The 72,089-nt window shown below is 36.2% G+C and overlaps 5 protein-coding genes across 5 annotated transcripts; 1 reads left to right on the top strand and 4 right to left on the bottom strand.

Annotated features, from left to right (window-relative positions):
- Window positions 1–35,305: 35,305 nt before the first annotated feature.
- LOC127102865 (secreted RxLR effector protein 161-like) lies at window positions 35,306–35,773 on the bottom strand. Its single transcript, XM_051040190.1, has one exon. It carries the CDS (start codon window positions 35,771–35,773, stop codon window positions 35,306–35,308), a length of 468 nt encoding a protein of 155 aa, XP_050896147.1.
- A 931-nt stretch (window positions 35,774–36,704) lies between these two features.
- Window positions 36,705–39,056, bottom strand: LOC127102864 (uncharacterized). Its single transcript, XM_051040189.1, has 2 exons — window positions 38,159–39,056; window positions 36,705–36,928 (listed from the first exon to the last, which is right to left on the bottom strand). The coding sequence occupies exons 1-2, from the start codon at window positions 39,054–39,056 to the stop codon at window positions 36,705–36,707; spliced, it is 1,122 nt and encodes a 373-aa protein (XP_050896146.1).
- A 676-nt stretch (window positions 39,057–39,732) lies between these two features.
- LOC127102863 (uncharacterized) lies at window positions 39,733–40,766 on the bottom strand (the record flags this gene model as incomplete). The annotated part of the gene is made up of 5 exons (XM_051040188.1): window positions 39,733–39,838; window positions 39,927–40,022; window positions 40,246–40,340; window positions 40,437–40,515; window positions 40,599–40,766. Coding segments are annotated over 5 exons (516 nt in total), but the record flags the coding sequence as incomplete, so codon positions are not given.
- A 2,576-nt stretch (window positions 40,767–43,342) lies between these two features.
- Window positions 43,343–44,312, bottom strand: LOC127100425 (GDP-fucose transporter 1-like). Its single transcript, XM_051037577.1, has one exon. It carries the CDS (start codon window positions 44,297–44,299, stop codon window positions 43,358–43,360), a length of 942 nt encoding a protein of 313 aa, XP_050893534.1. The 5' UTR covers window positions 44,300–44,312; the 3' UTR covers window positions 43,343–43,357.
- A 1,886-nt stretch (window positions 44,313–46,198) lies between these two features.
- LOC127100424 (cytochrome P450 736A117) lies at window positions 46,199–48,061 on the top strand. The gene is made up of 2 exons (XM_051037576.1): window positions 46,199–47,228; window positions 47,323–48,061. The coding sequence occupies exons 1-2, from the start codon at window positions 46,299–46,301 to the stop codon at window positions 47,953–47,955; spliced, it is 1,563 nt and encodes a 520-aa protein (XP_050893533.1). The 5' UTR covers window positions 46,199–46,298; the 3' UTR covers window positions 47,956–48,061.
- The last annotated feature ends 24,028 nt before the right edge of the window (window positions 48,062–72,089 follow it).

Here is a 72,089-nt window from a genome sequence, read left to right as displayed (position 1 = left end):
GGTTAGATAGGCCTCATTCATGTCCATAAAAGTCTCATTTGACATTTCAAACATCAACAATGAAGAATTTGAGGTCAGATGAAAAGTTTCCAAAAATAGTAAGTGACCTGTAATTTCAAACTGCCAAAAATGGAAAGGTCTTCTCCTCAAGATTACATCATCAAGAAAGCTTCAAATGAAATTTTATCCAACATGAAAGTTGAATATCTTGCTCTCAACTTTCCAAAAAGTCCAAGAACATCCATTTCTCATTTGTGGTTGAAGAATTATGATCAAATCATTGCCAAGCAAATTTGAACTTCAAGAAGGCATAACTTTTGAACCAAATGGCCAATTGAAGTGGTTCTTTTTGGAACATTTCTCTTTTGATCTCTACTATCCAATATGTGCATAACATTTCATCAATTCTCATCACAAAAATATTGGCATTTTCACTTGAATTTCATTTGAATTTTGGAGGGAAAGTGGGAATTTGAAAACTATGCATTGCATTCACTTCCAACCAATTTCATTTGCCTCCAAACAGATTTTAAAACTTGTTCCAAGCAAAAATCGTGCACTGTAGCATTGCCATGCACATGTAGGGGTGAACTTGCCAATTTGCATAAACACTCCCATTTCCCTAATTCACTTAACATTTGATTAGAGCTTAAGCTAAACATGATTAACAGATGGTATATAACCCTAATCCTAACAGAAAATCATAACCACACTTCACAAATTCAGATCTCAAATTTTTGCTCTCATTTTTCTCTCAAATTTTTCTCTCATTTCTTCAAAGCATTTGCATAATCCTTGTTCAGTTCATCATCTAGCATCATCACTGATCAATTTTCAAGCCAAGAACTACCTGAATTCGTGCATATTTGGAACTGCTCAAAGTGAGAACAACAATGGTGAAGTCTTGAAACTGTGGAATCGTGCATAGCTGAGCTTCGATCTTCCTTCTAAACATCTTCATAAGCATTGTAGAAGATTCTCCAAGCATCACAAGGCCTAATTCCAGCTGAATCCGCTTTTGTTGCTACAAGAGGTCACAAACTAATTCTCATAATCTTGATTTTCACTATGCTAATGTTATAGATCTTTGGTTGCTGAGTAGATTAAGCTTTAAATCGTGTGAATCCATGCTGTATTGAGCAAGATATGTTAGTTTGAACTTTTGATGTTGATTCTTTCTTGCTTCGATTCGTGCGCATATAATGTGTTTTTGATGGATTAATTGTTGATTCTTGATGCTGGATGTTAGACCTACATGATGATATGCATAATTTGTGTTTCTGGAGATTTTAGGATTTTCTGGAAAATTATTGATGAAGATCATGAAGATCTTCATCGTGTTCTTGAGCTGCTGGAAATTTCCTGCGGATTTTACCACAACCTTCAGAAGCTTTGCTGCGAATTTACATGCGCGTTCTTCGTGTTTTCCTGCGGATTTTCGTTTCCCAGCATGCATGCATGTGGCTAGGGTTTTAGGCAAAACGACCGTGTTTTGGTCGTTGGCGCGCTTTCATATTCAAATGCATTCTCCCTTCGATTCCCCGTGCCTGCATTTTCCAATTAGACCTTAGCATTTTATTTCATTACTTCATGTATCCATGCCATGCCTTGTTCATTCATTTTTAATTTTTTCTCTTCATTCCAAAAATCATAACTCCATAAATATGCATCCAATTAATGTGTGGTTTTTTCCATGGTTCTCCTCATGATGTCTACTTTTTTTGACAATTTTTCCAGAATTTGTGCTCGGTTGGATTTTAAATTTGCCTAGGGATTGTTCATGCATATGCTATCTTGCACCTTGCTTTCCATTTTCTTTGTGAAATGATGATGGTTGATCCAGTGAATGTGAAAATTGACATGCTTAAACTAGACATCCTAATTGACATTTTGGCATTGAGTTTGCATTTTTATCATTCCTGGTTGTTGAGATATGATCTGATTAATGTAGGTGTGACAATGTGTGTCACACCTTTGCTTGCTTGATTTGATGATTTTATTTACCATGCCAAATAAATGCCAAATGATGAGATTTTTTTGCATGTTACTCCTTCTGGATGTTAGGATTGATCATGAATTTTTGTGGAATTTTTAGATCCATTTTTGATTTGTTTGAGATTTTTCTTGCTGGTTGACCATTTGTGGACTTTTGAATAGTCATGAACTTCAATGATTTGTGAAATGCTTGAGGTTTGGCATATGAACTTGAAATTTTGTACATTGATTCTAGGCACATTGAAGTTTGTCTTGGCTTTGGTTTGAGTCATTTATCATTTGTCTTCTCTGTTTTGGGATTGCCTTAAGTTGATGTATCAATTTGTGCCTCCTTTGAGCTTGTTCATGCTTACCTTGACTTGATGAATTTAATTGCCATGCTTATACTTATCCAAATGCCCTGATTTTTGGTGTGTTGATCATTTTATGAGTTCTGTTTAGCCATGATTTTTCTTGAGATGTATTGAGCCATTGTTGAATTAATATGCCTTTGTTCATTCTGTTGCTTCAATGAGCTTTCAACTTGCATGCTTTGCCATGATTGCTTTGTGAAATGAAATTTGTTGATGCCATTGACATGAGACCACTTGGATATTGTTCTTGATTGATTAAGCTTGATTCATGACAATTTTCATGTTCTGTTTTGGATTACTTCTCCTTCTTTGACCCTAGGCCTTGTCCTAGTGGTTTGCTTCTCATTGTTTGAGCTTGTTTTCAGGTTAAGAAGCACATGGCCTTAAGGAGATTAATGCACATTGCTTGAGTTGGTTTATTCGATTGATATTGACTAACCTTGACTTGTTTTGTAGGATGCTTTTAGCTCATTTGAGTTGAGCCTGTGCCTTGCACATAGTAGCCTTGCTTGTTTGATTGTGTATTGTCTGTTGACTGTGGGATTATCTGTTTAACTTTTTGAGTTGTATACTGATTGAGTTGGATTGTTTTCAGGTACATTAGTTGCTTAAGTTCATTTTGAACTTGCTTTTGCTTGGTTGCTTAACCAATTAGGTATAATTTCTCTTCTTCATGTAGTCTGGAAGACCTGGCTTGTTATGTGGCCAGGCACCTGTCTGAAGTCCTCCTTAAGAGGCAATGCTTGTGTTTGTTTACTCTTTGTGCCAAGCAGGAAAAGTCCTCATATGAGGCAATTGGTAGATAAAAGAGATGTGTAGTCCATCTCCTACTATTCTGTGTGTCATCCCTTTGCTCACATTACATGTTGATGCATTGTGGATCTTAACCCAAGATCTATAGAGTCATTCACTTGCGGAGAGAGTTCCAACTTTCTGAACTCCCACACCTTCTAATATTCAAAGCTCTCCCTGACTAGGGATAAGAGCTATGAGGCACACCCCTCATCTCCTTTTCATCTGCTTCACCTTAACTCTCAATGTTAAGGTTAAGAGCACCATTTACCCCATTCCAGTTGACTTTAAAGTCTAACCCTTGCTTGAGCCTAATTGCTTGTATATAGTGTGTGCTAACTGAATCATTAATTGCTTATTGATCCATCTGTACATGTTTGTGTGTTTGCCTTTGTGCATTTATCATCATTAATTGTTCATTATTGCATGATCATCATTTCATATCTTTGTGACACATCTTTGATTGCCCATAGAGGAATCAACTGTAAGTCCATTCATTGGCCATTATTCCTATGATTTGGAAGGGATTGAGTGTAAGACCATTTCATTGGCCACTTATGTCCTCTTTGCTTGGTGCTTTTGTTGTTTGTTGTATGTGAGGATTCAATTGTAAGTCCATGTTGTTGGCATTTGTATTCCTATGATCATCCTTTGGAGATTAGAGTAAGTCCAGATAGATTGGCATCTGACATCCATGTTTTGTTTTGATTGGGAGATTGGTATAAGTCCAGATAGATTGGCATCTGATATCCATGTTTTGTTTTGCTTTAGGAGATTGGAATAAGTCCATCTATTGGCATCTGATATCCCTGTTTGTTTTAGGAGACTGGTGTAAATCCATTGATTGGTATCCGGTATCCATCTTTGTTTGTGAGATTGGTGTAAGTCCAGCAATTGGCATCCGATATCATTTGTTTTGCTTATTTGTTATTGCTCATTTGCTTATTCCTAAGGACACACTTGAATCATCTTCTATATGATTTCAAGAGGTGAACATCTGAGAAGTTTTACACTCCTTCATCCATACCCTTTTGCTTCCAAAAACTCCCTTTTCACATTGTTAATTCAAAACTTTGAGCTATTGTGCAAACATCTTCATGTCTTTTCAAATTAGAAACCTGGACCCTAAGTCCTTGACTTTTCAAACTCCATTTCATAACACTTCTTTGAATGGAATCCTAATCATATTCTGACCATATTTTATGAATACTCATAATCAATTAACTTCACTCATTCAATTGTTTTGTGGCTTTGTCCATTGTTGATATGTTTTCATACATTAGCCATAGGTTTCAATTCTCATAGTGGTTGATGTAAATCTCACCACATCCTTAGTGAGTTGATTGTAAGTCTTTCATACTTATTATAGGGTTAACCCCTCACTAGTATGTGGAAGCTATCCTCGCATGGTGGATTGTTGGTCTTGGTTGAGTTTTCTCCCGTTGATAATGAAAAGCCTTAGTGCTCTTGTTTTAAAATGAATTCACATATTTTGGAAAATTTTTAGCCGAACTACGGCGTTTTGATCCTTACCTTTCATGGAAGGTACGTAGGCAACGGGTTCATCCGTTCAAACACAAAAATAATAAAATTGTACATTCTTTTCTCATCCCTTCAATCATGTTTGCACAATATGTCATAAACAAATAAACTTTTCTATACAACAAGTGTGAAAAGGGCTCCCTAGGAGTACCTAGGACGTTTTAGGTGCCTAACACCTTCCCATTGCGTAATTAACCCCTTACCCAGATTCTCTGATCTTTTTATTAGTTTTCTATGTGTAAAACTTCTTAGGCTTTTGTTCGCTTTTTAGCCATTCCTTAGGATAAATAAAAGTGCGGTGGCGACTCGATTCTTTGTATGCTTTGCTTTTGATTTAGTCAATAAATCATAAAGTGACGAATACACCGCTACAGATACCGCTCACTGTTTATTATGTTAAATATGTGATTTAATATAAGTATCAATGCCGCGAAAACCTACAGGGTCGCACACAAAAGGACAGATTGATGAGAGATAGAGTAACTAAGGAACACCGTAAGATACGGTGCACTTAAGTGAATTATAGAACATCGTAAGGTACGGTGTACTTAAGTAGAATACGAAATATGGTAAGGTACCACGCGCTTAAGTGATTTTGGCATATTATAAGATATGGGCCACATACACTTAAGTGGGCCTTTTAGCTTGAAGCCCACACAAGTGGTTCTATAAATAGAACCCTTGTGCAGAAGCATTTGTGTAGTTGCAGTTTCGTTTCTCTCTCTCTCTCTCTCTCTCTCTCTCTCTCTCACTCAAAGCCTTCATTCATAGCAACTAGCACTAAGATTGAAGGAATCCGTTCGTGTGGACTGAGTAGAGGTGTTGTCATTGTTCAACGTTCGTGATCGCTCCGTAGGTCTGCATCAAAGGTTTCAATCGTCACAAGAGGTAACGATTCTATCACTGATCATGCCCATTCGTTAGGATCACTAAAGGAGATTTTTTTTAATTCCGCTGCGTTTTGGATCGCTCTTCTCCTTCATATATCACTATTATGTAAAAGGCATGTAACAACGGTTAGAAAAGGCATACCACCATGTATGATCAATCACTGTGAAGTAGGGGGTGGTTGTATGTATGATGCTTTCCACCACAGTCGTGCACTCGTGATTATACACTATGTAGCTTGCTACATATCATAACAATTGCTTTAAACAACCGTTGTGATAGTCTTAACACATAACATTTAACAACGATTGTTATAAACAACCGTTGTGATATATACACTGAGTTTATTATAAATTATGTGGAATACTTATTTCGCCAATGTTAACTAAACATATAACATTTCAATCAGATCTAGAACATGATAATATGACAAATTAAGTTATAATAGAAGAACAAGTTCACGTTCAATGCTAGACAAGAGTTCTTCAACTAAGTTATCCGCATTTTACTCTTTAACAGTTAGAACTTTTTTTAATGCTCCTAGTTCTTCCACCTCCCCTTCCTTCACCGCTAATTCATTTTGCAAAATTTTATTTACTTTGCAAGCAAAATTAGAGGTGGAGAAAGGGGCGGTGGAAGAACTACAAGCATTAAATAAATTTCTAATGATTAAAGAACGAGATGCAGATAACGGGCTGAAGAATTCTTGTCAAGAATTGAACGTGTACTTGTTTTCTAATATAACTTAATCTATCATATTGTAATTTTCTAATGCAATCGGAAAAATTATATATTCGGTAAGGGATTGAAAAAACACTCAAACCATATAATATATGATACACTCATATTTTAAACAAACATTAACAACAACATTCATCCTAAAGATACAATAAACATATCAACTCATAGAATGTTTCAGAAACGTATATGTCCCATAATGGCATCCACAATGAAAGGAGGATGAAGCTTAAGTGAGAGCTGCAAACTTGTGTTAATTTTTAATGGATGTCATTCTGGGTCTTTAACACAAGTTTGTAGCACTCACTTTAGCTCCATCCTCGTTATTGAAACAAGCATGCATACCTACAAGTTAAAACAAGCAGAAAGTCAAACATTATGAAACAAGCTATTGAAACATAAACAATAATACATCAACGTAAGAGGATTTTGAAACAAAACAACATCAACAACAACATCACAATGTTGATTGCGGTATTGCTATCAAGGGTAAGTATTTTTTTTATGGTATCCACAGGGACTGATGCAATATCAATGTTGTTCAACAGTTACTATGATTTTAAGCGTGAGTTTGCAAGATGTTTGATGGTTTAAAGCTACAAAATGTAAAACAAATGAATGGTAAATTAAGTTTCAGAGAAATGAGAAATTTCCAGGATTGAATTTCATCCACCGATAGAAAATATAATTTACCAATCATTTATACACAATCTAAACATTTATCAATATCATCACGTATCGCTCGCCAACAGTGTTTATGTCTAAACTCCTGACGAGAGTTCAACCGTATTGTTGAATAGACAATCTCTCAGCCTATTAAATAATATAGTAGCATTAAGACTCGATACTCAAGTGAATGTTAAATCTAAATCTATGTCTAGAGTTTAGCATCTAACAAATGATTATTCTAGATCGGGATTCGAAGAGTATTTCTCAATAACATTTCAAATCAATACGTAAAACAAGTAAACAAGGATAACATCTCTACTAATGCATGAATAGATTGTACATAATGCCATGATCAATAAAAATACATATTGTGACAGTGAACTACATCTAATCCCAACAAGAAAGGGATTTTGCTACTCATGGTAGCTTGATACAAAGAGAAGAATGAAGATGAACATGCATCAATCGTGATTTCCCAATAATTGATGCGAACCCAACTTTGATCTTCAAGAAGCACCCTCTCCAGCCGTTTTCTTAGTTTCCCTCTCTCCAAAATGTAATATCTATCTAAAAATCTGAAGTGTAAAGCTATTTATACAAATATGAAAAAGCAAACCATGTTAAGCCCTAGATTTGGCGCTAAGCGCAACTAGCAGGCAAATAACTTAAACCGCCATAAATGGTTCTAAGCTCTACATTTGGTGCTAAGCGTGGAAGCTCTTGACCTACTGTGCTACAATGGTGTTAAGCCCCATCAATAGGACTGCTTTGATCCAAAAAATGCATGTTGAAGCCATATCTTTGTCTTTTTATGACCAAAGCTCCTCCTAAGCATAAATACCTACAAAATGGGTTGAAATTAAGAAAACTATAACTAATTACATGATAAACTAATATAGTTAGATATTTACACAAAAGTTGAGGTTTTTCTACAAGAATTTAATGAAACAAGTTAATAAATGTCATGTTTTCATGTATAAATTAACCATAATTTGACACTTATCAACTCTCCCCAACTTAGAATTTTGTTTGTCCTCAAACAAGAGCCTTATAAACCTAAATAAACAAGAGAAACTACCATGATTTCACATGATCAAACAAGTTTTGAGAAAATAAGATAAATGCATGGTTCGAAATTTCAAAAGCATAATAAAAGTGATGCTCACCACTATAGTACAACCAAACCATGATCATGAAACAAATTCTAAACACAAAAATCATGTCATAAATTCTAAAATAACACATGCTCAATTATGAATCACGCCTAACACACATCTTAAAATTATGATGAAGAACAAAAATGAGGGACTTGACTTACAGCCAACAATCTTGCTAACATTTTGATCAACTTATGAATTCATCTAAGAAAAACATATTGAAAGCACAAAAGTACAAATCACAAAAGACTTTTAAGGGTTGTAATGAGGCTTGGTTAATAAAGAAGGTCATATCTAAAGGTCTTTGAAACAAAGTTTCCAAACTCTAGAAGAGCATTCACTTTTCAATTTCTTTACAATTCATAACTTCATTCACCAATTTTCTTTGTTTAAATGATACACCCTTGAATTCATTTGTTGGCTCCAATTCTTTGCCAATTTTTCGTTGAATATTTTTCACTTCTTTTTCTTTTTCACAATTTTCTTTCTTTTAAAAACTCTTTCTTTTCCAACTTCTTAGCAACCCACCATTTTGTCCCCAACTTGAACCCAACCAACATTGTAGTATGAATGATCTCCTATTTTCTATGGCAAGGAATAAAATTACACAATCAAATGAAGGTTTAAGGTTCAAGAAAAAATTCAGAATCCATTCTAAAATTAATGCTGAACTATTATTTGCATGCAAAGAAAAAATCCCACAGTTCAAAATTGATCTACATCCTGATATTAAGACTCAAAGCAGTTAACGAATTCTCGCTCACGCAGAAGGTAGGTTACTTTTGGCCAAGTGGTTGTGCTCAAAATAAAAAAATTCCTTGATCATTTTCATGCTTTCGTAACTTCAAGATAAATGCAAGATTAAACATAAATCAACCAATTTAAAACAACAGATTGTTGGTCTCCAGTGCATATAGTAAACAATGGAAAGTATCCTCACATTTAGCTTTGATATAAAGTAATTCAATCATGGACATATAATGCAAAAGAATGAATGACATGATATTTGTACAAATTACAAGTTTCATATTCATGTTATGGTCTAGAAAGCAATAAACATGTACCTTGATATTGTACCATCCTTCAAGCTTTTATCATTACCAAAGCATTTGCTAGTTGAAACATTTAAACTTGGAATAATCACTCAATGATTTTTCAATCCATTTAAAAATAAACTTAGAGAACTGTAGCGGGGTATTCGTTACCATTAGAGATATTGACTAACTCCAAGGTAAATCATACAAGTCGAGTCGCCACCGCACTTCTATTTATCCAAAGGAATGGTTAGAAACCGAACAAAAACCTAATAGTTTTAACAAAAACTAGTAAAAGAGAACAGAGATCTGGGTAAGGGGGTTGGTTATGCAATGGGAAGGTGTTAGGCACCCAAAATATCCTAGGTACTCCTAGGGAGCCCTTTTCACACTTGTTACAAGGTTGTTGTTTTGTGAAAGTTTATTTGTGCAAACATGATTGAAGTGATGAGAAGAGAATATACAAGTTATTTACAATTTTTGTGTTTGGATGGATAAACCCATTGCCTACGTACCATCTTATAAAAATATTAGGATCAAAACCTCGTAGTTCGAGATAAAAATCTCAAAATAAGTTGGTGAATTGATTGGTCCAAAAGCCTTAAGGTCTTTTGTTATCAAAGGGAGAAAACTCAACCAAACCACAAATCCACCATGTGAGGATAGCTTCAACATGCTAGTGAGGGGTTAACCCTATAATAAGAATGGAAGACTCATTGTCCATCACTAAGGATATAGGCGAGTATTACGTCTACCACAAAGATAACTCAAACCTAATAGCTAAAGGTTATGGACGATTTGATTAAGAAAGTGGCCATTGGAACCATAAAAAGAAATTTGAATGGGTTATATTTACCAATTAAAAGTATATAAAAAAATGGTCAAAGTTGACTTAAAGATTCAATTCAAAATAAGTGTTGTGAAAAGAAAGTTTGAAAATCAAAAGCAGAAGGCTTAGGTTTCTAATAGTTGAAAACAATGGTTAAATGTTTGCACAAAGAGTTTTGGCTTGGGTTAGAGTGGAGAGAAGAAGAAGAAGGGCTAAGTCCTAAGTAAAGCAAAAAGGTGAGGGATAAGGGATCAAAACCACAATGGAATTCCTCTCTAGAGATCATATTGATGATCCAAGTAGCTCCCATCCTTTGGAATAAGCAATCACAAAAATAGTAAGCTCAAGCAATCAAACAAGTCTCTTAAGAGATCCCCAATATATCTTGTATCTTTTACTTTGGATGAACATGGCAATGGTCCTTCAACTGAGCTCATAGAATCCCTAGAACAAAAGCACACACATCAAAAGTATCATGAAGTAAAACAAGAATGGACAAGAGTGAGTTTAGAGATTTGGTCCTTCTAACCCATCTTCATCATCAAGGTCCATTTACTCCAATTTTGCATAAGGAAAGTCCTAGGATCTAAGTCCATTTCTCCATTTTTTTTGCATAGGGAAAGTCCTAGAAACTAAGTCCATTTCTTTGCATTTGGTCCACAACAAACAAAACAAAACACAAGCACAAAAGTATATACACAATTATGTGCTCAAGTTAGCAAAAGGCAAATGGCATTAACATAAACATGTGCTCAAGTGAGCAAAGAGAAAAGCAAATGGATAATATGTGCAAGAATAGTAAATTGCATAAAAGTAAAGAGCAAGAAGTAAATGTTAATTGTCAATAGTTAGTGTTAGTAGTTAGTGTGCCATAAGGCAAATTTAGCGCTATGTTAAGCAATCGTAATTGGACTTATGTAGAAGTCACAACTATCTGAGGTCGGTCAATAATAATATAGGCAACAAACACAAGTTAGGAATCTTGATTAGTGAACCAAGTCCCAACAACTTGCCATGCCAAAAAAGAAGAAGAAAATTGATCTTGTATTGGTTTAAGTCTTTTGCATGATTTAGAAAACAACCTATCCTTAATGCAAAGCCATTCACTTGATCAATTGATCAAGATGAATTAGATTTGAATCAAGGAAGGTTAAGTCTCCCTAATCAATGCTAACTTATCAACCTTCAACTCATTGATCAAAAGAAAGAAGAAGAAGATGGATAAGAGAGATGGAAATGGACAAATTAAAGTGCATTAAATGAAATCACATGTACCAATCTACATATGTTGACCAATGGCATTGAAAGTCAAAGTCAAACAATCAAAAACAGAAGTGAGATGAAGATTGGAAGTCAAGAAATGAACAAAATATTTTTGGCAATTTTTTTATATTAAAATAAACTTGAATTAAAAAATAATGGAAAGGTCAAACTTCAAAATCACTTCAAATCAACCTTAAAAGGTCCAAGTAATTTATCCCAAGTTCAACAAGGTCAAACAAAGTTTGACAAAAAAATTCAGCATTTTTAAAAGTCAGAAACTATTTTTAATCAATTAAAAATGAATAAAAATAACCTAATTGAACTAAAATCTCAAATAAATCTCAAATCAATTTAAAAATTGATGAGAATATTTTTCATAGATCCATCATCATTCAAATAGGTTAGGAAAATATTTTTGTATTTTTTGAATATCAAAAACTATTTAAAATGAATTAAAAATAACCAGAAAAGAGAAAATTCACAAAAAAATATCAAATGACAAAATAAAAAATATTAAAAATCAGAAATAGAAACTAGAAATTATTTGGAGACTAATGCAATTGGTCCCATAATTTTTGGATAAAAAAAGAAAGAGATATTGATTTTTGAAATAAAATGGAATTAAAGAAAATAAAATGGAAATTAATAAAATCAGAAAAAGTCTGGCGCGTTGGATGAGATTCATTAAATGATGTGGCACATCAGATGGCTCATAGGCGCGCGCGTACCAAACACACTAGTCAACTGAAGCGCAGGGTGCATTAAAAAAAGTCATAACAACTGAAGGTCCAGATTAGATCTGGAAAAGAGATCACACGGTCCAGATTTGATCTGGAGTTGGGACGGCCACCAGAGCCACCGTCTTCTCTGGTGAGACCTCCAGTTCCGGTGAGAATTGCAGACATGGCAAACTCAACCAAATGGAGCGATCTATACATCAGTCGAAAGAGGAAGTGATGTACATCACTCCTATACCATGCACTTCCACTCTAGATCCCTATAAATGGAGAAATCAGAGCTGGAAGTATGATGGTGTTCATCATGAACTTCATGTTTTTGCAAAATTGAAAGCACAAATAAAATGCCTCTATTGAGAGGACTTCAACCAGACCAAGGAACACAAGAAATAAGCAAGGATCAAGGAGTTTCGAAGAGAAAAAGTTATGTTATCCACCTTTGAAATGCAGGTCTTGTAAGCATGATTCTTCACAACCAAAGCTTGCAATGAGATCTAGTGATGAAGAGGAAGCAAGGCTGAGGAGTTATAGGTCTGAAAATCAACCAAGGAAGTTAAAATTCAGATCTGAATTTTTTTAGAGAAAAGTGAAAATTCCTTTAGTGAAGGTTATGGAGAGAATTCTGCAGCATTTCAGGTTGAATCAGGGTCCAGAATAGTGGAGCTGAGCACACTTATTTATAGCAAATGGCAAGGCAAACAAGGTGAATTCTCGTGTGCATGCATGAAGAGGGCCTCCATGCATGGGCCTGTACAGGCGCATGGAGGGCCCAAATCTTATTGGAATGGCAAGCTGAAGTCAATTTGATCTGAAATGGACGTGTAGATATGAGGTAATTGGAATGTGCAATGAGTTTGAATCAAGTTTCCATAAATGCACCAAAATATTCCCTTCTTCGAAAGTGCCATTTGCCAAATCCAAACATGATCATGTGAGTAATGGTTGGAAAGGTCTTGATGTAAGGAACACTTGTGATGTTGGGCAAAAATCCATTTGAAGTGTGGAAATTTATGAAATTTGAGTTTAAAGTGTAATGTGCAAAGCATGTCAATGCAAGGTTTCCAAATTTTGCCAATGTTCAAGCTCTTCTGTTTTGATGATGCAAGCCTCAAATGAAAAAACCTTCAACATCAAAGTTGTATATCTTTTCAAGACAATCAAAACGGATTTAAGTTTTGCATCATTTGTATTTTTGATGAAAGAGTTATGGGCACTTGAAGTTGGACTTTTTTGCCTTTTAATGCCTTTGGTCAAAAAGGACCTATAATGTCTTACATTATCACATGTATTTCCTTTGAGATTTTGAAATTTTGTTCAACATAACATTTGAAGTAGACATCTTAAGCTTTCCAAAGAATTTGATCCCACATTAAAATCATAAAAAATGAATGAGGTATGTCCTTGGGAAGTTGACCCAAAATTAGGGTTTTAGTCAAAATGACCTATAATGTATTGGAATGACATATGGCCTTCCAAGCTTCAATTCAATTTTTGATGAACATGAAAGTTGTTCATATTGTCCTTAAGAACATTTTTGATTTTGGAACCATCTCCATTTGACCAAAACATAAAAAGTTAGGTCTCAGTGCATTTGAAAATAGTCAGATGAATTGACTGATCAACTTCTCAAGTCCATGACTCATACCTTGATGAATTGATGATTGAGGACACTCAAATAAGTTCAAATATGCATGAAATGATGAATTAAAGAACTTCCCTAGATTGTATTTGATCATGGGCTGAGGTTGCTTCAAGAGCAAGGCATTGTGGTGCACAGATGGATTAGGGTTTCCTTAGGGGACAAACCTCAAACCCTTTGACTTGCTTTGATCAAAATGATGAATTGAGATACTAGGGAGGCATATTTGATGGATGAGAGCTTTTGGAACCATTACCATGCTTGCTATCATCTTCTCTTGGCCATGTCATTGTACAAAGGATCTCCTTGAAGCTTTGGACCTTGTGATTGCTCAAGCTACAAACAAAAGATGTTAGTGACATATTTTTGTGCTTTTGGTTAGTAAACAAAATGAGAAAAGCAATGATATACAATTCAAGCATGCTTCATAATCTCAAACCACTCATAGAAGGTCCCACCCAAAGGTAAAGGGAACCAAGATGCTAGTGATCCTTGAGGCAATGCAAGTGCAATGTTATGATGCCATGAGGGATCTTAGGGAAAAAATTAGGGTCTTACAGATGCCCCTATTTAAGGTCATTCTAGTCGGAGAAGTGAAGGTTAAAATCTTCGTCTCGACGGGGTAGAATGGGTTTAAATAATATCAAAGAGACGAATTTTGGTCCCTAAGAGACCTCATGATGCAGATGTATGCATGAAAATGGTAATAACTCTGTGGGGATATGTGTCCACAAAGAAGAAAAGAAATCCGGAGAAACTAAAAAATCCCAAAGGAGTAATACACTCACTAGGGAGACATAGACTCTGGGGAAGTAAAGGGTAAAAATGCGTGAACGCGTCACGACTTGAGACTTACTGAGAGACACGGAGAGAATCCATGAAATAAATCAATGGAAGGACTCGAGCCGACTCGAAAATGCATGTATTAGGGAATATGCCAATACATCCAAAAATTATCCGCAATGGATACTTCGGATGAAAATCCGGACTCAGGTGGAGGATGTCCACTAAGTACTCAACTGAGGAAAACAAATGAGGTATTACCAGTTACTGGGTAATAAGCTCAAAAAAGAGATCATGTGATCCCACCGGTATAAGGGTGAGGGAAAAACATGCTCCGGGAGAATGAATATCTAAGACCGGTATAAGGGTGAGAGATATCAATCAACCAAATCATCTGAGGAAGACCAAAAGGTGTATTTCAACTCAGGAAAATCTGACTCCACAGGGGACAAAAGGTCATAATAGGGAGCAGAAGGAGGGAACACCAGGGATGCCGGTTACTGGGCATATAATAGGTGACCAACCAAAGCATGAATTGGAGAATATTCCCAAGACATTCATCATCCGAAAGATGGCAAAAAGCAAACTCGATTATGGGATGGACATTCGATTCCAAAACAGGGATACGAATCTTACTCAACTAGGGAAAAACAAAAGGCTTCAACCAAAGAGTGCATGAGATATATTATCTATTACCGTCAGAACGTAGATAATATACTCGCATGGAAGATTATCCACAACCGGTTACTGGGTTAATAAAGGATAAATCGACCGACAAAGAAAGGCATCGGGATACCGAAACTAGGTATATAATGATGACCATTCAAGGGGAGCAACAATCATTACCGGCAACCGGTATGAAAGATGACTTGCTGGGGATAAACTGCCTAATCAGAGCAATTATCCAAAAGCAAGAGGGAATATCAACACCGAATATTGGATAATGATAACCGTCAAGGAGGGGATTACATCTACCGGACACTGGGTAGAAAACCACGGAAGAGTAATCGTCATCGATTAGGATGAACAAAAAGGTTAACTTCTGCAAAGGGGAGAAAATATGGTTTGCAACTACCGGTATAAGAGTAGAAAACCACAGACTTTGCCGGGGATAAATATGAATGATTACTAATTACTGAGCAATTATTCATTTATACCACGGGGAAGCAAAGGAAACAGTCACAAGACGCCAATTTAGGATCAAACCAAAGAGGCACACTGAATCAAGATTTGTCCTAATGAGGATATAACTCAATAGGGCAACCCATCCCAATATAGGTATTGGGAGGAAGCGAAAACAACCATCTTCCACGAGGATACAACTCAGTGGGGAATGCGGAAGGAAAGATAAACACTTTCTGCTTAAGGGGTTGACTCTATATTGAGGGATCAGACGCCGACATCTGCTTGGGAAATGCATTACCGACTAGCAGAGGATAACAAACATAGATATATGGCACAAAATATAATATGAATATCTGAATGTTTGAAAATTATATGCACGCATGCATGATTTATGTATAATGAATTCTGACAGACAGACATTTCTAACACAAACAATTTCAAAGGATAAGCACACAAACATCTGGTACTACATCTCAAGAGAAGAAAACCAGGTCCACCAAAGAGTATCCAATCTGTCGGGGATCAGAGATACCGGGAAGCAACAAAATCTCCGGAGGGGATGAATCATCGGTCAATCCGGCTGGGAACCGGAGTTCATTGCATAGATAAAATTTTCTGTATAAGCCACTCTACTGGGGAATCTATCCAAGGGATAAAGGGATTCTGGGGATCAACCACCAAATACCGTACCCACCAAGGAGATCACATCTGCTGAGGAGAAAAGATCGCTACTCCGTTGAATATCTTCAACAAGCGTTCCACTCAGCAGGATAAACCAAAAAAGGCTCCGGAGGAAGAAGATACAGTCATGCCAGGAATATGAACAACTGTCTTACCCTGTTGGAGATCATACCATCCTTGGGAGAGCACTGAGGATCTCCTAAGTATCCTATTGTCATTGTGAATGTTCACTTTGTTTAAAAACAAATTATGAAAAATTCGTTTCTTCAAAACAATGATATTTTCTCAATTTAAAACATGCAAAACATTTGTTGAATGGGAACAAATAAGAGTGCAAATAATTGGATAAAAGGCTCAAATTTATTTGATGGAATGGTAGTCTGCAAATGGCAAGACTCCATAGATCTATACAAGTTTGAAATTGGTGATATATATTGGAAAAGGGCTACATTGAACATAATGACCATTTCTCCACCAATTCTGAATCCGATGTATTCGAAGCTTCGGTTGATGACGAATGAGCAAGAATCTCCGACGGATGACAGTTGTAGAACAAAGTCTTGTCAGGATGCAGTTAGTTACCAAATCCCTAATTTTTGCCTAGATTGCCCCAGGATGAGGTACTCAATCTAGCGGGATACATATATTCATTTTTTATGTCTCTAACTTTTTCCTGGATCGCCCTTTCGGGTTTTCAATCCACCGAGACGGTCATTTTTGCCTAAGTCGCCCTTTCGGGTTTTCAACTTAGCGAGCTATTCTGTTTTTAATTTTAGGCGAAGTATTTCTTGACTGCATCTGAATTCACAGGACGAGTGAAATCCTCCCCATCCATAGTTGTAAGTATCAAAGCACCGCCTGAAAAGGCTCTCTTAACAACATATGGACCTTCATAGTTTGGAGTCCACTTGCCCCTGGAATCGGGCGCGAAAGACAAGACTTTCTTGAGCACAAGGTCACCTTCTCGGAACACACGAGGCTTGGCCTTCTTATCAAAAGCCTTCTTCATTCTCTGCTGATATAACTGACCATGGCACATGGCAGTCAATCTCTTCTCTTCTATCAAGTTCAATTGGTCATAACGACTCTGAACCCATTCAGCATCAGTCAACTTGGCCTCCATCAAGACTCTCATCGATGGGATCTCCACCTCTACTGGGAGTACAGCCTCCATGCCATAGACAAGAGAGAAAGGGGTTGCCCCTCATGCAAAGCAAATGGCAGCATCTCATGCCAATCTTTATACGTGACAACCATCTTTTGGATAATCTTCTTGATATTCTTATTAGCAGCTTCAACAGCCCCATTCATCTTGGATCTGTAAGGAGAAGAATTATGATGCGCGATCTTGAACTCACTACACATCTCTTTCATCATTTTGTTGTTCAAGTTAGATTCATTATCAATAATGATCTTATCTGGCACACCATAACGACATATAAGTTGATTCTTGATAAACTTCACGACCACCTGCCTGGTCACATTTGCATATGATGCCGCTTCAACCCACTTGGTGAAGTAATCAATTGCTACGAGAATAAATCTGTGTCCGTTGGACGCTTTCGGCTCTATCATGCCAATCATGTTAATTCCCCACATAGAGAACGACCATGGTGATGAAATCACATTCAGAAGTGTCGGGAGAATATGAATCTTATCCGTGTAGATCTGACACTTGTGGCATTTCTTCACATATTTGCAGCAGTCAGACTCCATTGTCAGCCAATAGTAGCCTACTCTCAACATCTTTCTGGCCATGGCATGTCCGTTGGAATGAGTACCAAATGAACCCTCATGGACCTCAGTCATTAACAGGTCTCCTTCGTGTCTATCCACGCATCTGAGCAGAACCATGTCAAAATTTCTCTTATAAAGCACATCACCATTGAGGTAGAAACTTCCTGATAATCTCCTCAAAGTCTTCCTATCTTTCGCGGATGCCCTAGGCGGGTAAACCTGGTTCTGAAGGAAGCACTTGATATCATGATACCATGGCTTATCATCTTTCACTTCTTCTACCGCGAACATATGAGCTGGTCTGTCCAAGCGCATTACAGTGATATTGGGAACTTCATTCCAAAGTTTAACCACAATCATCGAAGCAAGTGTAGCAAGAGCATCTGCCATCCGATTCCCATCTCGAGGAATATGATGGAAGTCAATCTCAGTAAAGAACGTTGAAATCCTCCTCGCATAATCCCTATATGGAATGAGACCAGGCTGATTCGTTTCCCATTCACCCTTAATCTGATTAACTACGAGGGCCGAATCACCATATACATCAAGATGCTTGATCCTTAGATCAATGCATTCTTCCAATTCCATAATACATGCCTCATACTCAGCCATATTATTCGTGCATTTGAAAGTTAGCCTTGCTATAAAAGGAATATGTGTGCCCTGAGGAGTAATAATCACTGCCCCAATACCATTTCCATACTGATTTACAGCGCCATCAAATACCATACTCCATCTGGAACCAGGCTCTGGCCCTTCATCGAGTGTAGGCTCATCACATTCTTTCATTTTCAAATACAGAATCTCTTCATCTGGGAAATCATACTGAACTGATTGATAATCCTCGATCGGCTGATGTGCCAAGTGGTCAGCCAAGATACTACCTTTAATAGCCTTCTGAGCTCGATACTCCATATCATACTCAGATAACAACATCTGCCAACGGGCAATCCTCCCTGTTAAAGTAGGCTTCTTGAAGATATACTTAATTGGATCCATTCTAGATATCAACCAAGTCGTATGATTTATCATATACTGGCGTAAGCGCTTAGTAGCCCAAGCCAAAGCACATCATGTCTTCTCAAGCATCGAGTATCGAGACTCACAATCAGTAAACTTCTTACTCAAGTAGTAAATAGCATACTCTTTCTTTCCTGATTCGTCTTGCTGACCAAGGACACAACCCGTTGAGTCTTCAAGAACTGTTAAGTACATAATCAAAGGTCTTCCTTCCACGGGCGGGGACAGGATCGGAGGTTCGGACAGATACTCTTTAATACTGTCAAAAGCTTTCTGGCAATCCTCGGTCCAATCATGGGACTAATCTTTCCGGAGGAGCTTGAATATCGGCGCACATGTGGCAGTCATGTGGGATATGAATCTAGATATGTAATTCAAGCGGCCAAGAAAACCTCGGACTTGCTTCTCGGTTTTGGGCGCAGGCATTTCTTGTATTGCTTTGACCTTTGCAGGATCAACTTCAATACCTCTCTCACTGACAATAAATCCCAATAACTTTCCAGAACGGACTCCAAATGTACACTTGTTGGGATTCAGACGAAGCTTATACTTCCTCAAACGCTGAAAAAGCTTCAACAAGTGCTCTACGTGTTCAACTTCCGTTCTTGACTTAGCAATCATATCATCAACATACACCTCGATCTCCTTGTGCATCATATCATGAAACAAGGTGGTCATAGCTCGTTGATACGTGGCTCCGACGTTCTTCAAACCGAAGGGCATCACTCGATAACAGAATGTTCCCCAAGGTGTGATGAATGTTGTCTTCTCCATATCCTCGGGTGCCATTTTGATCTGATTATATCCGGAAAATCCATCCATAAATGAAAAGACATTGAATTTAGATGTGTTATCTACCAACATATCAATATATGGTAGAGGGAAATCATCTTTCGGACTAACTTTATTCAAGTCTCTATAGTCCACACACATCCGGACTTTTCCGTCTTTCTTAGGCACGGGCACAATATTGGCCACCCATTGAGGATATGTAGAAGTCACCAGAAACCCCGCATCAATTTGCTTCTGAACTTCCTCTTTGATCTTCACTGCCATATCAGGATGAGTTCTTCTGAGCTTCTGCTTCACAGGCACGCATTCAGGCTTCAAGGGTAAGAAATGTGCACAATATCAGTATCTAGACCAGGCATGTCTTCATATGACCAGGCGAAGACATCAACATATTCTCGTAGCAATTCGATCAACCCCTTCTTAACAGATTCTTCTAGGAGTGCCCCAATCTTTACCTCTCGCACACAATCCTCAGACCCCAAGTTGACTGTTTCCAGATTCTCAAGATGCGGCTGAATGATCTTCTCTTCATGCTCAAGTAGCCGGGTAATCTCGTCAGGAATCTCTTCAACATCATCTTCTTCCGCCTCAAATACAGGGAATTCAAAATTGGGAGATGGTGTTGGATCATTATGTTCAATGGGTTTGATCAACCTGCATAATGATTTTGGATATGAAAAGCTTTTAGAATTCAAACAAGGCAAATCATTACGCAGATGAAAAGATTGATTTTATTCTTATTTTTTTAGGTTTTATGTGATCACCAATTTCATGCAAAAGGCTAAAAGGGAAAATAATTGGAAAAACAAACATTTAACATGAATTTATTGGATGAAAATATCATTGTATTTATGCGCCAACAATGTCATCACTTCTCCTTTTGGCATGGGAGGAGGGTTTTTAAACACGGTGAACATTACTTCGACTTATGGATAACTGTTGGAATATCCACAACGACCCAATTATTGCAGATTCCCCCAAGGATGACGAAGTTTCCATAATCCTCTTCGTCCTCTTCCAGAATGGCAGCAGCTTCCTCGCCCTGAGTGGTGTGGATGAATCCTCCACTCTTGAACAACCCTTGGGTGTTGAAAACCCCAGATGAATAACCTATGCCAGCCCGAGACTTGTTGTCTTCTAGCTCAATCATTTTTCCTAAACCAGCAGTTGTACCACACTCAATGGCCAACTTTGCATATTTATAGGAAGCAAATGAAGGAGCTCTCTTCTTAATAGGCTCAGCAATAGATAAAGCTTGGAAGGGAGTTCCAACTTCATCCTCAGCATCTATATAAGAGAAGGAAGACAAATGACTAACCAGGAGAGCCTTCTCTCCCCCTACCACTACCAGCTTCTTGTTCTTCACAAATTTCAGTTTTTGGTGTAGGGTGGATGTCACGGCGCCTGCCTCGTGAATCCATGGTTTGCCTAAGAGACAGCTATACGATGGGTGAATGTCCATAACCTGGAAGGTAATCTGGAAATCACTTGGTCCAATTTTGATTGGGAGATCAACTTCCCCAATCACAGTTTTGCGAGACCCATCGAAAGCTTTCACAACAATTCCACTCTGCCTCATGGGAGGCCCTTGATATGACAGTTTTGAGAGAGTGGATTTTGGCAGTACGTTCAGTGATGACCCAGTGTCCACCAGCACATTGGACATGGCGTCGTCTTTGCAATTCATAGAAATATGTATAGCCAAGTTGTGGTCTCTTCCCTCCTCAGGAAGATCAGAGTCACAGAAACTCAGGTTGTTACAAGCGGTAATGTTTGCAACAATACTATCGAATTGTTCTATCGTGACATCATGATCTACATATGCCACATCCAAAACCTTCTGCAGAGCCTCTCGGTGTGGTTCTGAATTCAAGAGTAATGATAGCACATATATTTTGGATGGCGTTTGTAGAAGTTGGTCTACACCATTGTACTCACTTCTCTTGATGAGCCTCAGCATCTCATCACAGTCTTCTTTAACATTTCCGCTTGGGCCAACAGAAGCAGGAGCTATCAATGTAGAGGAGGGCCTAACAACAGGTGCCGGATTCGGAGTGCTCACCGCATTCCTCATCGGGCGTTCAATAGAATCAGTACTAGCTTGGTGCCTTGGTGGTGCTGAAAATACACGACCACTACGGGTCAAACCACTAACATCAGCAATGTTCACCACAGAAGAAGAAGGCAAGGACACCTCTTTCCCATTCTCTACCGCGACAGCATTGTAGCGATAAGGAATTACTTTTTCGGAAGAATATGGTACTGGTCCGGCCGGCTTGATGATCAATGCAGGAGAAACCTTCTGCTTGCTACTATCATACTTGATAATAACGGGCTCAGGGATCCGAAACACTGGAGAAGTTACGTTGACTTCGGGCTCATCTTCATCAACATTTCTGTTTTGAAGGATCTCAATAACTCCTTCATCCACCATTTCTTGAACATCTTTGCGCACCTGGCGACAACCCCTCTGGTTGGCAGAACAGATTCGGCATCTATCATGGTCGTGTTCATAATGACTAGACTCACATAGCAAACGATGCATCTCGACCAGTGATTGTCGAATATGACTGACATATTTGACTTTATATTTGCTAGGGCAGCCCTGGACCATATTGATAGATTTACCATGCTCAGGCAATGGGTTCTTCTTTACGTTTGGACCTACGTCCTCGAAACATAGAATGCCACACCTCACAAGGTCTTGAACCTTGGTCTTCAAAGGGTAACAATTCTCCACGTCGTGGCCGGGAGCACCAGAATGGTAAACACGGTGTAATTTGGGCTTATACCACCTCTGGAGGTTAGTAGGTATAGCCGGTGGGTCTCTCGGAGTAATCAACTTCCTCTCTATCAAAGAGGGATATAATTCTGCATATGTCATCGGAATAGGATCGAAGGTGACCCTTTTCCTCTCGTAAATCGTGCTGGTTTGATTACTGTTTCGAGGCTGGTAGGGCTGCTGTTGCGGACGGTGCTGTTAATGTTGATATTGCGGATGTGGTTGTTGATTGTTGTTATGTTGCTGATACTGTTGATTGTCTCTGAAAACATGTGCTATATGAGCCACCTGGTGCTGGTTACCGGTGGGACGCACGGTCTTCCTCCTTACAGAGGGTCTTCTTGGTTTCACATGGGAGGTCACAGTATGTGCCTCTCCATCTTTCTTCTTTGCAAACGCCCCATATCGTTTGGCAGAAAAGCCTTCTTCTCTGGTCAGACGTCCTTCTCTAACCCCTTCTTCTAGACGCATCCTCATATTCACCATCTCGGTGAAGTCAGAAGGAGCGCTAGCGATCATCCGCTCATAATAAAAAGAACTCAAGGTCTTCAAAAAGATCTTAGTCATCTCTTTCTCTTCCAGCGGAGGCACGATCTGTGCTGCTAACTCTCGCCACCTCTAGGCGTACTCCTTGAACGTTTCACTGTCCTTCTGGGACATGGCCCTTAATTGATCCCTATCGGGAGCCATATCCATATTGTACTTGTACTGCTTGACGAAGGCCTCGCCAAGATCGTTGAAGGATCGGATGTTCGCACTGTCTAAACCCATATACCAACGCAGAGCGGCACCGGACAGACTGTCTTGAAAGTAGTGGATGAGTAACTGGTCATTGTCGGTCTGAGTTGACATCTTCCTGGCATACATGACCAGGTGGCTGAGAGGGCAAGCATTTCCTTTGTATTTTTCAAAGTCAGGGACCTTGAATTTCACAAGAATCTTCACATTGGGAACCAAGCAGAGTTCGGCAGCAGACTTGCCGAAAATATCCTTTCCTCTAAGAGTTTTCAATTCCTTGCGAAGCTCAAGAAATTGATCGTTCATAGCGTCCATCTTCTCATAGACATCTGGGCCCTCAGACGGCTCAGAATGATAGATGGTGTCGTCTACCCTGGGTAGAGTATGCACGACAGGCATAGAAGCAAAGGTAGGAGCAGGACCCTCGGGCATGAAATTAGGAGGCATCCCCCATGGGAATCCGGCTGGCATGGTCGTCGGAGCAAAGTATGCACTGGCTGCAGGCATAGTTGAGGAGACGATCTTAGAGATGACTGTCCTCTGGGGAGGAGTTGAAGGTGTCGGAGAAGACTGGCTCTGGGCAGCCAAGAATGATTCCATCAGGGAACTTAATCTGACCACTTCCTCTTTCAGCTCGCGGTTCTCTTGTTCTAGATGATCCATCAGTCTTGAAATGTTGGCTCTGGTGTAGTACCGGTGAGTCAGCTTGTCTTCAAAATAAATGAAGAACACAGAGTTAGACCACAGGACAAGAAGCCGGGAACAAAACCTGTTTATGCACATGATGCATGCAATGCTTGTGCATATGATTTTTCTTTTATTTTCAAAGGAACTTTTAGGGTTCTATTTGCAAATTTTGGAAATATTAAACATTTATCACATATGGAAATATCTCATCAGATATTATCGGGGAAAAGAAGTACAACATTGCCAATCATATACAAGAGAAAAGGAAAATAATCATCCTATGGATCCCTAGAAACAGTCATCTAAAGCTCGGGACACAGGAAGATAGGATGCACGAAGCCTCTTCACCTCCCTCTCGTAGGCTGCCTCCATATCTGCCTTCTCCTTGGCGAGTCGGCCATACTTCCCCTTCCAAAACTTGAAAGACTGAGGAAGTAGAGAGGTTCATGCATCATCTGGATCATCAATAACCTGCTGTTCGAGGAACTCTATCAAAGCATCCTTCTCCTTGATCTGTTGAAGCAACTCTTCCCTTTCACGGATCCAAGCACGTGATCGGTCTTCGTCTCTCAACTCCTCTACTCCTTGGTTAGGGAGGGTTGAAGGCCCAACCATAACCAAAGGTGTAGGTCTTGAATAGTCGTAAGGCATGAGATACTCAGATGCTCTCTTCCTAACCCAAGCAGTGTAAGGCTCCATAGCAACACAATTCTTAGGACCCAACTCCTTCCTTCCTTTCCTATGAATCTTGCGCCAAGCGCGGACCATTCTGCCCTTCAAGTTTTGGGGATCTTTACCCTCCTGAAAGAATACACCCTCTAACAAAATTTTATTAGGTTTATCCTTTAGGGGGAACCCAAGCTGACGACGTGCTAAAACAAGGTTGTAATTAACCCCACCACATGTACCAAGAAGAGGTACATTGGAGAATTCACCACAAGAGTCGATAATCTGCACACCATCATACACACGGTTGTACCAAAATATATCATCATTAGTGAGAGACATAAGTCTCGTGGACCACCGTAGACATCCCTTGTTCTCCTTGAAGGCGACCGTCTACGGTAAGTGAGAAATAAACCACTTATACAACAGAGGCAAACAGCACACAACGGCACCACCACCCTTTGCATTCCTCATATGCAAAGAAAAGTAAGTGTCACCCAACAGAGTCGGAACAGGATTAAGAGTAGAGAAAATCCTAATAGCGTTCACATCCACAAACTTGTCGATGTTGGGGAACAACACTAACCCATAGATGATAAGTACAAATATGGCCTCAAAGGCATCCTCACTCATGGCCTTCCCATACACATTAGCTTGAGCAATGAGGAACTCATAAGGGAGACCTTGAATTCCACCTTTGGTAGTCATATGAGCACCAACCAGAGATTCATCTATGTGTAACATGTCTGCTATCTCTTGAGAAGTAGGAATACTCTCCAAGCCACTGAACGGCAACTGGTCTAGAATCGGTATACCCACGAGGTAGGCATACTCCTCAAGGGTAGGTAAAAGCTGGAAATCTGGAAACGTGAAGCAACGGTACAAAGGATCATAAAACTGCACCAATACGCTCATCAACCCTTCATCCACTTGAGTAGTCAGAAGAGGAAGAAGCTTCCCAAAACGAGCCTTGAAACCCAAGGGATCTATTACATAGGATGCCAGATTCCTTAACTCTTTCAAATTTGGTTGTCTGAAACTGTACTTCTTTGTATTCCTTCTTTGTCTTTCCATTTCTGAAAATTTGCAAATAAATGCATGAATGCATGAATGCAACAATCACACTCAAGGATCAAGCAAAGCACACCAAACAAAGGTCATGGGATGGATCATATCATCCTTAATATCAATCATCCATTTTGGTGGATTATGGTTTACACCTCATCAACACCCAAGTTCCATTGATATTAAGGATACATGAATGGATCAACCATGAATCAAGGGTTTGTTGCGAGTCACGAGCATTGAGTCTCGGTTAAGAACCACCCAAAGAGAATGTACTAGGGTTTAAACCTGCCAAACATGTTCTACAAGAGGTTCCCATAGTCATCATCCCATCTTTCGGATATTGTCAGAGAAACGACTACTCGTATTCCAACAATATTCTCAAGAGAGACTCTTATAAGTGTAGTATCGCGTAACAATCGTATCAAATCTTACACTTGAACGACTTTCGCACTACATCCTAAGAATAGGCCAAGATGGGCTTGGTAAACTAAGGTCCTTGGCTTCTAAGGTCTATATTGGAAAGAGTAATGTCTAACCATAACTTACTTGTGTGACATTATTGATCCCAACATGACCTCCACCAAGTGAATGGACTTGCAAGTCAACTTGCTAAGGAATAACTCCACACAAGTCAACAAGACTACGCCATTCCCCTATCCTAAGTGCATTCGAGTTCGGGTATAGAACTCATCTCACAAAGATCACCAAGCATACAAGGAATTAATATTCAAGCAATTCAATCATTACATATAATACAGTAATCCCAAATTGCACAAAATATGTCACAAAACAATACAATACAACAAGTATGAAAAGTAGGCAAAACCCACTGGGCAAACTTCCCCAGCAGAGTCGCCACTTTTCTGTAACGGGGTATTCGTTACCACTAGAGACATTGACTAACTCCAAGGTAAATCATACAAGTCGAGTCGCCACCGCACTTCTATTTATCCAAAGGAATGGTTAGAAAGCGAACATAAACCTAATAGTTTTAACAAAAACTAGTAAAAGAGAACAGAGATCTGGGTAAGGGGGTTGGTTATGCAATGGGAAGGTGTTAGGCACCCAAAACATCCTAGGTACTCCTATGGAGCCCTTTCAACACTTGTTATAAGGTTGTTGTTTTGTGAAAGTTTATTTGTGCAAACATGATTGAAGTGATGAGAAGAGAATATACAAGTTATTTACAAGTTCTGTGTTTGGATGGATAAACTCATTGCCTACGTACCATCTTATAAAAAGATTAGGATCAAAACCTCGTAGTTCGGGATAAAAATCTCAAAATAAGTTGGTGAATTGATTGGTCCAAAAGCCTTAAGGTCTTTTGTTATCAAAGGGAGAAAACTCAACCAAACCACAAATTCACCATGTGAGGATAGCTTCAACATGCTAGTGAGGGGTTAACCCTATAATAAGCATGGAAGACTCATTGTCCATCACTAAGGATATAGGCGAGTATTACATCTACCACAAAGATAACTCAAACCTAATAGCTAAAGGTTATGGAAGATTTGATTAAGAAAGTGGCCATTGGAACCACAAAAAGAAATTTGAATGGGTTATATTTACCAATTAAAAGTATATACAAAAGTGGTCAAAGTTGACTTAAAGATTCAACTCAAAATAAGTGTTATGAAAAGAAAGTTTGAAAATCAAAAGCAGAAGGCTTAGGTTTCTAATAGTTGAAAACAATGGTTAAATGTTTGCACAAAGAGTTTTGGCTTGGGTTAGAGTGGAGAGAAGAAGAAGAAGGGCTAAGTCCTAAGTAAAGCAAAAAGGTGAGGGATAAGGGATGAAAACCACAATGGAGTTCCTCTCTTGAGATCATATTGATGATCCAAGTAGCTCCCATCCTTTGGAATAAGCAATCACAAAAATAGTAAGCTCAAGCAATCAAACAAGTCTCTTAAGAGATCCCCAATATATCTTGTATCTTTTACTTTGGATGAACATGGCAATGGTCCTTCAACTGAGCTCATAGAATCCCTAGCACAAAAGCACACACATCAAAAGTTCCATGAAGTAAAACAAGAATGGACAAGAGTGAGTTTAGATATTTGGTCCTTCTAACCCATCTTCATCATCAAGGTCCATTTACTCCAATTTTGCATAAGGAAAGTCCTAGGATCTAAGTCCATTTCTCCATTTCTTTGCATAGGGAAAGTCCTAGAAACTAAGTCCATTTCTTTACATTTGGTCCACAACAAACAAAACAAAACACAAGCACAAAAGTATATACACAATTATGTGCTCAAGTGAGCAAAAGGCAAATGACATTAACATAAACATATGCTCAAGTGAGCAAAGAGAAAATCAAATGGATAATATGTGCAAGAATAGTAAATTGCATAAAAGTAAAGAGCAAGAAGTAAATGTTAATTGTCAATAGTTAGTGTTAGTAGTTAGTGTGCCATAAGGCAAATTTAGCGCTATGTTAAGCAATCGTAATTGGACTTATGTAGAAGTCACAACTATCTGAGGCCGGTCAATAATAATATAGGCAACAAACACAAGTTAAGAATCTTGATTAGTGAACCAAGTCCCAACAACTTGCCATGCCAAAAAAGAAGAAGAAAATTGATCTTGTAATGGTTTAAGCCTATTGCATGATTTAGAAAATAACCTATCCTTAATGCAAAGCCATTCACTTGATCAATTGATCAAGATGAATTAGATTTGAATCAAGGAAGATTAAGTCTCCCTAATCAATGCTAACTTCAAAAACCTTCAACTCATTGATCAAAAGAAAGAAGAAAAAGAAGAAGATGGATAAGAGAGATGGAAATGGTAAAATTAAAGTGCATTAAATGAAATAACATGTACCAATCTACATATGTTGACCAATGGCATTGAAAGTCAAAGTCAAACAATCAAAAACATAAGTGAGATGAAGATTGGAAGTCAAGAAATGAACAAAATATTTTTGGCATTTTTTTTATATTAAAATAAACTTGAATTAAAAAATAATGGAAAGGTCAAACTTCAAAATCACTTCAAATCAACCTTAAAAGGTCCAAGTAATTTATCCCAAGTTCAACAAGGTCAAACAAAGTTTGATAAAAAAATTCAGCATTTTTAAAAGTCAGAAACTATTTTTAATCATATAAAAATGAATAAAAACAACCTAATTGAACTAAAATCTCAAATAAATCTCAAATCAATTTAAAAATTGAGGAGAATATTTTTCATAGATCCATCATCATTCAAATAGGTTAGGAAAATATTTTTGTATTTTTTGAATATCAAAAACTATTTAAAATGAATTAAAAATAACCAGAAAAGAGAAAATTCACAAAAAATATCAAATGACAAAATAAAAAATATTAAAAAACAGAAATAGAAACTAGAAATTATTTGGACACTAATGCAATTGGTCCCATAATTTTTGGGTAAAAAATGAAAGAGATATTGATTTTTGAAATAAAATGGAAATTAATAAAATCAGAAAAAGCCTGGCGCGTTGGATGAGATTCATTAAATGACGTGGCACATCAGATGGCTCACAGGCGCGCGCATACCAAACACACTAGTCAACTGAAGCGCAGGGTGCATTAAAAAAAGTCATAATAACTGAAGGTCCAGATTAGATATGGAAAAGAGATCACACGGTCCAGATTTGATCTGGAGTTGGGACGGCCACCGGAGCCACCGTCTTCTCTGGTGAGACCTCCAGTTCCGGTGAGAATTGCAGACATGGCAAACTCAACCAAATGGAGCGATCTATACATCAGTCGAAAGAGGAAGTGATGTACATCACTCCTATACCATGCACTTCCACTCTAGATCCCTATAAATGGAGAAATCAGAGCTGGAAGTATGATGGTGTTCATCATGAGTTTCATGTTTTTGCAAAATTGAAAGCACAAATCAAATACCTCTATTGAGAGGACTTCAGCCAGACCAAGGAACACAAGAAATAAGCAAGGATCAAGGAGTTTCGAAGAGAAAAAATTCTGTTATCCACCTTTGAAATGCAGGTCTTGTAAGCACGATTCTTCACAACCAAAGCTTGCAATGAGATCTAGTGATGAAGAGGAAGCAAGGTTGAGGAATTATAGGTCTGAAAATCAACCAAGGAAGTTGAAATTCATATCTGAATTTTTTTAGAGAAAAGTGAAAATTCCTTTAGTGAAGGTTATGGAGAGAATTCTACAGCATTTCAGGTTGAATCAGGGTCCAGAATAGTGGAGTTGAGCACATTTATTTATAGCAAATGGCAAGGCAAACAAGGTGAATTCTCGTGTGCATGCATGAAGAGGGCCTCCATGCATGGGCCTGTACGGGCGCATGGAGGGCCCAAATCTTATTGGAATGGCAAGCTGAAGTCAATTTGATCTGAAATGGACATGTAGATATGAGGTAATTGGAATGTGCAATGAGTTTGAATCAAGTTTCCATAAATGCACCAAAATATTCCCTTCTTCGAAAGTGCCATTTGCCAAATCCAAACATGATCATGTGAGTAATGGTTGGAAAGGTCTTGATGTAAGGAACAATTGTGGTGTTGGGAAAAAATCCATTTGAAGTGTGGAAATTTATGAAATTTGAGTTTAAAGTGTAATGTGAAAAACATGTCAATGCAAGGTTTCCAAATTTTGCCAATGTTCAAGCCCTTCTGTTTTGATGATGCAAGCCTCAAATGAAAAAACCTTCAACATCAAAGTTGTATATCTTTTCAAGACAATCAAAACGGATTTAAGTTTTGCATCATTTGGATTTTTGATGAAAGAGTTATGGGCACTTGAAGTTGGACTTTTTTGCCTTTTAATGCCTTTGGTCAAAAAGGACCTATAATGTCTTGCATTATCACATGTATTTCCTTTGAGATTTTGAAATTTTGTTCAACATAACATTTGAAGTAGACATCTTAAGATTTCCAAAGCATTTGATCACACCTCAAAATCATAAAAAATGAATGAGTTATGTCCTTGGGAAGTTGACCTAAAATTAGGGTTTTAGTCAAAATGACCTATAATGTATTGGAATGACAGATGGCCTTTCAAGCTTCAAATAATTTTTTGATAAACATGAAAGTTGTTCATATTGTCCTTAAGAACATTTTTGCTTTTGGAACCATCTCCATTTGACCAACACATAAAACGTTAGGTCTCAGTGCATTTCAAAATAGTCAAATGAATTGACTTATCAACTTCTCAAGTCCATGACTCATACCTTGATGAATTGATGATTGAGGACACTCAAATAAGTTCAAATATGCATGAAATGATGAATTAAAGAACTTCCCTAGATTGTATTTGATCATGGGCTGAGGTTGCTTCAAGAGCAAGGCATTGTGGTGCACAGATGGATTAGGGTTTCCTTGGGGGACAAACCTCAAACCCTTTGACTTGCTTTGATCAAAATGATGAATTGAGATACTAGGGAGGCATATTTGATGGATGAGAGCTTTGGGAACCATTACCATGCTTACTATCATCTTCTCTTGGCCATGTAATTGTACAAAGGATCTCCTTGAAGCTTTGGACCTTGTGATTGCTCAAGCTACAAACAAAAGATGTTAGTGACATATTTTTGTGTTTTTGGTAGTAAACAAAATGAGAAAAGCAATGATATACAATTCAATCATGCTTGGTAATCTCAAACCACTCACAGAAGGTCTCACCCAAAGGTAAAGGGAATCAAGATGCTAGTGATCCTTGAGGCAATGCAAGTGCAATGTTATGATGCCATGAGGGATCTTAGGGAAAAATTAGGGTCTTACAAGAATAAACTCAAATTTTTTGCTAAAAATCTTGAAATTAAACTAAACTATTATACTATCTACTTAAAACAAATTAAACAAAACACAACGTAATTAACAAAAATCACCACAAAGATGGGGTAAATGGGCATCGATGGAAGTGGATAAGTGGGCTGAGTAAAAAGAATTTTTACTGGTATAGTAGGGCGCACTCAGCGCCATTAGACCGCACTTAGCACGGTCTCTGCTGCTCAGAATTTTCAAAATGATATTTTTTGTCAAGCTTTCCATCCACTTTCACTCTTTAAGACTTAAAATACTTAATGCAAGGCTTATTAAATACTTATAAATTTGGGTTGCCTCCCAACAGGCGCTTCTTTAACGTCGTTAGCTCAACGCCTTTTTCAATTAGCCGCTCCTTCTTGTTGCTTCTTTTGCTTGGCTAGTTGTTTGCTCTTACTAGTTTAGTTGTTGTTTCTTCACCAGCAGTTACCCCTAACCAACACTTCAGCAACCGTGATTGGAAACAAGTATATGTACAATACAAACAAATGCACGAAGCTTAAAAAGATATAAATTATTGTTATGCTTTTAATATCTAATCGCCAACCCCCGACAACAACGCCATATGTTGATTGTAGTATTGGTATCAAGGGTAAGTATTTGTTTTGTTGTATCCACAGGGACTGATGCGATATCAATATCGTTCAATAGTTACTATGATTTTAAGCGTAAGTTTGCAAGATGTTTGATGGTTTAAAGCTACAAAATGTAAAATGGATGAATGATAAATAAAGTTTCAGAGAGATGAAAGTTTGTCAGGATTGAATTTCATCCACCGATAGAATATGTAATTTACCAACCAGTTATACACAATCTAAAAATTTATCAATATTATCATGTATCGCTCGTCGACAGTGTTTATGTCTAAACTCCCGACGAGAGTTCAACCATATTGTTGAATCAACGATCTCTTAGCCTATTAAACAATACGGTAACATTAAGACTCGATACTCAAGTGAATATTAAATCTAAATCTATGCCTAGAGTTTAACATCTAATAAATGATTATTCTAGATCGAGATTCAAAGAGTATTTCTCAATAACAGTTCAAATCAATATGTATAATAAGTAAACAATGATACCATCGTTACTAATGCATGAATAAGTTGTACATAACGCCATGATCAATAAAAATACATATTATGATAGTGAACTACATCCAATCCCAACAAGAATGGGATTTAGCTACTCATGGTAGCTTGATACAAAGAGAAGAATGAAGATGAACATGCATTAATCGTGATTTCCCAACGATTGATGCGAACCCAACTCTGATCTTCAAGAAGCACAATCTCATGTTGTTTTCTAAGTTTCTCTCTCTTCAAAATGTAATATTTATCTAAAAACCCGAAGTGTAAAGCTATTTATACAAATCTAAAAAAGCAGATCGCGTAAAGTCCCAGATTTGGCGCTAAACGCATCTAGCAGAGAAATAACTTAAACCGACATAAATGGCGCTAAGCGCCAGATTTGGCGCTAAGCACGAAAGCTCCTGACCTGTTGTGCTACAACGGTGCTAAGCCCCATTAGCAAGATTGCTTTGATCCAAAAAATGCATGTTGAAGCCATATATTTGTCTTTTGATGATCAAAGCTCCTCCTAAACATAAATACCTATAAAATAATTTGAAATTAAGCAAACTACAACTAATTACATGATAAACTAATATAGTTAGATATTTACATAAAAATTGAGGTTTTTCTACAAGAATCTAATGACACAAGTTAATAAAGGTCATGTTTTCATGTATAAATTAACCATAATTTGGCACTTATTACACAACAACAACAACAACATACAATAATATTTATCAACAACAACATTTGTGAAACAATCTATTGAAACATAAGCAGATTTTGAAACAAAACAACATCAACAACACGCAATAACATTTATCAACAACATACATACCTTTATCAACATACATAACAATAACATCAACATAACTAACATAAACTAGCATGACATTGTAATCCATCAAAAAGTTATCAACATACATAACAATAACATCAACATACGCAAATAAGAGAAAATAAGGAGAAAAATTTGTCAACAACAACAATCAACAACAAAACATATGAAACCGAAGTAAATAATATGAAAAGAACAAAGACAACAACATACACGAAAATATACAAAAAAAAAAATCATGCCAACAACAACAACAACATACAACAATATATAATCACGGTTATTTGTTTTGACCGTAGTGTAATGTCTTTTGTAAATATAAAAAAAAATGCGTCAAAAAATAAGGTATTACCGTGGTTAAATATAAAACCTTTGTAAGTTAGTGTTACCAAATGTATATTTTGTAATATATATATATATATATATATATATATATATATATATATATATATATATATATATATATATATATATATATATATATATATATATATATATTCAAACTTCACAAAATTAGTTGGAGAATATGAAAGTTAGTTAGGGTTTTATAACTAACATTCCTAAACTATTCCATGCATGTCTATTTTGAAGAACATTATTATAAAGTCATCCTCGACAACTATATTTCTCAAGCAACTATTAGAAAGAATATTGTCTCACATATAAATGTATGCACGAAAGGGAAAATAAATATGTTATGCATTCTTTTTCTCTTCACTATTAGAATCTTCCTTTTTGACAATAATTATTTTCTTCTTTATTGTTTAATTTTCTCTTTATTACCATTTATATGCTTCCTCTGGATCTTCCTGCAAAAACCAACAATTCTTTGATTAAGTTTTTATATCTTTTGGTCAATTTGAGGTACCTTAACCCTAATTTTGAGTATAAGTTGAAGAAATCGCAACAGTAGAGAGTTGGGGGACAAAAAGCAGAAAAGAGAAACGTTGTTTTCTCTTTGAAAAATATAGCATCATCGTTATCATACATTCCACCACCTTCGTCAGCTTTAACAATACAGTATCACCGTTATCATCTTTTACACCGCATCAACATGACAAATAACTTCATCAATCATCAACAAAATCATGACAACCAAACAAACTAACAAAATAAAGAATCTAAAACAAAAATAAAAGAAAAGAAGGAGAATTGAAACCAAAATAAAAGAGGCAATCTGTGTTTTTTCGATCGTTGAAAAATCTTTCAAAAATCGCCCAAAATGCCACCGAGCGCGTACACACAAAACCATTATGTCCGACCACTTGTTAGAAATAAACGATTTTTGTGTTTAGAGAAAGTGTGTGAAAATATTAGAGGTTTGAATAGAAACTTGATAGGTAAGAGAATTATTTATGGAAGAGAGAACTTTGTATTTTTGCTTGATAAAAAGTATAGGATTACATCTCTATTTATAGTACTTTAAGGAGAACTCTAGAGACACTAATTCTAGAGCATTCTCAACTCTAGACATTCAAAGAGTATTCTAGAAAATATTACAATTCTAAGAAATATCTAGACACTCCAAATACTACAAGAATTTTCTAGAGACATTATCCAAAATAAACTAAGCCCAAAAATCAAATAATAAGGTTAGACTCAAATCAAGTTTAATATTTCAACATTCCCCTTAAACTTGATTTGTGACTCCAAGCATATTCCTTAGCTTTACGAAAGTTTCCAACTTGAGTGGCTTGGTGAAAATGTCGGCAACTTGATCTCTAGACATCACATACTTCAATTTCACCTCCTTCTTCTCGATGCATTCTCTTATGAAGTGGTAACGGGTATCGATGTGCTTACTTCTTTCATGAAATACATGATTCTTTGCCAAAGCAAGTGCTGATTTATTGTCAACACATATTTCGACAGGAACTTCTTGTGGTATTTTTAACTCTTTCAACAAATTCCTTAGTCAAATTGCATGACAAACACATGATGTGACGACAACATACTCAACTTCACAAGTTGATAGTGTGACGATAGGTTGCTTCTTTGAAATCCAAGTGAAAGCAGTATCTCCCATAAAGAATACAAAACCAGTAGTGCTCTTTCTATCATCCAAGTCTCCACTCCAATCGTTATCACTATAGCCAATAATCTCATACTTATTAGAAGAGTAATAGTGTAAGCCAAAGTTTGTTGCACCTTTGATGTATCGAAGGATTATTTTTGCCGCCTTGAAGTGAGTTGTTGTTGGAGCTTCCATGTAGCGACTTACGACTCCTACAACATAGAGAACATTCGGCCTTGTACTTGTTAAGTAATGCAGACTTCCAACCAAACTTTTGTAAAGAGTTGGATCCATAATCTCTCCATTTTCATGCTTACTTGACTTGCTGCCACATTCCATCGGGGTGCCAACTAGATTGACATCATCCATCTTGAACTTCTTAATGACTTCTTTGGCATAGCCGTCTTTGGTGATAAAAATTCATTTGTCTTCTTGCTTTACTTTGATGCCGAGATAATATGCCACGAGCCTCATATCTGTCATCTCAAATTCATCTTACATGTCTTTCTTGATCTCTTCGAACATGCTTAAATTGTTCCCTGTGAAGATCAAGTCATCAACATATAAACACATAATCAAAATATTTCCATTTTGCGCTTTAATATAGAGTGCGTGCTCATATGGACATTTGATGAAGTTATTTGTCTTGAAAGTACTTGTCGATTCGAATATTCCAAGCTCTCGATGCTGGCTTGAGTCTGCACAATACCTTCTTCAACTTCAAGACTTTTCTTCTTGCCCTTTTACTTCATAGCCCCGTGGTTGCTCGATATAAACTTCTTCTTCGAGAAAACCATTCAAGAAGGCCGATTTCACATCCATTTGATAAATCTTCCATTCATTTTGGGCTGCCAAAGAAATGATCAGTCTAATAGTTTCAAGACGAGCATCGGGGGAAAATACCTCATCATAGTCAATTTCTTGTCTTTGACTATATCCTTTCGCCACCAATCTTGCTTTGTATCTCTCCATGCCTCATTTTGCATTGTTCTTCTCCTTGTACACCCATCTTACTCCGATTGCTTTGTGTCCTCGTGGAAGTGGAGTAAGTTCCCATGTATCATTCTTCGTGATTGACTTGATTTCTTCTTCCATGGCGTCTCTCCACTTTACATTTTCAACTACTTCTTATAGCTTAGAGGCTCACAATCACCCAAAAGACGAAAGAGGTTGATGTCGTTTTTGTTTTCGGTTACCTCATAAAGCTCTTCAATACTCCTTAGTCGCGGTGTCCTCTCACTTGAGCTTGTTTCATTCAATCTTGGTATCGGTGAGGCCGGTGATGTAATATGTTCTTTTATCACTGGTTGTTCCATTTCGTATTCTTCTTAAAGTAAGGAAGAAAATCGTACCTGTCTTCTTGAACACTCAAATCCCAACAATCTTCTTCTGCGAACTCCATATCACGACTTATGACGATCTTTCCACTATTTGGATTATAGAGCTTGTACCCTTTGGAGCTTGAGTCGTAACCCACAAATACATATTTCTCACTTTTATCATCGAGCTTTGTTCTCCGTTCATCTGGAATGTGGATATAAACAATGCTTCTAAACACTTTGAGGTGAGAGATCCCAGGTTTCCTTCCACTCCATGCTTCTTGTGGTGTCTTCTCATGCACGCTTCTTGTTGGGGAACAATTTGTCAGGTAAACCGCACATGCCACTGCTTCGGCCTAAACATCTTTAGGCATCTTCTTGCTCTTAAGCATGCTTTGCACCATGTTAAGTATGTTCTGGTTCTTTCTCTCTGCTACTCTATTTTGTTGTGGTGATCTTGGCACTGTTAGTGGGCGGCAGATTTCATGGTCTTCACAATATTTTTGGAACTCATTTGAAATGAACTCTCCTCCTCTATCAGATCTCATGGCCTTAATGGAAAGACCACTTTCTTTCTCCACAAGGACTTTGAACTTCTTAAAGTTTTCAAACATTTATGACTTCTCCTTCAAGAAATAAACCCATGATTTTCTAAAATAATCATCAATGAAAAGGAGAAAGTATTTACTCTTACCAAGAGATTTTGGATTGATTGGTCCACAAACATCGATGTGTATGAGCTCTAGCGGTTTTGTCGCTCTTGACATTGATTCCTTTGGAAATATTTTCCGAAATTGCTTCCTAACTAGACATCCTTCACATAGTTGGTCTGGGTGGTTTATACTAGGCAAGCCTCTCACCATCTCCTTCTTTGACAAACATTTTAGACTGTCGAAATTGAGATGTCCAAATCATAAATGTCATAGCCACGAAGAGTCATTATAGCAAGTCTTGAGACACTTTACAACATCATTTTGAACGTTTAAGAGGAACATTCTATTTTTTGACATAGGCACCTTAGAAATCAAGTTATGTCTACAATCTCTTATGAAAAGACTATGTTCTTTCAAGTGGATGTCATAGCATTTCTCTAATAATTGTCCCAAGCTCAAAATATTATTCTTCATGTTAGGAACATAGTAGACATTGGATATGAATTGATGACTCCCATTCTTCAAGCGTATAAGAATTTTACCTTTGCCTTTGACCGGTATCTTTGAGTCATCTCCAAATGAGACATTGTTAGTTGTCATTTCATTGATCTCTACGAACATGCTTCGATCGCCGCACATGTGATTACTTGCGCCGGTGTCGAGGTACCATTTGTTTCTTTTCTCTTCAACTTGGTTTTGGCACGCGAGCAACAAAGTTTCTTCTTCTCTTCCTTTTTCTTCTACAAAGTTAGCTTTCTCCACAACCTTCTTCGAGAATTTACACTCAGATGCATAATGACCGATCTTGTTGAAATTTAAGCACTTGATTTGTGATTTGTCACACCTCGACCATGAATTTCCTCTTCCACGATCTCTTGTTGCTTGTGGATTCCAACTTCTTTCTCCATTGTTAGAGTAGTTGTTGTAACCGCCTCTTCCTTCTCTTCCATGTCCTCGTACAGGCCCACGATCTTGGCCATGACCTCGTCCTCTTTGGCTCTTGTAATTCACATTATTTGTTTCCTTTACGTTGAGTTGTAGTAGTTGCTCCATAGCCTCCTTTTGTTTAATTTTTCTCTTTTGTTTTTCTTCGTATGCTTGTAAGGAACCCATGAGTTGCTCAATAGTCGTGGTCTTTAAATCTCTGTTTTCTTCAATGTTGATAACAATGAAGTCAAAACTTGGATTTAAAGTACGAAGTATTTTCTCCATGACTTTCACCTCATCAACATCTTTGCCATTTCTTTTAAGTTGCTTGACTACGGCTAATACTCGAGAAAAATAATCAGAAATTGGCTCAAACTCTTCCATAAATAAACATTCAAAATCACCTCTAAGAGTTTGAAGACGAATCTTTTTCACTTGTTCCACTCCTTTGTTGCAAGTTTGAAGTTTGTCCCATGCTTCTTTGGTCGTCGTTGCGTTGGAGATCTTCTCAAATGTATTTTCATCCACCGATTGATAAATAAGGAAGATAGATTTCTTGTCTCTCTTTCTTGACTCCTTAAATGTCTCCTTTACACCTTGACTTAGAGAGGTTTCATCTTGCTCCTTGAAGCCTTTCTCAATGATATCCCACACATCTTGAGCTCCTAGTAGCGTCTCCATCTTGATACTCCAATTTTCATAGTTGTTCTTTATGAGCATCGACATTTGGAAAGGGAAACCTCCATTCGCCATTTTTTAGGACCTTGAAGCTCTCACTACAACAAACAAGACCTTAGACAGCGCTTTAAAGCGCTGTCTAAACCTCCGCTGCTAAAGGTTTAGACAGCGCTTTTTTAAATCTTAAAAGCGCTGTCTAAGACCCCCCCCCTTAGACAGCGCTTTGGCCAAAAGCGCTGTCTAAACCCCACCCCCTTAGACAGCGCTTTGGCCAAAAGCGCTTTCTAAGACCCTCCTATTTTAATTTTTTTAGGTATACCTTAGACAGCGCTTTTCAAAAAGCGCTGTCTAAGCCCCCCCCTTAGACAACGCTTTTGCCTAAAGCGCTTTCTAATCCCCCCTTAGACAGCGCTTTTTACAAAAGCGCTGTCTAAGGTATACGAAATTTTTTGAAGCTTTTATTTTAAACCACATTTTTTCCAGGTTTATAAACCAGAATTTCTACCTGTTTTCAACCAGATTTTGACAGACTATCACATTTTATATATGCCATTTTGGCCTTTTTTCTACCAATTTTTGGCTAACAAATATATATATATACCAATTCAAACCAATTTTGCCTTAAATGTATCAAAATATATACAAATTTATGTACACATTTACAAGTCATAACATATACTACAAATGTACACATTAATTACACAAATTTATGAACAAACATTGAGCTTTATCAAAATTAAACTAAATATTTGTACTAATCACCATGTTAATGTCTATTATTAGGTTGCCATGGCAGTAGTAGCAGCTTCAAGCAGCCTCCTAGCATCTGTGCCGTGTTCAGGTAACTCTGCAGGGGTCTGCCAAAAATTACAAGCAAGGAATTAATTGTTATTAAACTCCTTTAAGAGCAAGGAATGGATAGTTATTTAAAAACAACAAATATACCTTTCCATATAAGTTTTCCTTTGTGGCTGATGCACCATTAGAAAGCAACAACCTAATTACATCAGCATGCTCACCTCTTGCAGCATGATGAAGAGGCTGCAAAAATGGTGACAAAATATGGCAAACAAATCAGAAGAAATTAAGTAAACAAAGATGAAATAGGACTAGGAATTGGGATTGAGCCGGTATCTCTAGACATTCGACTCCCCCACCCCATCCTAAAGAAACACAGATATTTATAGTAGATTATACTATTAGTAGGATTGACTTAAGCCTCATGAATAGAAACTTAAATTTTAAGAAGGGTAAAAAAACTCACAGTATCACCCTCAGAATCGACTGATTCTAACATCCTTTTTATATGCTCGGCGTCATTAGCTCTGTTAAGTAGAAGTTGGACTATCTCCAAAAACCCTGATATTGCCATTCAAAGTAGAACAACATCACAAATCTCAACCAAAAATACAAAGAGATTTCAACGTATAAAACATGATTTCAAGTTAATTCCACCTCCCGCACACGCATCGTGTAAAGGAATTGCTCCATCCTCATCTTTAGCCTCCAAATCAGCTCCTCTTTCTAGTAGAAGCTGCCGTTCATTATACAAGATCAATAATTCACGTGTTTCAAAACAATAAAAGAGAAAAAAATTGAAGGAGCAAAATAACAAACCTGTGCGCATCCAAAATGGCCGTACAAACAGGTCAAATGAAGAGCGCTATCCCCATCCTCCAAAGGTTCATCAATACTACCACTCAAGTTATCTGAAATTATGCCAACACGTGGATAACCATCATCAGAATTAACAAAATGACATCCATTAGTTACCCAATATTCTAGTTAGCGTGTCTTTTAGCTCACATATCAAAACATAAAAGCTATAGTAGATCATTCAATGGTCATGGTTCAATTCTCAAAAGAGACTAAACCAGGATCAAAATACTCAAAATTACCGAACATTAGACAGTGTATTCATGGTTCAACCAATTGCAATATTCAAAATAATGAAATAACCATAATTTTCTCTGCAAATCATCTCAAACCTCCTCCAATTTAAAAATATATCCTCTACAATTATTCATATCAAGAATCAATTTCCATAAAAAATAATACAGTTTATCTAAAACAATAAAATTCATAGAGCTACAACCATGTTCACTCATCATTGGCAATTGACAATAATATATCTCACAAGTTATATATCTATCAAATAACAGTAAAAAAATAGGGTTTTGGATTCATAATTTTCTATGGAGAAGTAGGGTTTAAGAGAGAGGTAAACATTGAAGTAAAACAGAGACTAAAGAATTATGATGTGGAAGAAGAAATTGAGAGAAAGGAGAATAGAAACGATTTGTAGCACTTATTCTTTGAAAAACCAAGCTTGATATATACCTGTATCATACTTGTTGCTATCAATATCTATGCCAATAACCCGTGATGCACCAGCACTTTTTGCACCCTCTGCAACCTGTCAAGTACAAATTATGAATCATAACAGTAGCACACAAACAGGGAAAAACATGAACATCTGATATTGTAACTTTAGAAACTTACAGCAAGACCAACAGTTCCAAGGCCGAAAATTGCAACAATTGACCCTGGCTCAACTTTTGCAGTGTTCCAGACAGCTCCAAGGCCTAAAAAGTGAAGAAATAAAATAGTAACCATAAACTCGCAATAACAAGTGAACCAGGTTTAGGAAGGATACATATCCAAGAACACATATTAAGGAAGAAATATAACAATTAACTAATAAGACAATCAAAAGCAAACTTCTTATTTCAACCCACCAATCTCCCCCCGGTATTGCACCCCTGGTTAAACCATCATTCTCCATGGAGCCATGACCTACAAATGGTGAGAAACAATGCCAAGGTAAAGTCAACATGTGAGTGAATGCCTAATGAAACAAAGCAAGATATGAAATGCAAGAAAATGGTCAAGAAATTCGGCAGCATAACCAGAGTCAGAACCATATTGTACTGTAAGCCAAAGCATATGATACACAAGCTGCACTACACATGATCATGGTTGTGGAATACAAGAGTTTAACAAAAATTCAGAATCATGAAAGATCCTTGCAAGGCATACTGACCTGCTATGATCTTACTGAACTACATGAAGCTAGGGATACATATTCTGAAAAATCACTGAGTTAAGACCAACATGTCCTAGTCCCATGAAGCATTGTCCTCCATACCTGCACATAATGGGACCTAGCAAACCAAAGTTGCACATCAAGCAAAATCCTGCTACCAGTCAGTAAACATTGGAACCATTCACAACATGAAACTAGTCAACATGCTCAACCACTATGGACAATCCAACAATCACATGGATAAGCCAAGGCATTATGGAATTACCTTGCAAAGCTGCCAACAGATACTTATTATACCAGCCAGGATCTTGCAGCTAGCCATGAGCAAATAAGACCATGCCACAAATCCTGCAATGTCAAGCCAGTTCCAAAGTGGTCAACCAGAAGATAAACCCTGAACAAATGGAGATAGTGTTACAGTACAGAACATACCATCAAAATCAGGCTACAATGCTGACCAAAGCAATATACTCATAGAAGTCTTCGACTACTTGGGTCTCTTTAAAAGTCTCTTGATGTCTCGTCCATGCTCACTTCAATAGAATCAATAAATCAAATATTGAGTCTTCAAATTTCAAATTTGGATAACAAGCTTCACCATCCTATGATAGAAGAAAAAAGAGAATAGAGAATGCTAACTGTGATATGGTATAACATATATAGTTAATGGAAATTTTTAAACTACTATAAGAATCAATAAACTAATTAAATTACGAAGTGCATGATCAGGGTTAAGCAATGAGAAGAAAATTCACAATCCCAATCAGATAAGTGTATGACATGGCAACCGCGATAAACATTAGCGAAACTGTTTAGAAGATCTTATAGAAATAGCTTATGACATGTCCATAAGTTGTTTTCAACTTATAACGGTTTGTTCGGCCTTAAGCTTGTGCCGGCCCTAACCCTCCACTCGTTATTGCAGGAAGGTGACAGTGAGGATTCAAAAGTGGAAATATCGATTTGAAAATGACTTCTTAAATAAAAGAAAACTCACCGGTGGTAACAGGTCCAAGAGTGGCTTGCTTGTACAATCCATAAAGGATAAGCAAGTTTTCATTTGATGGACTCTCTTTTAGAGTCTTGACTTTCGCAGCATGCTCCTCAAAATCCTCCTGCATCACATTAACCAAGTGTGTAATGCTTGAAGTAATCATTTACTTATACTTATAAGCATAATATCAAGCACATGCAGAATTTTGATACTATTTCTATGAAAATGAAAAACATCACATGTTATGTTCATGTTCAGTACAGAGATCAGATTTAACATTCCTGCATAAAATTCAGCAAACAGTTTGAATCACATCATTTGAATAACAGGGTTTTTTCATACTGATAGCATTGAACAATTCCCAGTAACCGATTGCTGATAAAGAACTCCCCCAATTATAGTAAAAAGCAAACAAACCAGACCAGCAGGACTAGCATGCTTATCCCAAATCGTCACATTAATAGCCACCGTGAGAAACTTATTCACAACCCCAGTAACCGTAAAAGCAGTAGCCGAAACCGCTTTTCTCGCAGCAAATCCAAAGAAACTGATAAGCAAACCAAACACACAAGACAAAGAAACCGCAAGAAACGCATTCATCTCAAACAAACTCCCGGTACTCGAATTAATCGCATTCGAAACCTCAAAATTCTCTCCAGTTAGAAACCAAAAGAAAGGAGCAATCATTAAAGACAAGACATTGTTATAAAGAACAAAACCCCAAGTATTCAACCCAAGACTCATAACCATATGCTTGATATAAACCATCTCAGTAGTAATCGTAACCAAATAAGCAAAAGCCCATGAATAAGCGGTAAGAGTAAAACCCGAATCGGTAGCAACATAACCAACGGCACCAGCAAGAATAACAACAAGCGAGAAAAAAGTAAGGTTAGAAGGCGAAGGTTGACCTCGAAAAGCGGTATCAGCGAGAGCAACAAGAAGAGGGGTAAGAGATCTGAAAACAATGAAGGTATCAACGTTAGCGTGACGGAGTAGATTCGTGTTGGTGAAGATAGCGAGGAAGAAAACGAGTGCGGCAGGGAAGAATTTCTTGGCGATCGGAATGGTGAAAGGATCGTGATGAAGAAACCCTAATTTTCCGAAAAGGTAAACGCCGAGAGCTGAAGTGAGGTACTGTAAAGCGGTTAAGAGACCAGGGTAGTTGAATTGAGTGATGGCGTATTTGTTGATTATCGCTAACAAGCTTGAACAGAGAGCGTAACCTATCACCAAACCGCTTGTGGCGTAGTGCGGTGGCTTGGTTGATGATGACATTGTTGAGGTTTTTTTGAAGGATTCAACAATGGTGTGAATTGGTTGAGAAAAATGGGGTTTTTAGGGTTGATTGGATGGGAGGAAATTGGTGTTTGTGTGTGTGTCAGTGAAGTGTAAATTGGGAGCAGAATGAGTAGAGGAAAAATGAAGAGGGAAAGAGGACAGCGCTTTTGGTTTTAATTTTTTTTTTTAATTTAAAGACTTTAGACAGCGCTTTATCAAAAGCGCTGACTAAGGTCTATATTTAAAAGCGCTTTCTAAAAGCGCTGTCTAAGGGGGGGTCTTAGACAGCGCTTTTAGAAAGCGCTGTCTAAGACCCCCCCTTAGACAGCGCTTTCATTATTTTTTTTGGAACATTTTTCGTGTTTTATTTTAATTTTAACCTTAGACAGCGCTTTCTTTTAAAAGCGCTGTCTAAGATGCGCTGTTAAAAGTCATTTTTGGCGTAGTGTCTGATGCCACTTTGTTGGAAATAAATACTTTTTGTGTTTAGGGAAAGTGTGTGGGAATATTAGAGGCTTGAATAGAAACTTGATAGATAAGAGAATTATTTATGGAAGAGAGAAGTTTGTATTTTTGTTTGATACAAAAGTGTAGGATTACATCTCTATTTATAGTACTCTAAGGAGAACTGTAGACACACTAATTCTAAAGAGTTCTCAACTCTAGACATTCAAAGAGTATTCTAGAAAATATTACAATCCTAAAAAATATCTAGACACTCCAAATACTACAAGACTTTTCTAGAGACATTACCCAAAATAAACTAAGCCCAAAAATCAAATAATAAGGTTAGGCCCAAATCAAGTTTAATATTTCAAACACCACTCCACCTCTGAGGAAACTCCGACAAACCAAGAAAGCTCCATCGCAAGCCACAAAATGCTCAACCATGTGAAACAGCCTGACGTTGTTGCAAAATCGCTGGAAAACCATGTTCCATTTTTGAATCAGACAACTGCGCTGCCTGTTTCTGGTCACGGTCGCTACCTCATCACCTTTCAGTCTCCACCTGTTGGTTTCCTTTTTGCATTCGTTCTTTTCATGTTCACAATGCTTTGATCTCTTTTTTATGCAAAAATGGAAGTTTGTGAAATATTTGCTCCATGTTTAAAATTGATTGATTTGTCTTTTGTCTGCAAAACGGAAATCTAGAAAATAAGACGTCTTGTTTGGTATACGTAAGTGAAACAATTTTATTTACGGACCACACTACGTTTGCTTTCCCCGGGATAGATAAAAAGGCTTTTCAATGACTTTTTTTTATGTGACCCAATGCATCGAGGAGAGTGATATTATGGATGGAAAATGAAAAAAATAAGTTAAGTGTTTTTAGACTGAAATAATTCTATAAATAGAAATAAATAAATTTGGATTAAAAAGGGTTTAGTGATCATTTTCAAAACATAATATTTTAATAGATAGACAGAAAAAATTAGCTTTTAAAATATTTTATGTTTTTTTTAAGTAAATAATTTTACATTTACTATTTTTTCTTAATATATTTTAGTTTATTTAATTACTCTACTAATTATTCATAATAGTACTTTAATAAATTAAAAAGTTTATGATTTAAATTAATATTAATTACAGATGAAAATGAAATTTTTAAAATGAGACATTTATCAGAATTATTTTCTACTAAAACATTGCATCCATTTATTATTAGATAGTGTAAATGTGATGATCACTCTTTTCTTACTTCTCTCGGTACAAAAGCAAGACTGTAGGCATTTGAAGGATAGATACACTTGTGGCTATAAATGCTGGAAGTTAAATGTAACCTCTTCTGTTCTCCTCTCTATCATTATCCTAATTCAGATAGAATTTATATGGTCTGGTTTTCATTCAATGCTAAGATTTTCACCTCCAATCATTATTATTATTATTATTATTATTATATTAATAATCCCAGAAGAAGAATCGATAAACATCATAACATCATCAAGTGATATATCAGAATAGGAAGAGTGTTTTTTCATCACTCAAAGCTTAAGCCATGTTTACCTTTCTACAAACTTCTCTTTCACATGCAAATTACTATTCACTATTCTTCACTATCTTTCCGCTCTTACTCTCCTTTTTCTTCATTATCAAATATTGGTATTATTCCACCACAAAAAACTCACCACCTTCACCTCCAAGATTTCCACTACTTGGTAATCTTCATCAACTTGGCTTATTCCCTCACCGCACACTCCAAACTTTATCTCAAAAATATGGCCCTTTAATGCTTCTTTATTTTGGGAAGGTTCCAGTACTTGTGGTTTCTTCTGCTGATGCAGCAAGAAAAATAATGAAAACTCACGATTTGGTTTTCTCCGATAGGCCACAAATTAAAACCTTTGATATCCTTTTATACGGTTCCAAAGATGTGGCAAGTTGTGCATATGGTGAGTATTGGAGGCAAATAAGGAGTCTCTGTGTGTTACACGTTCTGAGTAATAAAAGGGTTCAATCTTATCGTCGTGTTAGAGAGGAAGAAACTTCAAGAATGATGGAATATATTAAGGAGTATTCTTCTTCTGCATCGTCGCCATTGAACTTATCCGAGTTGTGTTCTATGGTTACTAATGATATAGTATGTAGGGTGGCTCTAGGAAAGAGATACCGTGAAGGAAGAGGGAAGAAATTTCAGCAAGTGTTGGTGGAATTTGTGGAATTATTAGGTACTATATGTATAGGAGACTATATACGTTGGCTCCATTGGTTGGAAAAAATTAATGGTTTTTATAGAAAAGCAGAAAGAGTAGCCAAACATTTGGATGAGTTTATAGAAGAAGTAATTGAGGATCACATTAGTCGTAGCTCTGAAGGAGATGTTGGTGTTAATGATAATGAGGATTTTGTGGATGTTTTGCTTTCAGTTCAAAAGACTAATGCTATTGGCTTCCAAATTGATACAACTGCAATAAAAGCTTTGATACTGGTAAGTGACAATATTATTCATTTATAGTTAAACTATTCAGACACTCTAACATAATTTGTTTATATTTAATTGTGTTTTTTCCCTCTACATGTAGGACATGTTTGCAGGAGGTACGGATACTACGCACACAGCCCTAGAATGGGTAATGACAGAACTGTTACGACACAAAACTGTAATGCATAAATTGCAAGATGAAGTGAGAACAGTGATTGGTAACAAAACTCATGTATCTGAAGACGATTTGGTTAATATGAACTACTTGAAGGCAGTGCTCAAAGAAACACTTCGCCTGCATGCCCCGGTTCCGTTGTTAGTCCCTCGGAGATGTATGGAAGATATCAAACTAGATGGCTATGATATTGCAGCTGGCACACAGGTAATTGTTAATGGTTGGGCTATTGCAAGAGACCCTTCAAGTTGGGAAGAACCTCTAGAGTTTAAACCAGAAAGGTTTATGAATAGTTCAATAGATTATAAAGGATTGGATTTTGAACTTATACCATTTGGAGCTGGAAGAAGGGGTTGTCCTGGAGTGTCATTTGCTATTGTTGTGATTGAGTTGGTGCTAGCAAACCTTGTGTGCCAATTTGATTGGAAATTGCCTGATGGAGTTGCAGAGGAGGATTTGGACATGTCTGAAACTTCTGGCATTACCTGTCATAGAAAATACCCTCTCCTTGCACTAGCTACCACCAAATATGAAAATAAAATGAATAAGCAACCTTAGGAAAATAACGCATAATTAAAGATAAATAAAGATGTTTCATGTTTTCTATTAAGTGATTGTGTACTGTTATAAGGTTTCAATATTTTAAATTCAAGGTTAGAAGTTACATTGGAGTTTTCTTTTTCATACTTGTACTCCATGTTTAATGCTCTTAGTGTTATATGAAATGACCTGATTTAAATGCGGTAAGTGGTTACATGGGAGTGTAACCGGTTATAAAGAAAAGTCAAATAAATCGAAGAAAATTGATTTTGTCGTATGTGTAATTGGTCATGCATTTGCACTAATCGGTTATCACTGTTAGTATTTTTCAATTTTATAGCAGGTGTAACCGTTTACAGATTTTGTGTAACTGGTTACAGGTGAAACATTTTTGTTTTTTCTAATTCTGTCATTTGACTTGTTGTTTGTGTCCCAATTCACTTGTAATTGTTTAAATATCTTGGAGGTATCATTATCAATGTAATGTGCATATTCTCGGCGTCAATTATTCTCTCTCTCTCTCTCTCTCTCTCTCTCTCAATTTTAACTCCATTTTCACCAATTGGGTGATTCAAAGTTCTAACATTTTGCATCAAGAGTCTGGTTCGATCCACCAAATACCTAGTGTGCAACATGAATTTTATCTTCAATGAAAGAATCCTTGCAAACCTACCCAACATTAATGCGAAGAATTACGACAAATGGTGCAAACAAATGAAGGTGTTGTTTGACTACCAAAATATTCTTGAAGTGATCAATGTTGGTGTAAGCCCTAGAGGCCAATACTTTTGTTACTTGTATCGAATTATTTATTAATATTAAAAGGTTTTATCTTTATTATATTTGTTTAATAAAGTCCCTAGAATAGCTAGTCCGTTTAATGTATCAACTGTGACTTAATCATGAGATCACATTAAACATAAGGACACTATTCTTAAAGCATTAAGACTATTATGTATATAGACTGATGATCACATCTCATGGATCATGGATAAGGAGTTATCAAGTCTTAAACATAGGTATGAATATTAAGAGTAATATTTATACTAGATTGACCCGCTATGAGAATACTATATAGAATGTTATGCAAAGTATCATAAGTTATTCTCATGGTGATAATGGTGTATACCACCCTTCGACCTGAAACCACTATGGACCCTAGATGTAGAGTCGAGTGCCTTATTGCTAATCAAACATTGTCCGTAACTGGATGACCATAAAGACAGTTGATGGGTACTCCACGAAGCATGCTAAGGGACATGAGTGACCTAGATGGAATTTGCCCATCCTGCGTAACATGATAAATGTCTATGGGCCCAATATTGAACTGGACAAGGATGACACGGTTTATGCCTTGTGTTCAATATAGACATAATGGAAAAAGGGTAATTGTACACATAAGTATTATCACAAAAGGATTTGTCATATCACATGACATTTTCGTGTCTTGGGTAGCAGTGATGTGTTGCTAGATATCGCTCATTGTTTATTATGTTAAATACGTGATTTAATATAATTGACAATGCCACGAAAACCTACAGGATCACACACAAAAGGACGGATTGATGAGAGATAGAGTAACTAAGGAATACCGTAATGTACGGCGCACTTAAGTGAATTGTAGAACATCGTAAGATATGGTGTACTTAAGTAGAATACGAAATATGGTAAGGTATCATGCGCTTAAGTGATTCTGACATATTATAAGATATGAGCCACATACACTTGAGTGGGCTTTTTAGCTTGCAGCCCACACAAGTGGCTCTATAAATAGAACCCTTGTGTAGAAGCATTTGTGAAGTTGCAATTTCGTTTCTCTCTCTCTCTCTCTCACACACTCAAAGCCTTCATTCGTAGCAGCTAGCACTGAGATTGAAGGAATCCGTTCGTGTGGATTGAGTAGAGGCGTTGTCATCGTTCAACGTTCGTGATCGCTCTGTAGATCTGCATCAAAGGTTACAATCGCCACAAGAGGTAACGATTCTATCACTGATCATGCCCATTCGTAAGGATCACTAAGGAGAAATTTTAAATTTCGCTGCGTTTTGGATCGCTCTTCTCCTTCAGTGGTATCAGAGCAACTTACGAAACCATGCATCTAATAGCTGTTTATTTTCTGTATTTTCTGTATTAATACGATTAAAAGACAGAATGAATCAAAGAATAAACGAGTAATTAAATTTGGCATCATGTGTGTACGATTTGGATGATTGATGTTGACTATGCTTCGGAATCCGACATTAATATGGTGAAGCAGCGATACATCGATCGTCCATAGGTTATGCAATTGAGATCGATCAAGTTATATATATGATATAAGTAATCCTGATGCAAAATACAGTATATATGATATAATGTTCCGTTTCATTCATTCAAACACTTAATGGTTGTTTTCCTTTGAGCGATCAATGGTCGTTTGCTTCTTGATCCAACATTAGTTTGACGGTCTGAAATTGGTGCATTAGGGTTAATGACGGTACAAGGGTTGTGTTGTCAAAGAGTTATGCGATTAAGGTTGTCACTGCGCAAGAGTTGTGCTTTAAAGTATCAAGTGTTGATGCGAAAAACGACGTCGATTTCAAATGAATTGTTCATTAAATTTTTTGGCCAGGGGCACTGCCCCTTCAACCCCGCCTAACTCTGCGTAGTGTGATCGGTCGCCGAAATTTAATTTGATTTTAATTAATTAAAAGAATTAAAATTAATAATAATAATAATGTGTTTATTATTATTGTCTTGTGGTGATCGGTTATTGCCTTAGTTTTCCTTTATTTTATTTTGGGTTTTTAAAATACGACTTGCGTGTCATGCCTCTCTTTTAATCTCTTAATGTAACTTCTTTTCTCATCTCACTCTCTCGTATGTAAAACGAGTTTCTTTTATGTAATGTAATGTTATGAAGAAAGAGAAGAATTCAATATCAAAGGAGGACAACCTTGAAGATCTTGCTTGGAGAAGCTTAGATCATTATTAGGTTAGCTTAGGTTCTCTCATTGGCTTGGGAGAACAATTGCGCTAGGGGCCATAACTGTTTTATTATGTATGTTGATGCATGTGAGTGACGATTTATATGATAAATAAGCCGGTGAGATCAGAATAATTGCAAATTCCCTCAAATTAAATATTAAGTTTATGTTTTCCAAGTTTTAGCACTCATCAAGACTAGTATCGAATAATGTAGGTTTCGCCTACGTGAGGTGCATGTTCTATATTATTAAGGTGTGATGGGATAATTGTCATATCCAATTGCTAAAATAATGGGTCAAACTTAACTAAACAAATTATAATAAGATTATATATGTTTAGAAGCAACAGTTGGAAATGATCCATGTAATGGATTGAAATGAGGAGTTATTCACCCAACTAAAATATTCGAGAGTTGTATTAGATACAATTGGAAGGAGTTCCTACCTAAATAACCTAGTTTTGTGTAATCCGCCTACGCGGACTTAAAACAAAGTGAAATGTGGATCTCGACCTACTAGAAAATCTTCCAACGGGATTTTCCGAATCAAATGGTGAGGGTCATTTGTTTTGAATAAAATAGTGGGAGCATTTTTAATTAAAGGCCTAATTAAATATGTTATTGATACTTATATTTTCATTATTCTCATGTATATTACCATGACAACAAACACCTCTAACAATATTTTGCGATCAATACTTGACAAGGAAAAATTGTCTGGAACAAATTTTCTAGATTGGCACCGAAATCTGAGGATTGTCCTCAAACATGATAGAAAGCTGTATGTCTTGGAGAAACATGTTCCTGAAGAGGAACCTCCTAGTTCTGTACCTAAGGCAAAAAGAGATGCTTATAAGAAGCATGTCGATGATGCCAATGAAATTTCTTGTCTCATGCTAGTTACCATGAACTCAGAGTTGCAAAAGCAACATGAGAACATGGCAGTGTTCAATATGATCGAACACCTGAAGATGCTCTATCAAGAGCAAGCAAGGCATGAAAGGTTTGAAGTTTCAAAAACCCTTTTTCAAGGCAAGTTAGATGAGGGAGCCCTTGTAGGTCCCCATGTGCTCAAGATGATTGGGTATGTGAAAACCTTGAGAGGTTGGTTTTCCCCTCGGAAAGGAACTTGCGACTGATTTGATCTTGCAATCATTACCAGATAGATTCAGTCAATTTGTCCTAAATTTCAATATGAATGATATGGACAAATCTCTTCCTAAACTGCTAGCCATGTTAAGAACTGCTGAGAAAAATCTGAAGTCAAAAGGGAAGTCCTGATGATCGGAAATGGAAAGAGACAGAACAAAAGACCCACCAAGAAGGGTGATAAAGGGAAAGACAAGGAAGTTGCCAAACCCAAACCCATTGTTGCTGCTTTGAAGCCTAGTGGAGACATAGCAAAGGAAGGCTCCTGCTTCCATTGCGGTAAGACCAGACACTGGAAGAGAAACTGCCCAAAGTATCTGGAAGATAAGAAGAATGGAGTAGAGACTTCAACTTCAGGTATTTTTGTTATTGAAATTAATTTATCTACTTCTTCATCATAGGTATTAGATACTGGATGCGGTTCTCACATTTGTACCAATGCGCAGGGGCTAAAAAGGAGTAGAGATTTGGCAAAAGGTGAAGTTGACCTACGAGTTGGCAATGGAGCAAAGGTTGTTGCTTTAGCCGTAGGAACTTATGTATTGACTTTACCTAGTGGTTTAATAATTCAGTTAGAGAACTGTTATTATATACCTGCAATTAGCAGGAATATTATTTCTGTTTCTTGTTTGGACAAGTTTGGTTTTTCATTTATAATAAAGAATAATTGTTGCTCAATTTATTTGAATGATATATTTTATGCTACTGTACAAATGAACAATGGACTATATGTCCTTGATCTTGAAATGCCTATTTATAACATTAATACTAAAAGGATGAAACCTAATGAGTTAAATCCAACTTACCTTTGGCATTGTCGATTAGGCCACATAAATGAGAAACGCATTTCCAAACTCTATAAAGATGGACTCTTGGACTCTTTTGATTATGAATCATATGAGACATGCAGATCTTATTTAATTGGAAAGATGACAAAGTCTCCATTCACAGGAAAAAGTGAAAGAGCTAATGATCTTTTGGCCCTCATACATACTGATGTATGTGGACCACTGAACATACCAGCCAGAGGAGGTTTTTAGTACTTCATCACATTTACTGATGATTTCAGTAGATATGGTTATGTGTATTTAATGAAACCCAAATCAAAGTCCTTTAAAAAGTTCAAGGAATTCAAGAATGAAGTACAAAACCAACTAGGTAAGAATATTAAAACTCTTCGATCAGATCGAGGTGGTGAATATTTAAGCCTAGAGTTTGATGACCATCTGAAAGAGTGTGGGATCCTATCCCAACTTACTCCTCTTGGAATACCCCAATGGAATGGTGTATCTGAGAGAAGAAATCGAACCCTGTTAGACATGGTCTGATCCATGATGAGTCACGCCGATCTTCCAAACTCCTTTTGGGGACATGCACTATTGACAGCAGCTTACACACTTAACCGTGTTCCATCCAAAAAGGTTGAGAAGACACCATATGAGATATGGAGTGGTAAGAAACCACATATGTCTTACATGAAGATTTGGGGTTGCGAAGTTTATGTGAAACGACAAATTTCAACTAAGCTTGAGCCCAAATCTGACAAATGCTTATTTGTGGGGTATCCTAAAGAAACAAGAGGGTATTACTTCTACAATCCTTCTGAGGGCAAAGTGTTTGTCGCTCGAACTGGAGTTTTCCTAGAAAAGGATTTTATTTCCAAATGAATCAGTGGGAGGAAAGTAGAGCTTGAAGAAATTCAAGAATCACAAAGCATTGATACACCTATGGAGGAATTAGAGCAGTAAACACAAGTAGTTATGGAAGAGCAACCTGCTCAAGTAGAACAAGACTAGCGTAGGTCAAGCAGGATACGTCACCTACCTGAGAGATATGGATATCTCATAACTGATCAAGGTGATGTATTACTCATGGATCAAGATGAGCATGTGACCTACCAAGAGGCTATAACTGGTCCCAGGTCGGAGAAGTGGCTAGAAGCCATGAAATCTGAAATGGATTCCATGTACACAAACCAAGTTTGGACCTTGGTAGAGCCTCCTGTAGGAGTTAACCCTATAGGATACAAATGGGTCTTCAAAAAGAAGACTGACGTGGATGGTAGGGTACATACCTATAAGGCAAGATTGGTTGTAAAAGGATATAAACAAATTCATGGGGTTGACTATAATGAAACTTTTTCACCAGTTGCAATGCTTAAATCTGTTCGGATTTTACTTGCTATCGTTGCATATCATGATTATGAAATATGGCAGATGGATGTCAAAACTTCTTTCCTTAATGGGAATCTTCTTAAGGATGTGTACATGACACAACCTGAAGGATTTGACATACCTAAAGAAGCCCAAAAGATATGTAAGTTACAGAGATCAATCTATGGATTTAAGCAAGCTTCCAGAAGCTGGAATCTTCGTTTTGATGAAACAGTAAAACAATATGGATTCATCAAGAACGAAGATGAGCCTTGTGTCTACAAGAAGGTTAGTGGGAGCATGATCATTTTCCTGGTATTAAATGTAGATGACATATTACTCATTGGAAACGATGTCTCTACCCTGCAACAAGTAAAGTCTTGGTTGGGGAAATGCTTTTCTATGAAGGACCTAGGTGAAGCAGCCTATATATTAGGAATCAGAATCTATAGAGATAGATCACAAAAACTGCTTGGCCTAAGTCAGAGTACGTACATAGACAGAGTGTTGAGGCGCTTTAATATGCATGATTCCAAGAAAGGATTCATACCTATGCAACATGGCATGCGTCTATCAAAAACACAATCCCATTCAACTAAGGAAGAAAGGGATCACATGAATAAGATTCCATATGCATCTGCAATAGGATATATCATGTATGTCATGTTATGTACTCGACCAGATGTCTCGTATGCTTTAAGTGCAACGAGTAGGTACCAATCTGATCCTGGTGATGCTCATTGGGTAGCTGTCAAGAATATCCTTAAGTATTTGAGAAGGACTAAGGACTCATTCTTGATATATGGAGGTCAGGAAGAGCTGGCTGTAATTGGATATACCGATGCTAGCTTCCAGACAGATAAGGATGAATTTAGATCGCAATCTGGTTATGTGTTTTGCTTAAACGGTGGCGTTGTGAGCTGGAAAAGTTCAAAGCAAAATACAGTTGCTGATTCTACAACCGATGCCGAGTATATTGCTACCTCAAGTGCAGCAAAGGAAGCTGTTTGGATCAAAAAGTTCATTAGTGAACTTGGCATAGTTCCTAGAATTATGGTTCCCATTGGTCTCTATTGTGATAACAATGGTGCTATCGCACAAGCTAAGGAGCCTAGATCTCACCAACGATCCAAACACATAGTTAGGCGTTATCACCTCATTCAAGAGATAATAGATATAAGAGATGTGAAAATATGCAGAATACCAACACTTGACAATATTGCTGACCCACTGACAAAGCCTCTTGCGCAGCAGAAGCGTGATGGTCATACTAGATCTATGGGCATTAGGGGTATGCCTGATTGGCTCTAGTGCTAGTGGGAGATTGTTGGTGTAAGCCATAGAGGCCAATACTTTTGGTACTTGTATCGAATTATTTATTAATAATAAAAGGCTTTTGCTTTATTATGTTTGTTTAATAAAGTCCCTAGAATAGCTAGTTCGTTTAATGTATCAAGTGTGACTTAATCATGAGATCACATTAAACATAAGGACATTATTCTTAAAGTATCCGTAGTCGAGCTTTTTGTGAAGTGGGATAATATTAAAGCATTAAGACTATTATGTATATAGACTGATGATCACATCTCATGGATCATGGATAAGGAGTTATCAAGTCTTAAACATAGGTATGAATATTAAGAGTAATATTTATACTAGATTGACCCGCTATGAGAATACTATATAGAATGTTATGCAAAGTGTCATAAGTTATTCTCATGGTGATAATGGTGTATACCACCCTTCGACCTGAAACCACTATGGACCCTAGATGTAGAGTCGAGTGCCTTATTGCTGATCAAACATTGTCCGTAACTGGATGACCATAAAGACAGTTGATGGGTACTCCACGAAGCATGCTAAGGGACATGAGTGACCTAGATGGAATTTGCCCATCCTGCGTAACATGATAAATGTCTATGGGCCCAATATTGAACTGGACAAGGATGACACGGTTTATGCCTTGTGTTCAATATAGACATAATGGCAAAAGGGTAATTGTACACATAAGTATTATCACAAAAGGATTTGTCAGATCACATGACATTTTCGTGTCTTGGGTAGCAGTGATGTGTTGCTAGATACCGCTCACTGTTTATTATGTTAAATACGTGATTTAATATAATTGTCAATGCCGCGAAAACCTACAGGGTCACACACAAAAGGAAGGATTGATGAGAGATAAAGTAACTAAGGAATACCGTAATGTACGGTGCACTTAAGTGAATTGTAGAACATCGTAAGGTACGGTGTACTTAAGTAGAATACGAAATATGGTAAGGTACCACGCGCTTAAGTGATTTTGGCATATTATAAGATATGGGTCACATACACTTGAGTGGGCTTTTTAGCTTGCAGCCCACATAAGTGGTTATATAAATAGAACCCTTGTGTAGAAGCATTTGTGCAGTTGCAATTTCGTTTCTCTCTCTCTCATTCAAAGCCTTCATTCATAGCAGCTAGCACTGAGATTGAAGGAATCTGTTCGTGTGGACTGAGTAGAGGCGTTGTCATCGTTCAACATTCGTGATCGCTCTGTAGATCTGCATCAAAGGTTACAATCGCCACAAGAGGTAACGATTCTATCACTGATCATGCCCATTTCTAAGGATCACTAAGGAGAAATTTTAAATTCCGCTGCGTTTTGGATCGCTCTTCTCCTTCAATCAAGAAAGCGTGAATCCTCTTGTCAAGGTGTAACAGATGCACATCAAGCAACGAATAAGGAAGAAAAAAAGAAAGATTTCAAGACACTATTCTTTATCAATCAATGTGTGGATTGTGACAACTTTGAGAAAGTTGGTGATTATGAATCATCAAAGCAAACGTGAGAAATCTTAGAGAAGGCATATGCAAGGGCTGACAAGGCGAAGGTGGTGAGGTTACAAACTCACAAAAGTCAACTTGAATGGATTCAAATGGAGGAGAAGGAGGCCATCAACGATTTCACAACGAGAATTACTCAATTGGTGAACTAAGTAAAAATACATGAAGAAATGGTCGTGGAGTAGTATGTTGTAGCAAAAATATTGCATTCTTTAACGCCATGATTTGACAATGTGGTCGTAGCGATTGAGGAATCGAAGGATCTTGCGACGATGAGCAAATAGGAGCTACAAAGATCTCTTAAGGCACATGATCAAATAATGGAGGAGATAAATAGTGATAAGGTGGAGATCAATCACTTATGCAGAGTAAATGGAATTTTCAGAATTTTGGTGGAAAAGAGTCTCAAAGTTCCAAGAATTTGACTTGTCAAAGGGGTGAGAGAAGCTACAAAAAGAATGATGCTCAAGGAAACTTTAGAGGTGAAAGGAAAATGATGGACAAGAGCAAGATGCAATACTTCGTTTGTCAAAAATTCGGTCATTTTACAAGAGAGTGTAATGCGAACAAGAAGAAATCTCAAGTAGATGAAAGTAAGGTTGCAAGATAAGAGTTTGATAAGGATAATACACTCTTGTCATGATCACAGAGATGAAATGCAGCAGTAACAGGTTACGGGATAGCAAGAGCAACAACTTTAGAAACACTGCATAAACATGTTGTAACTTATTACGCAAAAGTTGTAACTGGTTACATGTAGAAGAAAACATAATGGTCACTGTGAGAAAAGCAGTTCAGATCATCGAGGAATGATATTTGGACTCTGAATGTTCTACTCATATGACGGGGAGGTAAGATTGGTTTGTTAAAATCATTTGTGCCACAAACAAAGTGAAGTTTGCAAAATGATACCACTTTATAGGCTGATGGGATCAGTGATGTTTTAGTCATGAGAAGGGATGATGGACATTCCTTGATCAAAGATGTGTTGTATATTCCAGCAATCAAGTGTAACCTTCTAAGTATTGGTCAATTTCTTGAGAAGGGTTACAAGATTCACATGGAGATTAAGGTGTTACACGTTATGGAAGAAAACAAGGTTTGGATCCTAAAAGCTCATATGGTTACTGTCGCGACATGAAAAATACGACCACAAGCGCATCACACACTCGCGGGTGATTGAACAGAGTCACCCTCAAACTTTATTTATTCCAAAAAAAGGAAAGGGAAAATATCAATAAAACCCTTAAAAGATGACAAAGATATGATCGTCGCAACCAAATCGGGTTCGAGAGTCGATTATGCAAGGGAAATGCATTAGTACCTCTCACATTTGTTGTACCAGCGGGAACCATTTAGTTAGTTTTACGCACATGTGTTAGTTTTCAAATGTTTGCTTTCTCGAGTTATTAAAAATTCAAAGAGAAAAAGAAAGGGGTCTCAAAAAGTTTTTTTTATTAAGGTGCCTGACAAGATTGCGGATCTTGGTCCTACATATCTCCGGGTGCGATTTAGAACTAGGATACGTAGTTTTGGATGGAAAATATTTATTTGTAGGTCGATTTTAGAGAAAGTTATTTCGTCACAATCAATATTCGCGGGAAAATGTCACTTAGCTCACTTAGACATATGTGGACGAAGCGTTGTTGTACATCATCTCGAGACGAAACATCTTTTGTTTAAAAAAGAGTTTGAAGTTTAATGCCAAAGGGAAAAAGATTGAATGTGTTAGATTGTTCTTTATTGAAAGAGGAGTATTTTTGTAAGTTATTACTGCTTGGGTCTAATATTCAGGACTATGATTGTATATTACACCAAAATAGTCTTTTCATCCATTTTTGTTATGAAAAAGTTTGAAATATTTATAAGTGTTTTAAGTGGAAGACGAACACTCGGACTTGCAAGCTATTATGACTTGGATCTAGTATTCGGGACTATGATTGGACATTACACCCAAGTAGTCTTTATAATCCAATTTATTGCAAAAAAGAAGACGCATTTTGAATTTTTGGAGGAAGACAGGTATTTGGACTTGCAAGTTATGACGACTTGGGTTTAAAACTCGGGACTATGATTGGACATTACACCCAAGTAGCATTTTTCTTTCATTATTGTTGAAAATGGTCAAAATATTTAGATTAATCATTTTTATTTTTATTTGAGAAAATAGCTTGATGTTGGGTCAAGCGTTTTCAATTTGCATTACGAAACGAAATGAAATGATGATTTGCTTGGTCAGAAATGGTTGTGAAAAAATGTGATAATTGGAATTGATTTTAAAATGAAATGATGATGAGATATTGTCTCTTTTTTTATAATTTTTTTGATTTTAAAAGTGGAATAAAGTTAATTGCTTACAAATAAAAGAGAGATTTTTTTTAATAAGTTAAATGAATTTTTTTTTTGTTTTTTTAGATTAATCGTGAATTAGATGATCAAACAAATGATAAATTTTTAATATATATATATATATATATATATATATATATATATATATATATATATATATATATACACACACACACACACACAAAAAAAAACTAAATAAAATGGCAAAATAAAAAAATTCAATGTTATTTCTACAAATGATTATTGAAATTAAAAAAAAAAGAAATGAAATAAACAAAAAGAAAATAAATAAGATAAAATAAGAAAAAAAAGCAAACAAAAATGGGCTAATAAGCCCAACAGGGGGGAGGGGGTTGCAAGCAAAACGACGGGTGTAAGGAGAAAAGGATGTTGGCCCAACTCACGATCCAACCCATCTGGGAGTCAACTCTGCTGACTTAACCAGGGGCCACATGATCTACTTACCTTTAAGTCAAACGAGATCCAAATGCTTGAGGAGTGCATACTACGTTGGATATGGTGATGACTCCTACATGGGAGCCCCTGTTGACTTGGCATAGTCAACAAAATCAAACACCACATAAAAGGCCACTCAACATGATCAAATGTATGATGGATATACACGCGCAAAGAGAGAGAGAGAGAGAGAGAGAGAGAGAGAGAGAGAGAGAGAGAGAGAGAGAGAGAGAGAGAGAGATAGATAGATAGATAGAGAGAGAGAGAGAGAGAGAGAGAGAGAAGGTTCAAAGGGGGATTTAGATGCTCATCAGTCCAGACGGCGACACCATGAACGTCATGGCACCGCCGCCGCCCGAGTTCAAGATGAACTCCCCCTACGGTTTCAAACACGGCGAGTTCAAATATGAACTCCAAACTTTCAAACAACCGCCCTAGGACCCTCAATCACACACTCAGAACCCCAAACCCCTAGCTTTCAAAATTCCAAAAAATAAACTTCTATACAAAAAGATTCAGCACATCAAAAAAAGGCAAATGAGGTAAACGCAAAAGGCAACATTAATTTAACAAGACAAAGCAAAAAGAGAGCAACAAAAGTTATCGGACCAGATGTTACCGGCGAAAGGTCCCTTGAGGTAATCTATGTTTCTTCCTTTTCAACCTCTTTGAAGAACATTGCTTATCCTCCTTTTTTTCTTAATTTTGAACGTGATTGTTTGAGGGTTGTGTTGTCGCGGTGAGAATCAGAGACCAGGCTATTAGGTTAACTTGACTCATAAAACAAAATATCACCACTGAACTTTAATTTATCCAAGGAAAGGGGAAAAGATCAAATAACCCATAAATATGCAATGCAAAACAGTGCAATAAAGAGATTAAAGGTTCAGGGGTTTATTATGAAAAGGGAAGGTACTAGCACCCTAATCATTTATAGTATCCTATAGGGACCTCTTGAGATATTTGTGTTTGGTTATTGTTGTTTGCTAAAGATTGTGGAGATGAGAAGAGAAGTGTGTTTTATTGCTTCTTGATTTGAAAAGACATAAAGTCTTGTGCCTATGTACCAACGAAGGATCAAAATCTCGTAGTTCGGGTAGAAAAGTTTGAAAACATGTTTGTTGGTTGATTTTAGGAGAAGAGGCAAGTTGTCATCTTAAGAAGGAATGTTCAACTATACCACCATAAACATAGTGAAGATAGATCTTTGTCTCATTGTAAGAGAAGGTCTCCAACTTGGATATATAATCAACAAGTGTGCTAAAGTATTTGATTTAAGAAAAGAAGTTTGAAAAAGTCAATTAACAAGTGTCAAAGGTTTTTAATGAAAATTATTTTCAAAGAAGAATCCTAAGGTTTTAAACTAGGTCTAAGATAAAGGGGAGTAAGACAAGGCAACAATTATATACACACATATGCACATGGATGACAAGAAAGTCAACAAGAAGTCTCTTTCTCTTGGATTAGGCAATAATAGAATAAGATGAATATGGGTACACCAACAATACATGACATTCAATAATTAGGTCAAGTATAGGAACATGATACACAACATCAATATGACAATGACCAAACAAGAGGCAACACATACTCATAACAAGATAACATCAACACATGAACATCAAAAGGAAACAAGAGATACGGATTCATCAATAATTATTTAAGCATCAAGCATTCAAAGATTAGATCAACAAAGTGTACAAACATTGGAAACAAACATGAATACAACATGAACATTATAATTAATAATACAATCAAACAAAGTGCATCAATTAATTAATCAAAGATGTTTTAAAATAAAATCAAAGTACTTTTCAAAATTAAATAAATAGAAATCCTAATAAATAAATAAAAGAGTACAAATATTTTTAGATTTTTTTTACATGAGAATAATTTACAATAATGAAATAAAAATGTTTTTTTAATTTTTTTTTTAAGATTTAAATTATAAATGAGAAAAATAAATAATTAAACAAGATAATAAATATATTTTTGATTTTTTAAACATTAAATAAAAATAATAATAATAATAATAATAATTAAGCAAGAGTAAATAATTTTTTTTAATTTTGATATTAAAAATTTAGTACATGAAAAAAGAAGAAAATAAAATAAAATAATAAAATAAAATAAAAAACATAAAAAACAAGGAAATAAGGAAGAAATAGCAAAAATAATGAAAAAGGGGGTCCAAGGTGTTTAACGCAGAACCCTAAGGTAACCAAACAAACACATAACTACTGCATCAAGGTCGACCTGTCGATTATATAATCAACTCATTGCATAATATATAAAAAATAAAATTTAAAAATAAAAAAATGGTGTTGAACATCATCTTCTTCCTCGTGATGTTACGGTAAGTTTTAGTTTTTTCCAAAAAAATTGCAACTTTTTCATTTTTGAACCAAACGTGACATGTGAATATAGCAAATTGATCAGAGTTTCACGAGGAATATGAATATGACAATAGTTTTTATTTATTTTATCTCAAACTCACGAATTTTTGACATAACCAGATGAACCCTAAAATTTCAAATAAAAATTAAATGACATACATCAACAATCAACGAACAACAGGTTAGAGGTTCCATTCCTCGTGTCAAAACCAACATAATGGTAACAAGAAAGTGAAAATGGTGTTTTTATGAGGGAGTTCAAAATGAGCTTTTTTTTACCTAACGGAGTGTGTTTGTTGCACCTTCAAAAGCACTTCCAGATGAGAAATAATGATCCCTCTAACTTCCTTTAGTCCCCAGGAGTGTGTTGACGTGCTTAGTTTGTGTAGAGACCCTCTGAATTGTTCTACCTGAATCCACTTGCAAATGATAAAAGTGAGATGTAGTTATGGAGTTTGAGGTGCTACAACTCGTATCTAATGCATACAATAACTTATATGAAGTTCATGGAAAGTATTTGTGGTGGAAAAGTAGAAGGAAAGTGGAGGAATGATGAGTTTCAAAATTTTGGCTTTTGAGCAACAATGGAGTTTTGGAATTTTTGATTTCTGGTTCTTGATGGAAATATGAGTTTCTATGTGTTTCAGAAATTCATTTGAGGTTAGCAGAGTGTGTTTATGATGAAATAATAGATGTATTGTGGTTGAATCTGTTTGGAGTTTAAAATGGAGTTAAAATGTGGAAAGAGTGCAAGAATGATTAAATGTTCTTTCTTTCTTGATGATGGGTGTTTTTTGCATATTGAAGCATTGCAATGAGGCCTCCTTTTATAGTGAATAAATTCAGATTTGGTGCAGTGGTTATTGGTATTGTTTGATGGGCTTTGGATCAAATCTAAAAAAATGGTGAAAGTACAAAAGTTCTTTTGCTTTTGAGATAACTCCTAAGTTGTCATCCTAAGCAATCACTTCTGGTTGTACAAGTTGACTCCAATATTCAGAACATCCTTCACGGCTTAGGGAACAAGTACTAGCCAAAAGTGATTTTCAAAGTTTATCCATAATGCAATTCAAGTTGGCACATTGGACCATGCTTTTGTCCCTTGTATTGAGATCAAACTTCCACAATCTTGGTACCATTATGAAAATTTCATGGGATACTACAAGTTTCACATTGATCCCAAGTCTTATAAATTCTTGGAAATTGTCCAAAAAGTGCCTCAAACTCGTGTGGCCAAAACTGACCAACACTTAGAAGAATCTGGCTCAATTTGGACTTTGTTGATCATGGTGAAACCTCTACTTTGGTGATCCATATCTTTCAATTGGTAAGGGATTTTGAATGGATTTTTCCATTAAGATAAAGTAGGGAGTATGCTCTTTAAATGAAGCTATTAAGCATCAAGAGTGGTGGTTTGAATTGTTCACAAAGAAAAGTCATGCACTTGACAAGGTTAAAAACTTAGAAAAATTTCAAAATGTTTTGGATTTTTCAACAACTTGAAACCCTAACTTTGATCATCAATATCTTCTAGTTCAAGAAAGCTTTTTCCTTGTAATTTTTATCAACGTGTAGTATCAAGTGTCATATTTAATTTAATCCCTCAAGCATTTTCATTGGATGCTTGAATCAAAAACTATGGCCTTGGAAAGTAGGTCACTTGATCATGGAATTTTGTACTTAGAAAAATTTGCAAAATCCTAATTTGACAACTTTTGATCTTTTTCTTGATTTTATTGATTAAGCTTGATTTAAATAAACCATATTCCATATTTTCATGATTATTGACTTGAGAAATTCATGGTTGACCAAAATGTCATAAGTCAAACTTTGACTTTGATCATCTATTGACTTTGTATTAGATGAATTCAAATCTTGCAAACATCAATGAATTGAACTTCTTGAGCTATTTGGATCCCGTGAATGGACTACAAATATGTATTTGATACCTTTGAATCATGTTTTGAAGGATGGGATCATGCTCAGATGAAAAAGTCAACTTTAAGTTGTCTTTGGCTAAAAACCCTAATTTGGAGCACTAGATGAACTGGAGCTTGATGAACTTGAAATCATGCAAATCTTGCACTTGATTGTTGATGAAGGGAATCTATTGATCATCATGAATGAATGGGATATTTGAGATGTTGAGGATCACACAAATCCTTGAATAACCATCTGCTTGAACTTCTTGATGCCAACCCTAACTTATAAAGCAAACAAGACGCATATTTTTTGTATTTTTATAAGGTTAGCAATGCATAAAAGACACACACATGAGATGTTTGATGCTATGAAAAATGATGAAATGAGATGAGATCTTAGGGGTAAAAATTAGGGTATGACAACTGTAGTTGTGGCTTAACTCAGTGGAATATAGCTTTTGCAATGAAGCTCTAATCAAAATATGTTATGATGGCTCAAATTCTAGCGTGATGATGAGAATTCTAGCACTATGGCTTAACGTGACGCCACAAATCATTCAAATCCCAATATGACAAGAAAAACGATGCACATACAATATAATTACAATAAGCACACATTCATCACAAATAAATCGAAAATTAAACAAATACAAAGCATGCACGTGTGAAATATCATAATTTGAGGATGCGATTTGAATTTCACATAACGCAAGACTGCGATGCTAAGCTGCTAAAAGCAGAATTTAAATTCGATTTAAATGTAACGAAATTGAATCGTTGTATGTCAACATAAATCGAATTACAAGTAGCTAACGTGAAGCGCACTCATCGCAAATAAATCGAACGCAACGAATTGTGTCATAATGAAAGCAATGTATGAAACACAAAGTAGTGAAAAACAAACGCGAATTAAAGATATGCTAAACTACCAAAAGTGCGTACGAATTCGAATTAATACGTGATGTCAACCAAACTGAAAATATTGCACGTGAATCAAGAGGAAAAACGACCAATAAATTGCTAACGCCAAAATACGATGATCGCAATCAAAACGAAATACACATAATGCAATATTGACGATCATAATTAAATCAAATACGCATGATATTCTTGGATCTGATTTCGATGCAAGAATAAACAATAAATAATAAACAATAAATGACAACTCTTATACCAAATATTAATATGCCAAAAGGAAAATGTAGCGGCGTTTAAACATACAAACCATGTCGAAGCTGCGACTCAAATAAACTTGATTTCGACCCAATAAAAACAAAGAAACAACATATACACATATATCCGATTACGTTTACATCATTACAGCAGTATTTACAACATCAAAACTAAAAGTAATCAAGCAGCAACATCGACAAACTAACACAAACCAGAATCAAAGCACACAATAAAACCACAACATAAAAACATATTTGAAATCTGAAAATTAGCCAATGCAGTGTTGAATGCTACGCGTTGATGTTGCTGCCTTTTTCGTCGGAGGAAGGAGGGAATCGTTTGTTTGAGGTAGTGAGGAGAGGTTCGGTTTTCGCCGAAAAAAGGAGCGGCCGGAGGAGTTGTCTTCGTATCCAGAGATGGAAATTGGTCGTGTGGTGGTGATGGACGGTGCACGGAGTTGTTGTCGTAGTGGTTATGGTGGTGCTTGTAGTGTGGATGTGAGAAGAATGGAGTAAAAACGCAAGCGAATGGTGATAGAAACAGTGGACATTAAAACAAGAAGAAGAAGCTTGAAGTTCTTCAACTTTTCGTCCTTATTTGTTCCACCTTTTTTGACTTTTCATTTTAAAGGTGACTGAGAAAGGAAAGGAGATTTGTTGCCCATTGAAAATGAGGTTAGTGGTTGTTAGTAGAAAGATCTAGAGAAGTGAGTTATGGTTAGAAAAAAAAAGAGAACGGTGCCTTGCGTTTCAGAGAGAGAGAGAGAGACTTTTAATTTCTTCTCTTTGTTTCTAATTTGGTTTAGTGAGTGAGAGAGAGATTAAAGAGGCTATCAAAATGTTGTTTGGTAATGATACTTTTATGAGAGAGATCATAAATGTGGTTTGTGTAGAAAAAAAAACCCAATCCCTCGCAACGTCCTTTCTTTTTAGTAGGAATAGTTTTTTTTTATATGATAACTATTTGCTTTTTTATTTATTTTGAGAAATGTGAGGGAATTTCGCCGCTGCCTCCTTTAATTAGTCAACAATCTTTAAAATATATACTACAACAAACATGTATACTAACTTAAGGTTATAAATTTAAATTAATCCCAAAATATACTACAACTTAAGGTTATAAATTTAAATTAATCCCAAAATGTGCTTGGATATTTTGTTGAGTGGTCAAATAAGTTTAAAATTAAATGAAATAAAAATTATAATATTTTTAACAAAATTAAAATAAAATAAAATAAAATATTTATTTATCTCTATTTTTTTCTTGATTATTTGATAAAAAAACAAAACAAAAATGTATTAGAATGAATAAAAATCAAACGCGCAAGTGTGCGAAAAAATAAAATGCATGCCTTAAAATAATCTACGAAGAATATAGTTCTGTAAAACAGAAAGTCGTGGATCAAATCTCGCAGTTAAAAATACTCGAATGAAAAGGCTCATACTGATCAAAATGCAACTGAGTGTGAATTCAAAAAAAAAATGAGCATGCCGAGTTAAACTAAATGAACTGTAGATTAATAAAACAGACAGTTGCAAGCGTGAACTCGAAATTTTTCGCCTGCTAATCTTACGCACGATCGAAAATTGCTTCAACCAATCTGTCTATAAAACTGAAATTTTATTCTTGTTGACTTTTTAGGAATTAGGCCTAAAGAAATGCATGTATGATACACAGATGATGAAAATGTCTTGTGAATGGATCTATTTAATGATCTAGGGGAAAAATTAGAACAAGACATGACCGTTTACTCCTAAAGAATTGACACGTCTTCAATTGCATGCAACTCATCTTCCAATGTACTGTCACGTCGTCAGCACTTTGAAACTGCTAAAAGTATTATTCCATGTTCTCTAACTGCTCTAAGCAACTAGTAACTACATGTTCGTCGAAGGTAGTTGTTGATAGTGTTATATCCATTCTGTCTTTGGTTTCCTCAATTTTCTAAGTCTTTGGAGCTTGTCGAAACACTCCTCCTCGACATAGTGTCGAGTGCTTACCCAAGTTTGTTCCTGAGACTCCTCCAAACCTTATCTCAAAATATCAGTCAGGAAGCCTTAATCAACGTGGGCTTGTTGGCTAGTCTTGCCAATCAATGCTAATACTTAGCATTTCACTAATGCAACATTCATCTTAGCACTCTTTTGATTTTTCTACTAAGTAAAAAATCTCAGGCTAACACTTTGCGAGCTTTCAGATCTTTCACTAGAGTATCTTCAAGACTTTGATAGATAGTACTTGAATGTATAAGATAACTTGATTATCGTTTGAAGGATATTGTCATGCGTTGTCGTCATCAAAACCATGAATGCTAATCTTTATTTCCAGCAAGCACATTAATCAATAAGTTATTCAACAAAAGATAAGCTTTATGCATGCATTTGGACTTAAATCTAGTTGAGCCTATGGAAGACACTGTTGAGTTATGTCCATTACCAACTAGGACTTCATGATATGATGCACTAGTGTGTGAATTTTTTGCAAATTTGAAATGTTAAATGGTTATTTGATGGGATGCACATAAGTCTGCAAACCAAGTATGAGATCCAAGCCATGTGGAACTTGAAGGACGTCTTGGTGAGCTAAGTAGTTGTGGCTTGAGTGGTGTTGGAAGTTTGAACTTGTGGTTGCACTTGAGCCTGATCAGTTCCAGTTCTAAGAGCAGTTTGCACCTGAGTTTTACCTCGAATGGGTACAAAGTACTCATAAAATCTATTCCAACACTCTATAACTGAATGCCCATATTTGTTGCTGAGTTGACAAGTAGGTCTATTTCCTGGGGTATATTGTTGTCTTCCTCTACCCCTGCCTCTAAAGCCATGAGATTTTCTCCTCTGATGCTGATACGATCCATAACTACCTGCATTTCTGACTGAGAATTGGTTTGGTCCTTCTTGTGCTATGTTAGTTGTAGCACTTGGTATTGTGAGCTATTGTTTATACTTCTCCATTTGAGCTTCTTGAACATAGAGTAATGCTTTAACTTGATATATATCATTAGGTTCCATTTTTCCATAAATCATCATGAGGAACATGTTATATTCCTCCGGTAACCCTTGAAGAATGGAATCCATTTGATCTCTTTAAGACATAGGGTCACCAATAGCTAGCAATGAATCTTTAATTGCTCTAAGGCGAAGAACATACTTTGGGATAAATTGGTTATCTTTCTTGATAGTTTTCAACTCAGCTCGGAGTTAATGAACTCTTGCCTTCATTTGTGAGTGAAAATTATTGTGAAATTTATCTCGTACTTCATATGCATGCTTGCATGAATGGTGAACGATATATGCTTAGTATAACCAATTCATGAATGGTGAGCGATACATGCTTCATTCTCTTCATATGAAATATTCAAAAGCCTTTCACCATCAGTTTTAACATCGACGGGTGGATTTTCCACGATTTTGTGTAGTTTGTGTGACAAAATCACACCTCTAACTTGTTGGTTCCATATAGGGAAGTTATTCTCCTGCAGTTGATGGAGAGTTTCAGGGCAAACGTGTTCCCCAAGATTGAGTGCACCATTGTTGGTGCCATTGTTTGAGAAGATTTGAACACATCTTATGCTTCTTGCGTTACACTATCTTGATCTGCCATGAAATCGTGTTCCCCAAGATTGAGACACATCTTATAGCTTTTACCGCTCATAAAATCGTATTCATTCTTTTTTTGTGGGACAGACCTAGGTTTTAGGTTCACGTCCTCAACTATGCTCACCCCTCCCCATTCTGTTTTTTTGTGGGGAGCGCCTAAATGGGCCGGGCATACCCGTTTGTCATCTCTCTCTCTCTTTCTCTCTCTCTCTCTCTCTCTCTCTCTCTCTCTCTATATATATATATATATATATATATATATATATATATATATATTAAGTAAAAGATATTTCACAACAGTTAGAAAAGACATACCACCACGTGTGATCAACCGTTGTGAAGTAAGGGGTGGTTGTATGAATAATGTTTTCCACCACGATCATGCATCCGTGATTATACGTTATGTAGTGCACTACCTATCACAATGATTACTTTAAACAATTGTTGTAATACTCTTAGCGTATAACATTTAACAACAGTTGGTATAAACAATCGTTGTGATATATACATTGAGTTTATTATAAATCATGTGGAATGCTTATTTCGCCTATGCTAACTAAATATATATCCTTTCAATATGATCTAGAATATTATAATATGACAAATTAAGTTGTATTAGAAGAACAAATTCACATTCAATGCCAGACAAGTGTTCTTCAACTAAGTTATTCGCATTTTGCTCTTTAACAATTAGAACTTTGTTTAATGCTCCTAGTTCTTCCACCTCTCATTCCTTCACCTCTAATTCATTTTGAAAAATATAATTTACTTTGCAAACATAATTTGAGATGGATAAATGGGATATGGAAGAACTACAAGCATTAGATAAAATTCTAACGGGTAAAGAACGATATGCAAATAACAGACTGGAGAGTTCTTGTTAAGAATTAACGTGTACTTGTTTTCTAATATAACTGTATTTATTATATTGTAATTTTCTAATGCAATCTGAAAAGTTATATATCGTGTGCACGTTTATACAAATATTTGTAACTTATTCCCATTTATAAAAATGATTGTATCAATAATAGACTTTTTCTCATTTATAAAAATATTTGCACTATAACAAATAGTGCTTTTCATAATGAAACTTTCACATCGAACAATAGAAAAGTGAGGTATAAAGCCGATGCGCCCCATTTTTTATTATTTAAAATATAAAAAACCATATATTCCCTATTTTTAAAATACCGAGGTGAAAAAACAACTTAGTACAAGCTTTGATTCCTAACTATCATAATTTATGATTTTATTTTTTTATAAGTGTAAACAAAATATTCTAACCCTTCAGTTTTCTATTTAATTTAGGCATAAAATAGTAAAATTTGACTATAAAAGCACTTTTAAATAGATTTTTCTCTAATCCTTACTAATATGAAGCCGCCCTAAACTCGCAAGCATCATTCTTTGGGATGGATTGCAAGACAGAAAAAATCTTCAATGTTATTCTATCTTGAACAAAATATTTTTTCTGTCCTTGCAATTTATCTCACATAATGGTGTTGATGTTGAGGTTTATGTATTTTTGAAATAACGCTCATTTAAAGAAGGAAGCTTAACTTTTAAAGAGTATTCAGTTGATAAATTGCAAGTGCAGAAAATCATTCTTGTTTAAAAAAAATGGATATTATAGAAGATTTGTTGTAAAAATTGTATTTTAATATTCTGTGTAAACAATGTAAGTAAAAAAAGAATTATATGTGTTTAATAATCGTATTTTATTATAAAAATAATCGTTAAACAAATTTTACCCTAAGACTAACTTATATGTAGTCGCCCCAAAGAGATATTCATCAAACGTCATTTTATCCTAGAGATCTGTTGGAAGAGTTTTGATGAATATTGATCATGAGTTGCCACTGCAAATCTCTAGGATGAATTGCAAGTGAAGAAAACAAAAATTCTCATTGAAAAACAGATCTCTAACATCTTAAATGAGACCTGGGCATGGAAAATAAAAATTCTCATTGGAAAATAGATTTTACAATGTATTTTTAATATTCAATGTAAACATTGTAATTTTAAAAAAATAGCTTATTTACCTCGGTTTTCTTCATGACCCATGGATATTTAAATCTTTGTCTTCCATTTAAAGTTTATCGGCACTCAAGAATCTGTCATTAGTGATCCACGTGAAACCTAAAGGACATCCATTATAAAAGGCATGTTGTATATTGAAAATCTAAACTATATGAATCATGAAGCGCTTGAAACATAAAGACGTTTGTAAAAGTTCTCTAAGATAGATTACACGAGTAGAAAATTAGTTGGGTTTAAGATTTGTTTTCTTAAATATATAGATGAGCACAAAATCATATATTTGAATATTGATTTTATTTATTCAACCCTTATTTTGTTTTACTTCAGAATCAAATGCGTGCAAGATCCGTAGAGAATAATCTTGCAACCAATATTTGATCTTTCCCAAGATTCAATAAAGAAATTTGATTTTTATCAATATCCTTAAGAAATTTGATTTTTATTTTAATATTTTGTGTAAATATTATAATAGGAGGATTTGTTTAAAACGCTCAAACTAAGGGATCAAAAGTTACAACACTACTGCAAAAAAAATATTTTTAACGTCGAACACGAAATGCATTTTACCTCGATTCCGATAAATGTGTAATATTGGCTCTAGTAATTTTCTTGTCTAGGAATTCAAGTTTTACTTTCATTATTTTATTGATGGTTTGTTTGTTATTCTTTTTTTCATGAGTATGCAAGTTGGTATTGTCTTCCACTGTAACAACTTTGTCTTTACCATCTTATCTGAATCTTATGAATAAAGCCATACATAATGACTCCCAATTTGCATCCAGGTTCTCTTGGCACCAAGATTAAAACTATATCATGACTTCTCCTTTTATCTTCATGAACTCCCATTGCACTTCATTCACAAATCAATTGTATGATTCCTCCATCTACTCCGTTGGTAATTAAGTAAATCAGGCCAATTGTTAGCAATCCAAAATTAAGAAAGAAAATGAGAAAGTAATATTGATTAAAAAAGAAAAATATTACATAGATAAATCCCGTAATACTAGAGCAAAACTCCATAGAGAAGATATGATCCTTTTCATGTAAATTCTCTTATAAATTGTTAAAACTACTTATAATATATATGAAATATTTAATATAATTTTATGTTTTGTTATAAAAATAAT

The sequence above is a fragment of the Lathyrus oleraceus genome, chromosome 7, assembly GCF_024323335.1.
Source record: "Lathyrus oleraceus cultivar Zhongwan6 chromosome 7, CAAS_Psat_ZW6_1.0, whole genome shotgun sequence".
In the NCBI taxonomy this organism is placed as follows: Eukaryota; Viridiplantae; Streptophyta; class Magnoliopsida; order Fabales; family Fabaceae; genus Lathyrus; species Lathyrus oleraceus.
The sequence above is the reverse complement of the archived record's forward strand: the minus strand, read 5'-3'. Positions and strand labels throughout refer to the sequence as shown.

Bases quoted from the DNA above. Each gene is read 5' to 3' on its own strand.
- LOC127102865 (XM_051040190.1), bottom strand. From the start codon at position 35,773: ATGGATGATGTCAATCTAGTTGGCACCCCGATGGAATGTGGCAGCAAG.
- LOC127102864 (XM_051040189.1), bottom strand. From the start codon at position 39,056: ATGGCGAATGGAGGTTTCCCTTTCCAAATGTCGATGCTCATAAAGAAC. The intron at 36,929-38,158 runs GTAAATTCTCGA...TCCACATTCCAG, and splicing joins CGGTCATTATGCATCTGAGT to ATGAACGGAGAACAAAGCTC.
- LOC127100425 (XM_051037577.1), bottom strand. From the start codon at position 44,299: ATGTCATCATCAACCAAGCCACCGCACTACGCCACAAGCGGTTTGGTG.
- LOC127100424 (XM_051037576.1), top strand. From the start codon at position 46,299: ATGTTTACCTTTCTACAAACTTCTCTTTCACATGCAAATTACTATTCA. The intron at 47,229-47,322 runs GTAAGTGACAAT...CTCTACATGTAG, and splicing joins CAATAAAAGCTTTGATACTG to GACATGTTTGCAGGAGGTAC.